Below are 71,453 nucleotides of genomic sequence, written 5' to 3' on the forward strand. Positions count from 1 at the left end.
GTGTGCAGTACTGTGGTTCCTATTCCATGATGTCGTGCTGAGGTTGAAGTGAGGTAGGTGATGAAGTGAGGCTCGATCCTCTCCAGTGGTGAGGTGTTGCTGTTATCATGTGATCAGTAAGGGTGGCCAGTAACTTCTCTGTCTTTTGGTGAGACTCAGCCAGTTCAACCTCTTCCCCTAGCGCTGAGGGGGCCAATCTTGCCCTTCCTTTCATTCCTATGCTGCCATCTGCTGGGGAGAATCAGAATTTCAGCCCCTGAAGAGAACACGGTGATGCACAGGACTCTAGAGGCGTGCAGCAGGCCTTGGCAGGGAGCCAGGGAGTAGATGCAAACCTCAAATCCAGAGGCCGCCATTAGCATGAAGAGATAATTGACGCTTGTCTACAGCAATGAGCGAGTCAGCCTCAAGTCTCATTTATTTTACCTTCTGCAAGACCCCATCCCAGATTAGCCTGTCATCTTCTGTTCCTTGATGACGCCGGAACCTATTCTTGGCCTCTCTACATAACACTGAGGAATCAGAAGATAAAACAGTAGCCATTCCATGTCCAGTTTAAACATACACGTCACCGCTGTCCCAGATCCAAGCTCTCTCTGCCTGGCACAGAAAACTGCTTGGTGCTCAGCCCACCCATTCAGCCTCTTCCCCGCTCCCAGCCCTCCAGCCTTGTTTACAGTCTGCCCATCCAGCCACACACCTCTGTCCCATCTGCTGTCTGATGGAGAGGCTCCCGTAGAAGCTACCTTCTTTCAATGCTTTCCCCGCCCCAAGAATGGAGAAGGTGTCTCAGGTCCTTCTCATTCATAACCCTGGAGCAGTCATATTGCCTTCTGATGGGTACGTGACCCTGCTCCGTGGGTCCTGCTTCCAGAAGCCCAGCAGATGGTTAATGACTGAGGAGTGAGGAAACTGAGTCAGGGGGATGTGGACCCAATACTCTGCAGTCACATTCTTAGACTCAAATTCTTTCAGCCTCCATCCTGAGCTGAACCGGTCAATCCTTGCCATGGCTGCCACACCCTGAAAAGAAGTCTGACTCTCACAGTGTTGGTCATATATTTGTGACACTCACCCCCGCCAGGCTGGGTGGCTGCCTCCAGTGTCAGTCTCCTTGGGGGCTTCAGAGAGTCAGGTGCTGGACACGCGAGTTCATTTTCCACACTGCCTCTGAGGATATGTCAGTGGGGCATTGTACCTTGACAAGGAGGGGGAGATCCGTGGGCCTTGAGCGTGTCATCTGCCTGGCCCTTCCAGCATGGGACAGCATGGGAACTGTTCCATAGCAGAAGCCTTGTGGCAGCCTCAGGCGAGGCTCCTGGCCTACAGCTCCTCACTCTTAGAGAACGGACCCGGACACTACAGCTGGTCACAGAATGGCGCTCTCATCTCATAGTCCAGGTGCAGATGGAGTCTTATCTAGCTAGGTGCACTCAGGGACCTCGGGCACTTCTGTCAAAGTCTCCTGTAGATGATTTATTAGGGCCTGGCATCTAGGGAACCCTGCTAAGGGAGAGGAAGGACAGGATACTTCAGGCTAAGCGCCAGCTTCTGATGAAGCTCATGGGCTCAGGTTAAGACAATGAGCCGGCTTTCTGTCTCCACTGTCAGTGACCAGCTGATGGCCCTTAGGGGTGAGGGAAACCCAGGCCTCTGGGAAGGCATTTCTCTAAAGAACAGGTCAAGCTGACCTTTTGTGACAGTGCTTCTTGTCAATTTGGCAGGGTCTAGACTCTTCTAGGAGACAGCCCTCTGGAATGCCTGTGAGGGACATCCTGAGCTAGCTGAAATAGGGAGACCCACCCTCAAAATGGACAGCCCTGTTCCTTGAGACAGGGGGTCCCAGACTGAATAAAACTGAGCAAGCAAGCTGAGTACAAGCATTCATCGGTCTCTTCCAGACTGCTGTTGTCATGTGACCAGCTGCTTCATGCTCCTGACTGTGAGTATCAATTTCCTGCTGTTTCCAGAATATACTTTGTCACAGTGATGAGAAAAATAGTATACCATAAGAAGCCATCATAGGGCCGGGGACCTGGGTGCGGTATTGCGGTTCCCCCTCCTCTGCTGCGTCTTCAAGCCCCTTCATCTGTGGGAGGCTCCTTCCTCGGTTCTGAGCTGGTCACATGCTCTCGGCCTTGTCTACACACCCAGGTGGCCACCTAGGTCCTCTTAAAACAGCGACCACCACCAAGAGCTGTCTGCCTAGTCCTCCTGTCTCTGGCTGAGAACTCACTTTGGAAGTCTTTATTGGCTCCTTTTAAATCCTCTAAGGTATCTTAGCTCATTGTAAGTAAACATTTTCAGGAATCCAAAGGTGTTTGTGAAAACTGTGTGCCAATGTGAATTCCCACCGTAGGCTTCTGAAGCATTGTGTCCATGTGGACACAGGTGTTTCTACGAGGCCCTCTTTGTTCCTGAAGACATTCTGGGTGAGTCTGGCTCGGAGGGGCTAACGGGCTGGCTGAGTGGGCATCTTCTAGTTTCCTCAGCTCAGCTTGTTCAAAGCCTGTGTATCATACCAAAAAAAGACCCTGGTCCAGAGTCCCCAAACTCTATTTTCTCTCCACCAGGCCCTTGACATACCCGAAAGCCCTCTCTGTGTTTGGGCTTAGAAACTTACCACTTGAGACTACTGGGGATTTTCCCCTAATAAAGCTTAACACTCCTATGAGCCCCTACTAGGATTTGGTCTAGAGTTTGGGATTGGACCCTTCTCCGAGACCCTGGCATCTGCTACGATTCTTTCTTCTCTCATTACACTTACTGGTCTACCGGCAGCTGGCATTAGCATCTTTTGGCCATTGACTCACTGTGAAGACATCGATAGCCTTTCATCCCTACATGGGGTGGATAAGTGTCCCCCCTCCCGGGACACCAACAGCCTTGCCTTGCCAAATAGTTGGCTGCTCTTGGTATATAAACAGCCTTCTTCTCCAGAGCGGAAGGACTGCCATTCCTCAGGTGTGTGTCAGACAGAGTCCCTGTTGTGGAAGAATTGTTTGTATAGACATTCTACTGTGCTCATAAAGTCACCTTGAAACAAAGGACGGAGTCAATGATTGGCTAACAGGGATTAGCCATGGAGTTCTTGGAAGACTGAGGAGGTTTGCTAGAGAGGACAGGAAGAGAGAAGGGGAATTTCTGGAGCTGATGGTTTGGGAAAAACATGGAGAGAGGGTCAGCCAATCAACTGTTTGCTGTCCTTGGATTTATCAGGTCTTTATCTCAATTTCTGACTCTCGAGTTTTTATTAAACTGGAACAATTTAGGTAGTCGTTACAACTTCCAAAGTTTCCGGTGGGATCTCACTCAACACTGGAGGGAACGAGCCCACTTGAGAATGTGGCTCCGGTAGGCCTTGCCCTTCTCCCCCCTTCCCTCTGCCTTGCTGAAAACGGTTGGGTTACACTCGCAAAGCTAACCACCAAGGTCTAGTCCCTTATTTGTCTACTTTCTCCTCCTGAGGCTGACTATCAAAAGTCCCCTTCGGCTCACCTAATTAACACGTTCATCTTAACACGGGGTTTCCCCATTTACCTTTATAAACTTCCATTTGCCTACGTGCCAACTTTGTCTCCTCTCTGTGCAGAGGCAGTCCTTCGTCTCTCCAGGACAAAGACCTCTGCTCCCTTGTTCCTTCCCCCTTTCCCGCATGCCCTATCTCCTTTACCACCACATTCTAGCCCATCCCAACATAGGGGGATTTTTTCCTTTTCTCCTCTTAAAAATTACACCTGCAAGGTCATTTGCTGCTGTTTTCTGCCCGAGTCAGAAAGCAGCCACGTTGACTTTTCTCGCCGCTTAATAAAGGATCTCTCTGTGAAAATAGGTGTTTGGGTGTGATTTGTGCCTAATCCAGGGTGTGGGAGGGAGTCCCCGCTGTGCGGATGGTCCCCTTAAAACACCCATTATTGACTGTCTCTTTCCCCAGACACAATGCCTGCCCTCAAATGCTTGTTTCCCAGTCTACCTCTGGGGAATCCAGAGCCAGGCAGATGTTAGACACCTGTTCAGTGCTGTAGATCCTTCCCCTACCTTAGATCCAGTCCCTTCCTCTTTTTCTCCAGCTCGGGGTTACCTCTGACTTGTCTTAACAGAGTCTGTCAAGAATGATGTCCCTAGGCTTCTCTGCTCCTGTCCATCTTGAGAACCCAGGCTCCGTCCTGGCTGCCAGATGAGCTTCCCCTACCTATCCAGACCCAGAACACATGCTACCTGAAACTAGACCAGTACAATCCCAGGGAGAACCACAGCAAATCGGAGAGGTTGCAAGGTTCAAAACCAGCAAAAAATAGAATTTAATCCTGCTTAAGTGTAGGCAGCCAGTCCTTCTGGAGACAACCAGGAGCAGCCTCGGAAGGTCTCACTTGTGTCCACCACAGCTGGTTCTGCAGGCCCCGTGTGGCTGCCCATCCCCAGGCTGGTCACTGTGGGGCGTGGGAAGCTGCTGTTTCCTCAGAGAAGTGAGTCACATTGTGTGTGGGATAGTCAGCGCATCTCATATGGCTTCTCCCTTCTTCCTCCTAGTCAGCTCCCATCAGCACAGATCCAGCAAACTTGAGAGCAGCTCTCAAGTTCAGTTGGGCATGTCTTTCCGGCCACGGCCAGTCTAAAACACCTTCCGTGGCACACAGCCCTCCAGCTCTAGTAACTCCGGCCAACCTTCATATTTGTTTGTTTCTGGGTTGTTTTTTAAGAACTAGGGAGAGAAGAGAGATGTTTCAGACAGCGGGCAAGGCTGTCTAGGACTCATGCAACGGCATTTACACTGACCCTCAGCACTTGGAGGGCTCTCTGACCTTTGCCACAGCCTCATTTTCCAGATGGGGCAAGAAGCTCCGAGAAGAACCACAACTTGCTTGAGGTCCCAGAAACGGGATTGGAGCCTACTATGCCAGACGGGGGCACCAAAGACGGGGAGAGCTTGGAGAGCTCTCACCCTTCTCCCTTAAAGCCCCAAATCACAATGATAAAAGCATGGAAAGGAAGAATCCTAAGAATTATTGATCATCTGTGGCATGCCTGGTGCTATCCCAAGCTGCCTTATGTATTTAATCAACACAACAGCCCTGGGAAGCACATACTGTTATGGTTCCATCCCACTGTGTGGGAAACTAAGGCACGGAGAGGAATTGTTACTGTGTGTGTGTCTCTCCCAGTTGGGGAACTCTTCATGTGATTTCTTTAACGTGTTACCAGTATGGGAACATAGGATATCTTCGGGTCCTTGCTGTATGGCCATCTGCCTTTGATGAATCCGGACCCTTCCCAACAAGGAGGGAGAAAAAATATCTGCCTGGCTAGTGCAGCGTAGCTCTGCCCAGTGTCCTGACTTCCCTGTGTGTGCTAGAGCCCAGTCTGGGGCCTGCATTCTCACCCACGGATATTCTCTTTCTTCTCCTCCAGTAGGCTGTCTTGAAGTAGGCCTGATGTCTAAATGTGGGTGATGGTTAATTTGATTGCCCATTAGCTGGACTGAGAAGTGGCTGGGAGGTTCATAAAATATTCCTCTGGATATATCGGGGTGAGTGTCTCCAGGGAGGATTAATGTAAGTTGGGGGCCTGACTGAAGGGAAAAAGGAGCAAGTCACTAGCTCAGGCACTTGCTCTCTGCTCCCTGGCCTCTGTGGGATGGTCCTCCCTTCTGCTTCTGGGTGTAGTTTCTGACCAACAGTGTAGCCTATGGCACTGACTGTCCTTTCAGCCGCTGAAGCACCGTGTCCACCCGGCCCTTACTCAGACAGGGAGGCAGCTAGGAACCCACCTGCTCATATGGGCTTTTATTCTTGAGGTCTTTGGCACCTAAGAAGACCCAGCTGTCCCGGAAGCCCAGCTGATTTGCGTAGGAACTCCCCAGGTTGGAGAAGAGCGTCCTGATTTTGTCATTCATTCTGCCGAGGACCAGAGAGAACGTTTGGGGTGAGGCTGAAGGACATTGATGGGGATGGGAACAGGGTGAGGCTCCCAATGGGGGAGCCCACTGTCCACCTGGACACACAGCACCTGCTTTTCGAGGCTCTCAAAGTTCGGTGGATTGGGCTGGGGGCTGAGACTTTCTAAGAGAGCTTTTGGTGGGGCTGGACAGCGGTTTGGACAGTACCACCCTGTTTGCAGGTACTGCACATGTTCATATGGGAAACATGGGACATCATGAAGAGTCAAGTGAAAGGTGGGGCTGACCCCTCCCCCTTGTGGAAATCATAAACATTTTAACATGGCCACAGGTTGGTTAACAATGGGATCCGTTGTAAGATTTGTGCGGTTAGGTTTTCACACAGATGTGATCCAGTGTGCGAACACCAGGGGTGTGTTTACACAGATGTGCTCTTAGGGGATCTAGTGTGTGAACACCAGGAGCATGTTTGCACAGATGTGCAAATAGGGGATTCAGTGTGTGAACCCCAGGTGTGTGTTCACACAAGCCAAGCTGGCTATGGTATTCACTATATGATTTGTGCAGTTAGTCATAACAAGCTACGTAGCACAAGTGGATTTTTCTTTTTCTCCTATGTTTGTACATGCATGTACATGTATGATTGACGTGTGTGGGCAGATATGTGTATGTGCATAGACATGTGTATGTGTGGTGTCCCAAGGCTGATGTCGAGAATGGTTCTCATCACTCTTCTGATTTATTCCTTTGAGTCAGGGTTTCTCAGTCAAACACAGAGCTCACTGATATGACTACCTTGGCTTGCCTACCTGCTCTGACAATCCTTTGTTTTGGCTTTCAGAGGCTAGAATTACAGGCTGGCTACTATCTATAGATATGTATAGATATCTATAGATATGTCTACCCATCCCTGATGTCGGTTCTGGGAATTTGAACTCAGCCTTACTCAGCAAGCTCTTTACCCAGCGAGCCACCTCACCAGTCTAAGGAGCTCATGTATTTATTTTACTCCTTCCGCCCTAGAGGCTGCGTGTCATGGTTTGAATAAGAATGTCTCTGGTAGACTCATGTACTTGAAAGCCTGGATTATGCAGATTAGGAAGTGTGGCCTTGTTGGAGAAAGTGGGTCACTGGGAATGGGCTGTGAGGTTTCAAAAGCCCACGCCAGGCTCAGTCTCATTCTCTCTCCCTCCTCTCTCCCTGGAGATTGGGATGCAGCTCTCGGATACTTCTGCAGTCCCCTGCCTGCCTGTCCGCTGCCATGCTCCCTGCCACGATGATAATGGACGTAATCTCTGAAACTGCAAGCCAGCCCCAATCAGATGTTTTCTATTATAAAAGTGGCTTTGGTCACGGCGTCTCTTCACAGCAAAAGGACACTTACATAGCGAGCATCCTTGCAAGTCCTTAATATTTTTTTTCCACCATCATTTGCAATGCAGCGCATCTTCTTATATGCACATATGATATATAATACGATGCTATAATTTCTGCAACCAGACAGTGTGCTACTGGATGGGGAGACTTTGCCATTATTGTAATGAAGGTCACAGCATATACCTGGACGTCATTCCCCAGACTTCTCTGATTCTTTCCTCGGGATAAATTAGCTGGAGGGTGGGGCTTTCAGGAGAGGGAGAAAGTGTGTGCAGGTGTGAAGTATTTGGTTTGCATCGCCACATGGCCTAACAAGTGATGTTTCCCACTTACTTGGTGCCTGGGTCATCATAGGAGGCTACCAGCACCAGCGTGCTATCTGGAATTTTTTCAAGGAACTCTATCAGGAGTTTGGGTTCTGGGAGAAGAAGAAAAGAAAAGTACTGGTCTTTAGGAGAAACGAAACTGGATCCTTTTTCTCTTCTACCCTAAGGACTCAGGGCGGTTCTGGGCCAGGCTGATGGGGAGCTCGGAAGTCAGATGGGGGCCATGTGATGAGAGGGGTTGGAGCTTCCTGTAGCTTTATCTGAGGGCAGGAAAATATGAGGACAGCAGGGACTTCATTTGTGTGACCCGGAGTGGTGACAGTAGCATTGTAAAGTCCCCTGGGCGTGGGACTAGGATGCACAGCTCCGTTGCCTGGCATGTCTGGCAAACTGAGTTTGGCCCCCAGCACCATATAGACCTAGTGTGATGGTACACACCTGTGGTCCCTGCACTTGGGAGGGAGAGGCCGGAGGATCAGAACTTCGTAGATCTCTACTGTCCAAGGCCTCATGGCATCGTCTAAATTACCACAGACAGTCTAGGCTGTTGCTCATCCTTGGTTACATCATGAGTTTGAAGCCAGCCTGGGCTACATGAAACTCCGTTTCCAAACAGCTCTCTGTGGTCTGAGACAAGAATGGCCAATGGCCCTGCTTATGGCATCACTGTGAAATTTACGTGTGACAATCTGGGACATACAATACATGCCCTTAAATGGAATCATAAATTGTTAGCAGAGCTGGCTACATAATTTGTGGGGTACAGTGCCAAATAAAAATGCAGGGCTACTGATTCAAAAAGGGTTAAGAATTTAAAGACTGTGTCTACAGAGCATCAAGCCGCCAGCCAAGCTGTTCCTGGGACTCAGATCCCTGGATTCCAGCCCGTCGTGAGGGGCTCTGCTTGTTGTACTAAAGCAAGGGGACAGTGATGTCCTCAGAGCCAGCCACATGCAGAGGTTTCAAAAAAACAAACCAAAACATGTCTATGCGGAGAAACAACTTCTGCAGAGAGATGGAGAAGAGGGCACCTCTCAGAGGTCCTATCTGGACCTTAGGAGGTTGTGCCTTCTACGTGGGTCTACCAGAGAGCTCTGCAGCTTCAACTTTTCTCAGGTGCTCTCCCTAGCAGGGCTTGAGTAGGTGCTAGGGCCATATGCCCTCATCCTCAGCACAACACTGGGGGCACACTTGTCTGGTACCAATGACAACAATGACTTTTTTTTTTTTAAACCAAGACCTCTGCCTGGCCTCAAGAGCCCGCTTGTCAGAATTGTTAGGAAGTGAGGAGAAACCAGTACTTCAAGCACACCCCTTGAGTTATGTCCAAGATGGTGGTGCAACAGCTCTCCAATTCCCCTGATTGGCTTCACATTTCTCCGGTCTTACTCCTTTACCCACCATGGGCATTTCTTGAAACCAGATTCTAAATAAATCATCATACTTAAACTCTCTTCCAAGGATCTGTGCCTGAGTCTAACTCAGACCCCAGGAAGGGGGTCTAAAACAGAACAACCCCCATCCCCCAACTTTCCCATCCTGGAGTCCACACGTTCCCTTCTAGAGCAAGGGTTACCCCCACGACATCAGTGCCAACAGAGGTGCCTACCTCCAGAGTACATGTCGAAGCTGCCCTTTTTCGTCACCTGTCCTGTGGATCCTAGGGAAAAGAGAGAGACAGGACTTCCTATAATGTGAGTCACCCTGCTCGTCACTTCGCTGAATCTGGCCCATGGGTAGTGGAAACCCTAAAACCAGAATGAGAGCTGAATGTAACTAGGTCTTGGGAAGGTCATCAGGGGCACAGTGGGGGCCTCATACTGTCCGGGCTGGGCTGTATTTGAGAGGTAGATCGCACGAGCTGAACATCCAGTGTACAACAGAACATAACCACCCAGAATCTGTGTTCCACCATGACAGCTGCTCACACATGATTCAGCATTTTGTCCTTAATTTCTGCACAAATTCAATGGGCTGTTGGTTTGAAATGGAACAAATACATCGACAAGAGAAAGTGTACTAGGTATATTTTCTGAGAAACTGTACTAAGGACATGGTTATAACTGCTCCCACACAAGTGGGAAATCTGCAAGCCAAATTCTCCTTTTGGAGGCATTAAATTTCCCATGATAAAAGGTCCTCAGATTTCCAGAGTCTGAATTGCTTTTGTGGTTTTGGGGGCAAAAACGGTGATCTGAAGGAAAGACGCAGCTCTCAGCCTTCACCACTAGATGGTAGCATTGCAGAGGGTATGGCAAGGCTAGGGGCACGTCTCCCTGTGGAGGGGAGCAGGCTCACCTGGCAAGCCCTCTCAGTCTCAGAGCCACCTGGAGTAACCCGGGGGGCTTTGGAAGGGGTTCTGCATCTCTGAGAGCGTGCTCATTTGTGGGTTTTTCTAGAATCAGGGTAGAGGTGAGCAGCATAGCGCGAACTGTTTCTCAGAGGAAGCTCTGAGCAGTAAGAGGTTAGGTGCCAGCCATGTTGAACTGGGCTTTGCTTCTCTTGCTAATTAGTATCCAGGAGGAACCTGAGGGCCCGTCTATACACAGACCGAGAGACCCTGCAGTGCAGGGAAGAGTTGCTGGAGTCAGCCAGATTTGGGTCAAGCTGTACAAAGGACATGCTCAACACATTACCTTTTATTGTCAGGGATGATTATTTTTTTTTTTATCCTGTTGGCTTTGTGAGAGGCCAGACAGGAAGTCCCAGCCTGGGTCCGTCCTTCCTTCCTTCCTTCCTTCCTTCCTTCCTTCCTTCCTTCCTTCCTTCCTTCCTTCCTTCCTTCCTTCCTTCCCTCTTCTCCACCCTGCTGCCTAGAAGGGGTGTTTCCTTTTCTCCTTGCTGGTTTTTTTTTTTTTTTGGCTGCAACTGACCATCGCCTACTCTGGAACCTTCTGTGATGACACCTGTGACCACTCACCGTTCACCAGCGCAATGTTCAGGCCTCTGCCCACGTTGTTTCTCACTGGACTCATGATACTGCAGATGAAGAAGGGAAATAAAATAGGCCAGCGTTCCCAGGAGCAGAAGGAATGTTCTGCTTTTGTGAAGGGGACCTTGAGAGGCTTACTCCTGGGGCCCAAGTGTTGTGAGATATTTGATTATACTGTGTAAAGATAAGTCACTGTGATTGGCTTAATAAAAAGTTCAACAGTCAATAGTTAGGCAGGACTTTTGGGGCAGGGAAAATGCTGGGAAGAAGAAGGGTGGAGTCTCCAGGAGATTCCATGGACACGGAGCAGGTAACATGAACTTTACGGTGTAAAGGTTACCGAGCCACGTAAAATAACATAGATGAAAAGAAACGGGTTAATTTACGTTATGAGAGCTAGTTAGAAACAAGCCTAAGCTACTGGCCAAGCTCTCATATTTGATGAGAAGTCCCTGTGTTGTGATTTGGGAATTGGCTGGCGGGGCAGAGCACGACGCCCTGCACACTAGGAAACACAGCTTGGGCTGTAGGATTTATCCCGGAAGCCTGTGGTGTGGGCTGTGTTCTTCGTGGTGAAGCCCTTTGGTCCATCACACATTTGGGCTAGTCTGCACAGAAAAGAGGCTGAGCCCCTACCTGGGACTTTGAGATGCTAGGGTAGGGTATTCCCCCACCCCAGGATGTAAGAAGCAGAAACTGGAGAAGTTTATCCATCCTAGAATGGCTGGTTCCCCTGTGGAGCCCAGCGGGATTCCCACCAGCTCAGGGTCTGTTCTCTCCCTCTTGAGGATGGCAGTACTTTTCCACTCCCAAGGCAAGGAGGAGACCCAGTCTGGGGATGCTCTGCTCTGGTCCTTGTGAGGTGCTAGGTTGGTGTTAATTTGTCAGAATGTGTGGTGGCCTCCCTCATCCACAGAGAAGCCCCATTTTCAGTGGAAGAAAAAAACAGCCAGCAGGGCATCCCTTACCCCGGAAGCCCAGCAACTTGTTTGTTGGACAGACATGCCTTCCGCTTGGCAGTTGTTCCTGTCTGAGCCTCACTTTTTTTTTTTCCCAGCAGGGACAACAGCAGCTCAACCCCTTGTGCAGGGAAGGGATGGGGGCAACTTAGCAAGGGGTGGGCTGAGCTGGGAGCTCTTTGGCTGAGGGTTATTTGTTCATGCACCTCCAGTCAAAGGTAACCTGGGAAAGGCATAAGCGGTTCCTTAAAGGCCTGCTCTGATGCCTGACTTTTCAAATGGATGAGTGGGGGGGGGGGTGAAGGGAGGAAGGGGGGGCAAAGCAGCACAGCCCCCCTGGGTACTCACATTTCATTTTCAAAGCACATGGAGGGGCCCACGACGTTGGCAGCCCCAGTGCTGAGTTTAAATGCGAAGAAGTTGTCTAGGCAGGGCTTGCTGAGCCCACACTTGGTGTTTGGGACCCCTGGGAAGGGAACACAGAATTTTCACATCTGGGGAGGAGACTGGGCCTTGGGGTTTTGTTATTTTCCGGGCACTGTGGGGCCACCATCAACAGCATCAAAATATACAGGACTCTGGCTGAGGTTCTGGCCACTCCAGGATTAATCTGAGAGCCTCCTAAGCGAGGTTGCTTCTGCAGAGCTTTTGAGAGCCTGGCACGTGCTGTTCTGGATCACCCCAGCAGATTCTGTGCCTGGGCTTTGGCCCTTCTTCACAGGCTGAACATGGAGCCTCTTGGTTTGGAAGGATGATCCAGATGGAAAGACAGCAAGCTGTGAGTCTCTCTGGCCCTCACTGGCGGGGAAGAGTCTAGGCCCCAGGGACCGCAGCTGGAGTTCTCAGGGCTTGTTTGCTCAACTGTAGCTAAGTCCAACAAGTTCCATGTCAAGAGCACAGCTTAGGCAGGCTTTTCTGGGAATGATTTCCTGTCCATCAGCCTCCACTACCAGGCTGCTGCGTGAAGACAAGTGCTGCCCTTGGGGAGACCTCGGGGGAGCCAAGATCTGCTTTCCGGGATCTGATGGAAGGGGCTGTCTCAATAACTGTTCTGAACCCTGGTGCCATTGCTCTGGGCCTGAAGTTGGTGTACTGTCTTGAGCACTGTGTGTGTGTGTGTGTGCACATGCATGTATGTACATTGGGGTGATAGGAATTTTCTTCTGCCAATCTGCTTTGTGGTTTTGCTAGGAGCTTCTCCAATTATCTTTCCTGATTTATCAAGTCAGGAAGTTGGTTTCAATCTGAGCTGACTAGCAAGCTCTCTCTCTCTCTCTCTCTCTCTCTCTCTCTCTCTCTCTCTCTCTCTCTCTAAGATTTATTTGTTTATTATGTATACATGTTCTACAGTGGCCTACATGCCAGAAGAGGGCACTGGATCTCACATGGTGGTTGTAAGCCACCATGTGGTTGCTGGGAAGTGAACTCAGGACCTCTGGAAGAGCAGCCAGTTTTCTTAACCTCTGAGTCATCTTTCCAGCCTCCATCAGGCCTTCTCTCTCTCTTTTTTTTTTAAAAAATATTTATTTATTTATTATGTATACAATATTATACATGTATGCCTGCAGGCCAGAAGAGGGCACCAGACCTCATTACAGATGGTTGTGAGCCACCATGTGGTAACTGGGAATTGAACTCAGAACCTTTGGAAGACCAGGCAATGCTCTTAACCGCTGAGCCATCTCTCCAGCCCAATCATCAGGCCTTCTCTTAAATGACAGTTTGTACTTACTGTGAAAGGCTTAAGGATAAAACTCTTGAGGATAGCTATGGGCTTGGCGAATGAGGATGTGGGGATTGACTAGTGATGTCTGCCATGGGATCAGAAAGGGCAGAATGTAGCATACATGCTTGAGTTTTCTATTTATCCCAGCAGATGATATCTTCAAGATGTCATAACTCTTTGAGTCTGGTTTAGAATTGGACTGAGGAGGCTTCAGATGGCTAAGATCAAGGATAAAATGGTTTATTCTGTAGTTGGCTCTCGGAAATGCTGGGTGCATTGGGTTCCTGTGCCATCTTAGCCAATAAAATCCTAACCCTGAAGCTCAGCTCTCCTTGGAGTTACCATGTTGGGTTAGGGGGTTTTGCAGAGAGGTCTTATGCGAAAAAGCTGTTGGGGAGATGATCTATGGGCTGGCAGGGTGGGGGTGTTTGACTCCCCTACTTATCACTACAACTTTTTGGCCTTAGCCAGGAGATTTCACTTCTCTGAGCCTGTTTTCCTACCTAATGGAACCTACATGGGAGTATGTTAGCTTTAGATGAGACGCCTATGAGGACAGAATGCATCATCTGGCTCAATCTTAGCATCAGTAGCAGCCAAGCTCCTCCTTCCACCTTCTTTGTTCCTTGGGAACCTGCATCCTTGCTGAAGACCTCTTTCAATTTTGGCTCACAATGAGGTTTTAGAGAGGAAGCAGGGTGTCCTGCAGAGTGTCCTGTGGTCTAGACAACCCAGAAGGAATTGCAGAAGGGAAAGAGCTAAGCCATGTTCCTGCTGGTCTGAGTAGTTGAGAGAGGCCATTGTCACAGAGGAGTGGGTTAGGAAGACAGACTCTGGACACCTGCATTTCTGTGGGGCCTGCAGCACTGGAAATAGAGGCCTTGGGACATCCTGCCTGAGGACTGATGGGGGTACTTACGGGGCTGGGTAGATACTCACGGATCTCCTTGGGGGGCACGCCTGCTTGAGAGAAAGAATCTGGTTAGTGAAAAGGTACTTGGGCCTCTTGCAGGAAGGGGCTAAGTAGAGGGAACAGGAGACCTTTGTGTGCTTCTGCTAATATGAATAGCCCTCCTGTTACATCTGGGAGCTTCCTCTAACCTGCTGCTGCCACCCTTTCATAAATGGACACACACCTGCATATACACTCATACATATATGAAAGGCACATACATGTACACAAATGCATATTTAACACACACATGCAGAAACATACATGTGCACAGGCTTTGATGGAGGAAGGTCATTGGCTAATAAAGAAACTGCCTTGGCCCATTTGATAGGCCAGCCTTTAGGTGAGTAGAGTAAACAGAACAGAATGCTGGGAGGAAGAGGAAATGAGCTCAGACTCAATAGCTCTCCTCTCTGGGGCAGACGCGATGAAGCTCCGACCCAGGATGGACGTAGGCTAGAATCTTCCCGGTAAGCGCACCTCGGTGCTACACACATTAATAGAAATGGGCCAGGCAGTGTTTAAATGAATACAGTTTGTGTGTTGTTATTTTGGAGCATAAGCTAGCCAGGCGGCTGGGAGCAGGGCGGCAGGAATGCAACCCACAGCTCCTTCAACAAGACTTGTTTTTTGTTTCAAATCAAGCTGTGAGAACCTTGGAGATACTTAAATATCACACCCACCAAACCCCATGTGTTTGGTGGCTATGATACTTAAGCATCATGTGGCTCAGTTTACTTGACAGCACACAGAAGGCATTCAACCATCCTCACTGGGCTCTGGAGAGGATCCAGTGAGACCCTGGGGTCTCAGCGAAGGAGAGAATTGTGCTGCTGCTGGTGCTGTGGTCCCTGGGTCATCTCTTTCTTGGCCCTTGGGGCTTTGTGGTACCTCTGGAACCAGCCACCCTGACTTTTCAATGAAGAGACTTAACAGACACTGTTATACTGAAACTAGTTAGAGTTGATTCTGTATCTCCTGCCTAGTTTTCCAGGTAAGCTGGGAGTTTTTAATCTCTTCATCCCTGTGCTGTGGGCCTTTGTGGTCTGGCAAAGCTCATGATCTTCTCAGAGTAAGTCCGCCCTCACTCCCTTGAGATAATTAGTACTTTCTTCTTTAGCAGGGTGCACACTGAGTGGATAAAATAAACCAGATTGGATTATGCAGGAAACCAATTATTATCTTCCTGTATAATAATGATAAGCATAAATTTGTACAGTTATAGATAGGCTTTAGTATCAGCACATGAAATCATAAAATAGGGGTGTATCCCCCAGGGCAGGAGCCTGTGAAGTGAGGGGAAGTTGGCGCACGAGTCTGGGCAGCTGATGGGTTTCTGTCTGTCTTTCCCACTGAGCACACACCTGCATTTCTGCAGACTCTGGGTTAGGGGAAAACACTGCTGTTTTTTGGGAGCATTGTAACTAAGTCTGTTTCTCTGGCTTAGACCATAAGCAGGGGCTATCTGTTCCTTGTTTTGGGGTCCCCGTGACCTCACACAGAGCTTAAGCTCTGATACTTGTGGGTTGGAGTTATTGGTTTCTCAACCCCCAGTAACTGAGCTTTGAGAGATAAATAGTTGTGGAGATTCAAAGATGTGAGCTTGGCCCACGTTGTCTGAAGGTCAGAGAGTCTGAGTTGATTTTGCTCTCTCAAAGCTGTTGACAGTGTGGCTATAACCTGACCTAGGGCGTGATGGCTTGGTGTTTTGGACATTGGAATGGCTCATAGAGGTAGATCCACTCTACCCTGAGCAAAGGTCAAAGAATCCAAGCAGACTTCGGCTCCTTCTTTTGAAATAGGAGGTTTGACCTAGGGACACTTGGTCTAGGGTGTTTTCACTGCCCCAAGCATCAAATACTTTTCTCAAGAATTAGTGACGTGATATCTCAAGTATTGGGACTAGTAACTGTTCTGGTTGTCCTTTGCATCACATTAAAGCAGTCTTTTGCCTTCTTCCCCCTTTTGTATTGGGGTATAAAAGTGTATGGAAAATTAAACACAGGTGAGCTCAGTATGCAGAAAGCACTGAGTGGTCCTCCCGATACTATCCTAAGTCTCTGTGTTTCTTATCTCTGTTCCTTCTACCTAACTTTCCTAATCCTCATGCCCCTACCCTGGAATATACGAACCAGCCATGGCTAGGATCGTGGCAGAAGTTACCCCAAAAAGGGGGCTCACGACAAATAGTTATTGGATGAAAGTTTCTACAAGAGTTGCCTGCTGCGTTCCAACTGTGGCTCTGACAAGGTGTGACAAGACACCTTGACCCTCCTGCAAATGGCCTGGTTCACATCTCCTTGAGGTCAGCAGGCAGCAGAACCCAGGTTTGGTCAATAGCAGTGTCCCTGGATCAGGGACATGGCAGTCACTGAGTGTCTATATAAATGAAATTCCAATGCAGGCTCTGTGTCTCTGCTCACAAGAGGCAGATGGCATAAGGGCTATCAAGCCCTTCACTGTGGAGTTCTGATAAAGATGGGGTACCTGGTTTTTCACTGTCGTGGGAAGTTGGAGGCCATTTTGGTCCTTGCAGATCATGTTGAACTCTGTCAATGGTAGCGGTTCTCAGTCTCTCAGGAAGATAAATCTAAGGACTCACACCCCTTCCCTTCTGTCTTGAAAGGATTTGAATATATACACCCAGGCTCCATCCCTGTCCTGACATCTCTAAGGGAGAACTTCGGTTCGTTTTAAAAGTCTCCTTGGCTTTCTATTTTCTCAGAACACACACGAAACCGTGCCGCCAATCATGCTTGAGTCTGTTACACAACCACACCAAGAACCATTCCCTGGGGGGTATTTGTTTATCTTCAATGAGACTGAATAGGTAAAACAGTAAGAACTCGGCCATCTACTTGTTTATCCAATCGTCCATTCACCTACCCATTCACTGATCCTCACTGTCCTACCCACTAATTTATCCATCTGCTGGCTTTCTATCTAATCATCAATTCTTCTATCCAATTACTTACTTGCTGATCCACCCACCTACCCACCTGTCATCCTGTTCATTTGTTTGTTCACAGACCTATCAATTTACCTACAAATCTACCCCTATCATTCTATCTGCCCATTCATCTGTCCATCTAGCCTTCATAATGCAGCCTTCCATTCATCCATTCATTAATTTATCTATCCATTTATTCACCCACCTACAAATCTACTCATCCATCCATCCATCCATCCATCCATCCATCCATCCATCCATCCATCCATATCCATCAATCCATTTTTCTTTCACATATCAAATACTTATTGGACACAAAATCCTTGCCTTCAGGAAAGTTATATTCTAAGAGGCGCAGTCAGGCAATAACGAGGGAAACAGATAACATGATGATGGTGTTTGGAAAGAAATAGGCTGATATGGAAGAAGCTAAATGAGGAGGACAGGCTACAGCTGGAGCTGGGGAGGTCAGAAAGGCCTTTGAGCAGGGAGCTGAGCGTGAGAAGGAGCAGGCATACAGGTCCTGTACAGAGAGGGTTTGCAGCAGAGGGAACCGCAGGTAGGAGCAGCCACTGGCAACTCAGACAGTATTTTTTTTTTCTTCACTCACAGCCCAGTATCATTTCATCCTCACTCACAACTCCCTTTATAAGTATTATTTCTCTCCTTCCTTAGACCAGGGCCTTGGAACACTTCTGTGTTCCCCATGGCTTCAGTCTTCCTTTCAGTCCAGGATTCTTACACTGTGCTCCACAATGCCAGTGCACAGCTCACCACATCTAGCTGGCTCCTGGGTCACCCCAGAAGAGAGGTCCTCATTGCCCCATCCCTGGTCTGCATCATGGGCCATGAGCTTCACTTACCCAGCCAGCGTGGCAGACGGATGGTTTTCCTGTTGATGCTGACGTAGCTGCGGAGAAAGACCCACATGGCAACCATGGTGAAGACGAAGGCCACAACGCGAACCAGACCTGCAAGTAGGAAGAGTCTGTCAGGTCACGTGCCACACCCCAACAGGGGGCTGCAGGACAAAGCCATGTAGAAAGTCCGTGTGTGAGTTCTTGCCAAATTCCAGCAACACCACCACTGTGGGAAACCCTCTGTTGTAGGCCACGTCCACACCTTGAGACTATGTGCCAAGACCACATAAGAGTCCCTGCTGGGATCAGACAGTGAGATCATGATTAGATTTTGTGAACACTTCTCAAGTAGCCATTGTGAATGAGTTGAAAGAGCTTTTCCTTGGGCTCCAGTTAGCTTCCTAGAGAGAGCCTACAGAGATGTGTCCTGGGGTCTGTATGTGTGCAGGAGTTCACCCTCTTTGAGCTAAAGTCAGCCAGTCCCAAACGGTAGATATGGCTCTGCCCTGACTGCTGAGGTCCCTGGCCTCCACGGTCCCAGTTAATCTCTCTTTAATCTCTCAATCATCCTTTTTCTTTCCAAGTACCTTCATCGTACGACTTGGCTGTTACTTGAGTCTATTTCCTGGACTGCGACTTTGTTGTAGGCAAGGGTTTTATTCTGTATATGGAGCATGTACTAATAAGAACTTGATAAGTGGAAGGGAAACAGGTGAATGGAGGGAATGGCAGGTGGGTGGATAGATGGTTAGCGAATGACAGATTACAAGACTGGATGAGTGGGCAAATGGATGGATGGGCAGATATGTGGTGGCATTTCATTTGTAGTTTAATAAATAAAGCTGGCCTGAGGATCAGAAAAGTAAAACAGCCACACTGGCCAGCCTTACAGACCAGGCAGTGGTGACACACACCTTTAATCCCGGGAGCCACACTAGCTTGCCACAGAAACCAGTTGGTAGTGGTGCACACCCTTAATCCCAGAGAGGATTATAAAACGGGAGGAGACATCTCTCACACACAGTCTCCTTCTGAGATTCCTGGAGGCAGGATCGCCATTTCGGACTGAGGTAGAGGTAAGAGCAGATGGCTGACTGTTTTGCCTTTCTGATCTTCAGGATGAACCCCAATATCTGTCTCTGAGTCTTTATTAATCATGCTTCACAGATGGATGGCCTTTTTTGTTGGTATTATAGTCATAGTAGTAGGTAGTATTCTGGTGGTTTGGGGAGCTGGGGATATCCTCCATATTTTTGGTCAGCTCAAAGCCACCAAAAATAACCGCACAGTGGACTTGTTCTGCAGTTTCAGAACAGGCATAGCTTTCCAGTCTCCCCTGCCTCCACCAGAACGATTCTGGTTCCTGTTACTGGGGAGCAGTCTTATACCCGGGAGAGGTACCAAGAGCCCATCTACTCCCTTGCCTTGCAAGGATCACAAAATATAACCACACAATTTCATTTAGTTTGGGGGCTACCCCTTGTCTTGGTGCAGACGGCAGCTTGCAAAGCAGAATTCCCCACAGGGACCAGCCCATGTTAGTCAGCACCCACTCTGTGCCAGGCTCTATAATGTCCACCTGAACATAGACGATCTCAATTCATCTCCCCATTACTGCTTCACAGATGAGGAAACTGAGGCCAGAAGAGGTAGGTGCTTTCCCACGACTGCTTTTTAGAACTTATGCAAGTCAGCTGACTCTAAATCAGGGGCCATGCTTTCTCAGAGTTACCTGGGAGTAGATGTGAGGTGTGTGTATTGCACATGCTCCCATATCAACGCCTGTACAAAGGGGCCCATCTGAGGATGTGCCTGAAGACCTCTTCCTTACTGTGCTGCCTGCAGTGTGAGGACCCTGAAACATCCCTCCTTGAGGTTCATATGTGGTCCCTGACTTTTGGCCAGAGCCAGGTGTTTCTAAGTGTTGGGATTCCAAGCAGATGGGGCCTCTGGGAAGCAATGGCCAGCTTCCCCAGCCTGTAGGTGTGTCCAAACTATGACCTATGGGACACAGGCAGCCTACAGGAGCTATGACTATGACTCAACACAGAGCTATAAACATTAATTGAATGTATTTATTTATTTTAATTGAATGAAGAGATGGCTCAGTGGGTAAAGTACCAGCATGAGAACCTAAGCTCAGATCCCCAGCATACATGTCAGAGCCAGTGCTGAGGTGTGGATCTGTGTACCTAGCAACTACTGGAGGAGGTAGGTAGAGATAGGCAGATTCCAGGGGCTCTGCATCTGGGGAACTCAAGTTCAATGAGAAACATAGTAGACGTGAGAAGAAAATATCCGACATCGACTTCTGACCTCTATGCACACCTGTGCACACACATAGCATCTATCCATCTGTGTATCTATGTATGTATCTATGCATGTATCTATGTATCTATCTATGTATCTATCTATCTATGTATCTATCTATCTATGTATCTATCTATCCATGTATCTATGTATCTATGTATCTATCTATGTATCTATCTATCTATCTATCTATCTATCTATCTATCTATCTATCTCTATTATCTATCTACCTATCAATCATCTGTCTGTCTATCTACTATCTATCTACTATCTATCTATCTATCTATCTATCTATCTATCTATCTATCTATCTATCTATCTATCTCTATTATCTATCTACCTATCAATCATCTGTCTGTCTATCTACTATCTATCTACTATCTATCTACTATCTATCTACTATCTATCTATCTATCTATCTATCTATCTATCTATCTATCTATCATCGCTCTATTTATGTAACTTAGTGTTTACATAGTTAAAGTGTGGACTTTGTAGATGACAATGTTATGTCACAGTGTTCAAAGGTTGGACACACCCATAGGGATGGAATTGTGCCTCCCATCCTCCCAGGTTCTCCTGTATACTGTCCTCCTGGAGTTCTTGCTGGGACCTTTGACAAGAGACACTGAATCACCCCCGAGGCTGGGCTGGGCAGACACTGATGATAGAAAAGTGAATTTTAGAGCTTCCGCCCCAAGAAGCTGCAGAACGCTGTCCTACCTGTCACTCTCATCCTGCCGAGGAGAACGGCTCGGAGTCAGCGGGGTCAGCGTTACCTGTGGAGAGAAGAAAGTCCAATTACACACTGGCCTCTGGGGTCTGAGAATTAGGAAGAGTGCCGAAACTGAGTGTGGCATCTAGAACCCATTGGCTCGGGGTCCTCTTGCCTGTCCTGTGAGTAGGGGAGCAGCTTTACTCTCTTTTCTACCTCATGTCTCCGACACTCAGACTCCCAGTGTATGCAAAGATTAAATAGTAGAGGAAGGTGCATCTTGGGAGACTTGATTTCCCTTCATTCATTCGGCCCCATTCCTGCCTTCCTCCCTTTCTCCATCTCTTCCCCACCCACCCAGGGATGTCAAGCCAGGAAAAGCATCAGGGAACGGAGGCCTACAAGTGACTTTGGTCAATGTCTGGAGGTCTGAGGAGCCAGGCCTGGTAGCCTGCAGGCAAGCCAGGTGCTGTGTGAAAAAGAATCTTTTTAGGGATAAGTAAGGACAGCTCGCATAGTTAAGTCCAAGGTCACTCAGCTGGGGAAGTGAGAGGAGGGATGTAGACGGGAGTCTGCAGCTACAGGGTCCCCTGTGCTCCCCTCAGGGTCCCACTTCTAGTACTTTTTATTTCAGAAGAAAGCTTAAACCAGAATTTTCTTCTTTCTTGAGTCCTGGGCAGAGTCTGGGTCATCCTTCCCACACCTTCTGTGTTCCTCTCACACACTGGGCAGTTGCCAGTTAATGTGGTAGCTTTGGAAGCTCCTGGAGGCCAGTGGTAGTTAGGAGAGGGGAGGGCTGGGGTGTGTGTGAGCTGGAGTCTGGGCCAAGTGGTCTTTTCGTTCTGTTGTGATTTCATTCCCCTCCTCCCCTTCCCCCTAGAATTTTCTTTCTCCCCAGAATCTATCTTAACAGACATTATCTCAACTGTCTCCAGGGTCTAACTGCCCCCGGGCACTCTTTGGTAAGACTGGAGATGGGGCTATGCCCCACAGGGCTCTAACACCCTTCTACATCAGGTCAAGCATCTCTGACCTGCCTGTTGATTGTCTGTATGGGAAGTACTCACATTTAAACAATGGTAACAGCTACAGAAACCTCCACTGGGAAGATCTACTGCTCTGACTTCTCCCCAAGGCCTTCTGAGGAGAGTCTGAGCTGTTACCTTGCTGTGTCTCCTCCTTTTCCCTTCAAAAAAATTCTGGAAACCCATTAACTTCTCTGAGATTCAAATGTCAACTTTGTTTTCAGATAGTATCTATCTATCTATCTATCTATCTATCTATCTATCTATCTATCTATCTATCTATCTATCTCTCTATATCTATCTATCTATCTATCTATCTATCTATCTATCTATCTATCTATCTATCTATCTATCATCTATCTATCTCTCTATATCTATCTATCTATCTATCTATCTATCTATCTATCTATCTATCTATCTATCTATCTATCTCTATCTCATAATGGCACGTGGTCCTTAGGAATGTGACTTGTAGCCCTGGGACCTCCACCTGAGAAATGAAGGACATTCTAAGCCCTGCGCCATCAAAGTGTTGGGCAGGCTGGGTAGAAGGGCAGGCCTGGAATAGGACAGGCATGGATAGGAGAAGGTGTGCAAAGAAAGAGAGCTGACCCAGTCATGGGCAGGGGTGGAGGGGACTGAGGAAGGAAAAACTAAAAAAAAAAAAATGAATTGACAGAAGCAGGGATGGAAGGCGATGAGGATGTGAGGGAGGCAGAGGGAAGAGGAAGGAGTCTTGATGCACATTCAGAGATAGAGAAGAACCCTGCAGTGTTTAGAGAGGAAGAGAGAGCCAGAGCACAAGGAAGACTGGGTACCAAAGCTTGGTGGGACCTGGCTTCAGGGTGGGGGTTGGGAGAGGCAGGGCAGTCCTGCCTAGGCCATGGGCTCTCCAGCCTGAAGTACCTCCTGCTTGAGTCCCGAGGAGCTCCCTGACCTCCAGAGTCCCCCAATGTGCTCATCATGGAGCCAGAGTGTAGGACTGGTCTGCTTGTGGCAGGGGGTGGGGGTGGGGTGCTACTGGGAGGGGAAAAAAAACGACACCAGGAACAGGTAAAACACAGCGGGGCAGCATTTTCTCCTAGTCACAACTGGCCATTCAGGTGGCAGAGCTGCAGGGAAAACGTGATCTTGTTCTAGATGTAGCCAGGCCTCCTGGCCTAGGGCACAGATACATCTGCAGGCTCAATCTCACCGAGCAGGTAGGACGGGTATGCGGAAAGGCATAAAGGAAGGGTTGTGAGGAGGGCCTGAGTTGCTGTGAGCTGTCCTTTCCCTCCCTGACCAGAGAGACACCAGCACCTCCCTGTCCTTGGCCTCTCCCTCTGTCCTGCCCTTCCCTACACTCCCTGTAGTTTTCCAACTCCAGATCAATTTAGGAGCCGCAAACATTTTGTTCTCCCCAGCAAGCCTTGTGTCCTGCAGGCCCAGAGCTACAAGACCATGGAGGAGTGCTCAATATATATTCAGAGATGGGACTGCATTGAATCCTGCACAGTCCTGGAAGGGGAGGGGGGGATAAAGCTACCACATGGAGAAGGCAATGGAAGTTCATTGAGATCAAGGGATTTCTAAGGCCACACAGCAGATTGTGGGTTTTGTTCCTGAAGCGTTTTCTGAGCATTAGGGGGAAGCCAGGTTGGGCACTGGGCACAGGGGATTGGCTGTGACAAGTCATTCTTGAAAGCACCCCTGAATTTTCCCCTTGCTCGTCTTTTGTCTGAACACTGTTACTAAGAGGCTATGCCTGGAACAGTCTGACTCAGTTTGCAGGCCTCATGGCAAAAACTACTTCCTCTGGGGAATCTTCTGTGACCCTGGAAGCTAAGGTTAAACCCGTACAGGAAGTCCTGGACAGAGGCACATTCACGTTCCCCTGTCACACGGGGCCACGTCACGTCCTTTGTGATTGCTTTTGCAGTTAGCAAGGGACTCAGACAAGACCCATCTGATCCTTTACTGATGGGTATATGGAGGACAGGGGAGAGGCGCTAAGAGATGCTTCTGTCAGTCTGGGCTGGCGAGGCCAGTGTGACGGCCTAATCATAAAAGAGTTAAACAGCAAAAACCTGGTGATGCCGAGAAAGAGGCTGTACCTGGGGGTCTGGCAGACATGGCCTTGCTGCTTGTGCACTGGGGCTCATGTTGGGTACAGCTCTCAGAGCTTTGACAAGGAGGTGATGCTCTCTACCCGTCATGGAAGTGGTCAGGCAGCAGTCACCCTGTCTAGAAGGGCTGTGCTGACCTGACAGCGTCATGCAATCTTGCTTACAGGGCTCACTGTTTCAGTTCTGTTTATATTCCTCCTTGGCGCCATTCCCATAGGGATGTTTATTCTTTCTGTGGAATCAAGGTGTAACCAGAGCTTTTCTGCCTGCTGCCTGTGACATTTCCTTGCCTTTTATCTCATTTTTTATTTGTCTTTCTTTTTCTTTCTTTCCTCTCTTCCTTCCTTTTCTTTCTTTCCTTCTCCTCCTTTTTTTTTTTTTTTTTTTTACAGTGTTAGGCATTAAACCTAGGACACTGAGCATGCCAAACATATGCTTTAACACTGAACTCTACCCTAACCCCCAATCTCCATAGCCACATTGCTTAAAGGCCCTGCAGGATCCAGGATGTCAGTTTCTTCCTGTTCCCAGTGACTTTCATCCACAGCCCGCCTAGAGTCAAGGTGGACAGAGGAAGGAGAGACTCTCTCTAGGCTGAGGATGGACGACCGAGGAGTGGTCAGAGCATCTCATCAGCATCACTAGAGAAGTGAGAACTTCACCTGTTAAATTCTGACTCTTTGGGGCTGGAGAGATGGCTCAGAGGTTAAGAGAATTGCCTACTCTTCCAAAGGTCCTGAGTTCAATTCCCAGCAACCATATGGTGGCTCATAGCCATCTGTAACAGGGTCTGGTGCCCTCTTCTGGCCTGCGGGTATACACACAGACAGAATATTGTATACATAATAAATAAATGTTAAAAAATTCTGACTCTTTGACCTCTCCTGCCACCACAAGGACCCTTCCATCTAAGTACTTGAACTGTTCCTGGGTAGTTCAGGTTGGCCCTGAGCTTTGGTCCAGCTCCCCTGCTGCCTGTAGCCTTTCTTCATGTCCCCGTTTTGGCACCGGGCATATGGAAGGTGTGCTGAGAGTGAAGGGAAGGCTTCCTGCAAACTGGCCTTCTCCCTGCACCAACACAGCTTCTTCCTTTTTTATCTTGCATCATTTCCCCCTCAAGCTAGACCACCCAGAGGACATCCCTGGACTTTAGAACCTACCCGACATCTGCAAATCTAAGCCCTGGTTATTTCCACATCATTCTCAGACATTTCACAGATTGAGCGAGTCACAGAAGGCTGCAGATCACTGTCCTCCCAGAAGTTTCTACCTGTTGCCCTGTCCCTGGGACTCATTGCTAGGGACAAACACTTTGGGAGATGGAAGTCCTGCCAGGGCAATGATAGGGTCTGGGTGACACAGCTCAGGGGGAAGAAGATGAGACCAAGGTAGGGACCTGATTGAGAGTGAAAACTGAGACCCTTAAGGGACCATGGGACACATGCTGACATTGCTGTGGGAAGCCCTGCCCAGGCCCACTTGTCCCTGTCCCTCACTCTCTCACCATCCCTATCCACCCTGAATCACTAATCTGTGCGAGGCCACCATTTATTCCTGGATAGCTCTCCCAATGCCCTGATATTTACAGCAATTATTGATGATGTCACCAATATGGACGGAGCTGTGTAGTGAATAAATCCATAAATAATAAGACTGCTGGTGGGAATAATTTGTTCCAGTGACATTTATTGAAGAAAGAAATAGATGATTATTTCCATAATATCCTTTCCTCACTATTATCTTTTAGAGAAAATTTTTTTAAAAAGCGTAGGTACTGCTTGGTTTTTATCAACTTGACACAAGCCTAGACATGTCTGAGGAGAGGAACCACGTTGAGACGGCACGGCCATAAGATTGGCTTATAGGGTCTTTTTCTTAATTAGTGACTGATGGGGGAGATTTCACCCTTGGCCAGGTAGTCCTGGGGTGTATAACAAAGCAGGCTGAGAAAGTCGTGTGCAAGGAAGCCAGTGTGCTGCACGCCTCTGCTTTAGATTCCTGCCCTACTTGAGGTTTTGCCCTGGCTTCCCTCCATGATGGAGTGTGATTTGAGCTGTGAGATGAAATAAACCCTTCCCAAGTTGCCTTTGATTGTGGTATTTTATCACAGCAATAGGAACCCTCACGAAGGTGTTCTGCATCTCTGTGTGTGTTTGAGTACTGGAGGAGGCCAGAACAGGGTGTCTGATCCCCTGAGGCCGGAGTTACAGGAGGTTGTAGGTTGCGGGCCGTGTGCTGAGCCACCTCTCCAGCCCCTATTTATTGATGAGATTTTACTCTCACAGTTCCTGCGGGGTTTCCCAGGATAAGATGATGATTACTCTGCCCTAGGCACTGTGTAACCTTGAATTATTTTTTAACAAATTTAATCCTATAGTGATCAGTGAAGAATCTGGGGGAAAACCGAGTCACTGAGTGATCAGATCACATAGCTAAGAGTCAGAGGAACAAAAGATTACAGATGAGACAGTCTGTATCAGGAGCCCACTTTTCCCTCTCTTAATTTAAGGGAGTGTCTCAGATTGGCCTCAAGTTCTATATACAGCCTAGGCTGGTCTTACAATCTCGCTGCCTCAACATCCAGAGGGCTGGGATTACAGGCATGTGCCGCCATGCCCCCTAGGAGGTCTGTCCCATGTTTAGTCAACTACTGTAAGTTGGATCAGGCTGGAAATATTCTGGGCACTGCAGGCCGTTCCCCCCTCCCCCCCCCCGCCACATCCTGATTGTTCCCAGAGATGACAGTTCAACTTTGAACTGGAGCAGGTTGGAAACGGTAGACATGTGTATGAGTGGATGTGTGCCAACAAAGCTCTAAGAAAGAAGTGCCTGGCTGCCTGCGGGGCCTAGTTATCTATATGTAGTTCTGTTAGCTAAAGGTGCGCATGGGCCTGGCAGCTCCCTGGCCTGAAGCTCAGTTTAGGTGATGGAGAAGGGAGACGGACTTGGGATAAGAGAATGTTACGAAGCTTCTGTCTCCACCTTCATCCTCCTGACTGGCAGGCCAGCCCAGGAGGGAGATCCATGAGAACTTGTTCACTTTGATGACTAGTTGCTTGTCTTCTGTCTTTACATGGGTTTTAGGAGGCCATTTCTCTTGGTATAACTGAGAGGTCATGGTCTGATACGCTTTGCTCAGTATGCCTCTCCTGCGGCCCCGGCTGCCCAGGGAGGCCCTCAGGAAGATGACTGCTTTAGTTCCTTCACTCCTGTAAAACTTCAGGTGGTCCAGGAGCCTGAATAATAATAATGGGACATGGTGGAGCCTGCTGTGGCCTTCACCGTGGTATTGCAGGCATAGCCCTCTCTCAACGCATTTTCTTGTCATACATGCCCCTCATCATGGCTGACTTAATGGGAATTAGGTACAGGTTTGCACCAGACACAGTGTCCCGCAAAAGATGTGCTTCTTAAGGAACAAGTGTAAGGTAATGAAGCAACACTCCTGACTTCATCTCTGGGAATGCTACACGTACCCTCAACTATACCAGTATCCTAGAAGCCAGGAACAAGCTAGTTTTTGGATGATGAATGGGCAATGGAGTTGCCCAGATACCCACAGAGCAGCTGGAGAAAAGTGGGAGACATCTTCCCACACAGCCCTTCTTCTTCTCTCGCTTGGCTGAGTGGGGGCAACTTCAAGGGCTGGATATATTCAGGTAAGCAGTTTGAGTCACCAGGATTCTCTTTGCTGAAAGTCTGGCTGGGGCCATCAGAATACCAACTGAACTATGGTAGGGCTCCCTGGACCATCAGGGTTCATTCTCTGGTCACAGCAGACCTGCTGATGACTTGGACCAATTCAAATCAGGTGGAGCATGAGGAAATACACTCACACGTAGGTAATTTGTTTTCTATCAGAGGCAGCTTAAAAATTTTAATAATTCAAGACGGTTGCCTCTTGGGAATGTGCTTGAATATGTTTCATCTAGAAAGGTATAAGACCCAGATATCTGGCCAAAGAAAAAGTAATCACAAAACTGATTCTAATAAGCCCCATTGTTCTACCAACTTTGAATCCCGAGTCAATCCTTAACTTTCCAGCAATCTTGCCAGGATTCTTTTCTATGAACTACATTCTTACCAGGGAGGAAATTGTGACCTCGGAAGGTTAGGCAACTTGCCCAGTGTCAGTTAAGTAGGATGGCTTAGTCAGCCTTGCTATCTGTTACTGCTGTAACTCGTTAAGTGAGGGACAGTACAAGTGAGGATGTGGTGGGCATCTGTTGCCATGGGGACCTAACACCCAGAATCCATTCTCTCTTTGACTGGTGAGCACTCTAATTATCATCTGGAGAAAGATGTGCCTTCTGTTCATCTGGATAGAGCTGACCTTCATCTAGGACTCCAGGATGGCCATAGGGCCTTGATGAAGAGAGTGTGTGGCATCCTTTGATCACAGACATGGCAGGTGACCCAAGCAGAGATGTTCCAGCAAAGAAAAGCTGCCTTCCTCTTAGCATCTGGAGTCCATGTGACTCGGAAGTAGAGGTTCTGAGTACATCTCTGCTCCCCTGTAGGGACAGCTCTCCTGTGTGGACAGCTCGCCGGGGAATAAAGCAACACAGAGACAGGACCCTCGCCGTATTTCAGTCACCCTCAGGCCTTCTCTGTTTATATGCCGGTGCATATCTTTTATTTTTCCCTCGTTGGCACCCAAGATTCCTGCCTAAAATGCAAGGGTTTTCCCACGTACATAGGTGAGAAAGTTTCAATTTACACTCCCATTCTGTCTCTTCCCTCTCAAAGTCTGATCACAGGACTAAAAGAATCACGTTGACTCCCTGTGTCCTCAGCAACAGTTTCCTTCCTGATATCAGCTCCAATGAAGCCATCTTTCTGCCGCTACCTTCCCTGGAGAATACCTATGGGAGGATCTAAGTCCTTGGCATGGTTCCTGTAAACAGACCGTTGACTCTAGCTCCTGCCACCACCCTTCCCCTCTTTTCCAGAATTGTCCATAGTTGCCTTCAGTGCTGTTTGCTTGGGACCCAATGGTTTGGGAGGTTCTTCCTGGTCAAAAAGTCTGTCACTACCATTCCCAGCTTTGGCGCTTGCATTTTCTCTTGAGGCTTCAGTAGCTCATCTGTAAAATGGGGCTAAGAGCCACCATGCAAGGTTGTAGTCAAGTGCTCAGTGCCATGCTAGATGCAGAATCAATCCCCACATGTACCACCTGTCATGTAATGACTGATCATGCAGATTTTTTTACCTGTCTGTTCTGGTTTGCCTGTGAGATATTCCCCAAAAGCTCGTGTGTTGAAAGCTTGGTCCCCACTGCAGCGGTATTTAGAGTTTCAGATCCATCACTATGGGGGCGACTGGACTGCGAGGGTTCCAACCTTAGGACTGGATTGACCTATCAAGTTCACAACTTAATGGGCTAGTAGGACGTGGTGGACACTTTAAGAGGTGGAACCTAGTTTAAAGAAGCAGTTCCTGGCGGTATGGCCTTTAAGAGGTTTGTCTCCAACCTCTACCTCACGCTTTTATTTGCTTTCTAGACGTCAAAACATGAGCAGCTTGGTTTCACCGAGTCCTCCTCCCCACGATGCCCTGCCACACCACAGGCCCTGACCATCACATCAGAGCCAAACGACAGCACCTTGAAAGCGGGAGCCAAATAAATCTTCTTTTCAGTTGATTTTCTCTGGTATTTTGTCAGCGCGACAGGAAGCTGACCAACACAACGCATCTCTTGTGCTGTCACCACCTGCTTAACTCCTAGTCTTCAATGTGACCATTCTGATCGAGTGTGAACTTTCTGAGACAGCATTCTGTCGTTTTAAAAGCCTGGTACCTTGCACAGTGCCTAAGGCACAGTAGGCATTGAAGGCTGAAAGGAGTACCAGCTTGTGTGGTCACCGGCTCCAGGCCAGCACCATGGTGGGTGAGTCACGATTGACTTTTGCAGATTCACACCAGTCCAGCCTCAAGGAATACGTTAATGTCCCCATTCTTTATTTTTAAGAGAAATAAACCTAAATATACATTGCAGTAAGTAAATGGCTTAAGTTTACCTACTATAAAACAGGTGCCCCGATCTTTGGAGGCAGAGGCTGAGAGGCAAGTACAGAAGATGAAACAATTGACCCAAGGATGAAAAAGGAGGCAGAGCTGGGATCCAGATTCTGAAGCTACAGGGTCTCTCTCCAAGCCTCTGGATCTCTTGGCTGCTCCCTGGGGAGGAAACCAGAGTTCCCACCCGTCTTGTAGAGCCTCCAAAAGGATTGGTACCAGTCAGCGGAGGTTTCAGCACCCTCTCCTACAGGCTGTCCATGGGCTATCTGAAGCCACACCAGCTCCCCCGTTAGACAGACTGGTGTCATCCCAGGAGGAGCAGCTGCTTCAGACTAAGAAAATGTCAAGACAGAACTTTGAATATCTTCCACCATAAAAAAATGCCTAAGTGCCAGCGAGGAGGTTCAGCGTGTTAGCTCGGCAGATCCCCAAATTCCTACCTGAACAGAGCAAACACCTGGGGTCAACTTGCAGACACGGCAATTAACTCAGAAAGAGCTGTGTATCTGAGCACAGCACAGAAGGCTCCAAGCCTCCAGGTGGACATCAGGTGACACACAGGGGGATCAACTGGGAGAAGCTAAGCTCTCGTCTACAGCTGTGCTTAACCTGGGTGTAACACGACCTGATCTCACCTCTGACCACCAGCTCTTCTCTGCTCTGGTCTGCACTGCCCCTTGTTCCACTTTTCCCCTTCCCCTACCTCTTGTCTTCCCCCTTTCTAAGTTCACACTGCCTTAGCACATGTAACCTACTGAGAGAAATCCATCCCTAATTCCCAGGCCATCTCTACAGCAGGTGATAAAATTTGATAATGGTGATCCTCGCATTTTTTTCTTTCTTTCTGGGTAGAACAATGGTGTCTTTGCCTGTCCTGCAGGAAGTGCCCAACTAATATACCGTGAATGAATCACCTGCAGGGACACTCCCGAGCCAGCTCTATCACAGGGCACCATAGCATAGTGCCAGGGTGTAAACTTTGCAGCCACACTGCCTGGGTGAATGAAGACTCTCCCATTTTCGGAGCGGCAGTAACGATGAGAAACAGCCTCACATAGGATGCCACATGGAGAACATTTAGTGCCCAGCCGGTGCCATTTTCTGTGCTGCCCTGATTCCTCCCACAGAGGCTTAACTGGCAAGAAAAGAAGGGACTTAACTGGGATATTCAGCCCTTCACTCCCATTTTACAGATGAGGAAAACAGATCTCAGCTCGAGGGCTCAGTCTGGCACTGCTAGAAAATCTCTCATGACCACACACCTGTGACTGACCTAACATTTCAGGTCAATCGTTTCAGAGATAAAGGAAATCCATCTGCCCCTCTTTATCCAGTATTCAAACACTTGTGGAACTTGATGTTCATCTAGACGTATTTTTTTTCTTTTAAAAACCCGTATACATGGGTAAATTAATACATGTGGAGATTCCCTGTGGTCAGGGAATAATATCATCTACAGTGTGGATTTTCAAAACCTAGGCCTTTTGGACTCCAGATCTTATCTTTGTACCCACAGCAGTCTTAACGAATCAATCACAGCAAGAACTGCACCGAGTGCTAACCCAGCCTTCCCCTTTGACTGTCATTTGGGCTAGATCTCCTCAGAGGAAGCGTCTTAGAAGTAGTTGCTTCCTTTTCCTTTTCCTCTTGCTTCCTCTCCCAGGCATGTAGTCTTCATTTTCCATCCACCCTGCTTCTATCCTTCTTTAAAAAACGTGGACCAAGAGGTAAAACCCTCACCAGCCTGGCAGAGACGTACCTGAGGGTCGGGGCTCACGCTTCCCTACCTTGGTGGGGAAGGGGTGTAGAATCAGCCGATGATGCCTTGAGTCCTCGCTGGACCAACTGCCCCCCGAGCCTGGCTACCGACGAAGCAGCGTCCTGGTTCCTGGAGGGGTTGTGGCCTTTCCTAGGTGGTTGCCCTCCTCTGAACGCAGCTGTTTAAGGAAATGACACGGCAGGTCATGGGCTCCTCGGGAAGGCAGCTGCTCCTAACCCTGCCCATATTCTGCTCTGCTGGGAAGAGATTTGCCCATAAACCCTCCCTGCCTCATTAAACAGTCTTACCAGGAAGGAGGAAGTTTAATCTAGAGCTCTCAGGGGAGGAAATAAGGCTAAAGTCTGATGTGGGCATGGGCAGGGCTCTGCTTGTTTTCATCGGCACACACAAGGCTCCAGTCTTCCTAGGTGACACTTAAGTGCGAACTTGAACAATCTGGGAGTGAATCTCTCCTCTTCCCCAACACCAACAATGAAACAGAAAACACCCAATTGGTGATAAATATCCCAGGTTTGAGAGCGAGGTTGGGCATGCGCAGTGAGGTTGTGAAAGGACTGGTGGGGGGGGGCACTTAAGGAACCTGGCCACCTTGGATTAAAAGTGAAGATCCACGGAGAGAGGAAGTGGGGGGAGGGGAGGAGAAAGACTCTGGGTTTAGGTTGTGTTTGGTTGGAAGCGTCACCTCAGTTCCCTGGCACCCCTTTATCCAAAGAGTCTGGAATGTTTGGTTGGGGCCTCCACTCCAGCTCCTGACATTCATTTTGGAATGTTTGAGTGGAAAGCTCCGTTTCAAGCTCCCTCCCCTGGGAGTTGCTCAGTCCAAACTCCACTTCCTAGAAAGCCTGCCAAATGGTGACCCCTCCCACAGACGATTTAAACTGCCCCCCAGAAAACCAACGCGTAGTCATTCCTGTCCTTTCTCCCTGTGTTTTCCCAGGGGCCACCCGGGAGTGCTGGCATCCATTAAACCTGGGCTTCTTCTATTTGGTATTATTTGGTTTAATTTGGATTATTGCGTTGGCAGAAAGGCTTACCGGGCCTAAAAAAAACTTAACATGTTGTGGGGGGGGGGGTTACAATGGAGACTTTCATTCCTTATATCTCTTTAGGATGAACTTTTGTCCAGAAGGACCTTTATTCCTTACACATTGGGCAGGGGTGAGGCTGGGGCTTCCTCACCTGTTAACCCCAATTGCTCCCCCAAAAGATGTGAGACCCCTTGGGTGCGAACTTGAACTACTTGGGAGTGAATCTCTCCCTCCTCAACGAACACCAACAATAAAATAAGAAAACAGAAAACAACCAATTGGAGATAATTCCAATTATCTTCCAGGGTCTGAGTGAGCTTGGGCAGGCATCTGCAGAGTCAACGCTTCATAAGCACAGTCCTGCAAAAAATATTATCACACTATCCTGGGGGTAGAAAAGGGAGTGATCTCTTTCCTTCTCATCACAAAAAGTCATGACAGGCAGCTTAATAACAAAAGACAGACTATCAAGAGAAAACATTGTATTTATCAACATGCACATGCATACTGGAGCTATCCATGATTTGAAAATTCACAGGGTTGCAGGGCGGTGGTGGTACACACCTTTAATCCCAGCACTCAGGCAGGAGGCAGAGGCAGGCAGACCTCTGTGAGTTCGAGGCCAGGCTGGTCTACAGAGTAAGTTTGTTCCAGGACAGGCTCCAAAGCTACACAGAGAAACTTTGTCTGGAAAAACCAAAGAAAGAAAAAGAAAATTCACAGGGTCAGAATCTAGCATTGGGTCCTCACAGGGAAGAGAGACATTGAGTAGGTGGTCCAGGCGAAGAGAGACCTCACTCAGACACAGCTCTAACTATGTAGATAGGCCACCACACAGTCTCCCAGGGTTGGCTGTCCAGTGAAAAGCCCATGAAAAGCCTGTCTGGGTTTGGTGGTGACTTTTGGCCTCCTTTCCCAGTGTTCATCATTCCTGCTTATGGGATAGAGTCCCAAGGAGTTTTACGTCACTGCATTTCCTGCAGGAGAACCTATTTCAGAAGGAGGATACCAGTGAGGGGCCCCACTCTGTACTTCAGGGAGAAGCAAGAAGGTCAAAGGGACCCAGTGTCCGAAGCTGTTCTTCAGCTCAGCATGGCATAGTGTCAAACTTTGGGGTATGGTTTCCTAGTTTCCACTTCTCTGTCCTGCTGTATGGGAAAGTGAGTTTGCCTTAGTCAGGGTTTCTATTGCTATGAAGAGACACCGCAACCCCAGCAACTCTTACAAAGAAAACATTTGATTGTGGTGGCTCACTTACAGTTTCAGAGGTTTGGTCTATTATCATCATGAGGAGAGCATGGCAGCGTGCAGGCAGACATAGTGTTGGCTACATCTTGACCAGAAGGCAGCAGGAAGTCAACTGATAGTCACACTGGCTGGTATCCTGGGTATAGGAAACCTCAAAGCCCACCCTCACAGTGACGTAATTCCTCCAACAAAGCCATACCCGCTCCAACAAGGCCATACTTCCTAATATTGACACTCCCTTTGGGGGCCATTTTTTTTTCTTCAAACCACCACAGTTTCACAGAGTCAGAGAACACGGGTAGTGTTCACCAGAATCGTGCCTCAACTGCAGACAATGCCCAGTGAAGACTTGGCAAGTAACAAGAGAAGCGTTAGTTCTGGTTCTGCAGTAAGGACCAGTCTGGTCACCAGCTGGGACCCTGGGGAGTTGCTTGATCTGGGGTTTGGGGGCAGATCCTGAACATTCTCATAGCAACATTGTCTTCATAGGATAGTCCCTTTGTTATAAGGTAGCTGTGAGCATAGAGAACACATTACAGCCCTCCAGGCATGTCTACCTTGCAGTTTGTGGGCTGCACATGGCCCTAGATGGCTATGAACACGGCCCAGTGCAAAATCCAAAGCTTACTTAAAACATCGAGGGTTTTTTTTTTTTTGCTACCTTTTTTTTTCGTAATTTGATTGATTGTCTCTCACACATGAGCTTTGGTGATGACAAGGTTGAATTGCAATGCCAAAAGATTGCAATGCCACAGCTGCAATGCTCAGTCAGCCCGGACTTGGGATCATACCATAGCACCAGCTGTGCATTTGGCTTTGCCAGTGACAGAAGGCAGCTGCTTTCTCTTCTCTCCCAGAAATAGGAAGTTTTCCAGAATGGGAAGTATCGAAAATGCAGCAACTGGTATTTGACTATAGTGTCCTCGTCTCCCAGCATATGCATTTGCTGCCAAAAGCTGACCCAGGAGTGAGAAGAAGGTGGGGACAGTCACCATTCCTTAGTGTTGCCAAAGGGTCTGGGGCACTGGCTTTGTCAATAGCAATCCATGTCTCAGGGGAGCTATTCTAGGGCAAAACTGGACTTGTTTTTATTTAGTTATAAAATCAATATAGTCCCATCACAAAAAGTTTGAAAGACTTTCTTCACCAGTGTGAAGGGAACATAGCCAGGCTGTATCCCCTGGGACTGTTACTGCCTGGCTTGCTTCCTGTCCCAGCTGTGGTATGGGTTTGTATTCTCTTCTCTCTTGTGCCTAAGGCTCTATCCTCTAGTCTTAGAAATCTGTAGATAAGGGTTCTCGGTGCACACACTTGCACATGGTACAGGGCTATGCTTGGTTTACTCTTTCCAAAGCTGGGCATTTAGAGCCCTCCTGTGTGTGAATGTGTGGGGTGTGGGCTTACAAATAGACTCGTGCAAACCAACAATTGCGAATCATTTTCCCTCGTGTGTGTGTCTGTGTGTGCTGTGTTTGTGATGTGTGTGTTGTGTGTGTGATGTGTATGTGTTTGATGTGTGTGTGAGTGTGATGTATGTGTGAGTGTGGTGCGTATGTATGTGTCTGTGAGTGCGATGCGTATGTATGTGTCTGTGAGTGCGATGTGTGTGTTGTGTGTGATGTGTATGTGTGTGTGTGTGCTGTGGATAACAGATGAATGTTAAATTAAGAACAACAGTATTCAAAACGTGGAGTTGAGTATAGTGGCTCATGCCAGTCCTTGGGAATGTAGACAGACAATGAACACTTCAAGGTCATTCTTAGCTACATGCAAGTTCAAGGCCAGCCTGGGCTCCAATGAGATCCAGTCCCAGGAAAATAACAGAAAATTATGAAGGACATTATTAGATGAGAAATACACACATTTGTAATTCATCTTAACAATTTCCCATAAGTGTTGTTACCTACAGCTTGCAAGTGGAGAAACTGAGGCACAGAGTAGTTAAAAGTAATTTGTCCATGCTGACACGGCTCACAAGTGGGAGCAATGAACATTTACACACACGCTCTTCTCTGAGATCATAGACACCAGCAATCTGGGTCCTTTAGCACATTGCTTTCTTGGAGCTTCAGAACACACAAGGCATTTTCTGAACTGAATCTGAAGATTTAGTTTATTTCTTCAGAGCTGGTGTGTTTTCAGAATTAGAATCCTTCATCCAGTGGGGGGGGGGGAACACAGAAGAGCGAACCCTCCCCTGGCTAGTCAGAGAGTAAATACATACATGCACATTCACGCACACATGAAGTCCACATGTATCTGTGCACGAGTGTGCATGCAAAGGAGGAGCAGAAGCGCATGTCTGCGTGTCTACAGACCCTATCTGACCTTCTAGGTGCACAGGCAAGGATAATTGGCCATCAGTGAAATAAATGTCCCATTGCTTTAATTCTAATCTTTGAGAAGAGAGTAGACCAGGATCTACACCAAGGTTTCTTTGTGATCACTTCAACACCAAATTGGCATCGTTTTTTTTTTCAGTACCTGTGGGCCTTGGTAGCAAAGGGAAGCCATCATGCTGAAGGAGAAAGACATAAAGCATTGCTTCCCCATGTGGTACTATCAATAAATCACCAACAATTTACAGTTTTCTTTACCTTCATTAATTGAATCTAACATGGTCCCATGTGCTTTATGCCATGATCTTTGTAATTAAATCAGGGCCTTGGCATGAAAGTCATGGTTAGAGATAGAATACCAATGTAGTTAGCAATTTCTCTTGAAAGGATCCGTGGCACATTTCTCCCTTTATTTTTTTTCTACGACTACTGCAGCTCCTTTGACAATAGCAATGGTGAAGGCTAGGGCCAGAGTCTGTCAGCATGTGTGTCTGTGAGTGTCCTTCTCTCTCTATGTCCCAAGTCTGACATGGCTCTCACTGAGCTAAGACTATATTTCTTTCTGAAGGCTGCTAGGAAGAGATTTATTTCTGGCTTTGAGATGCTGTCTAGATGTTGTCTTGGTTCATCTCTATGCCCTTCCTCCATCTTCAAACCCAACACGGTTGCCTTTCTGCCCATCCCTCCTTCCTCACAACTCCCAGTTACCTAACTCCCCTCCCTGCCTGCACTAACCCAGGCTATCCTGCTGTCTTCAGATTAGTTGGTGAGAATTCCTACCTCCATCTGTGGCTTTCTGAGGGTTTGAGTATGAAATACTCTCCCACTGGATAGATTCAGGGTGCCATTATGGAAGCTGGCGGAAACTTTTGGAGCTAAGGTCTGCTGGAAGAAGTAGCTCATTGGGGGACGACCTTTGAAAGGTATGTGTGGTCCTTGGTCCTTATATTTTCTCTGTTTCCTGGCCATGTGATATGAACTCCTTTTCTTCAGCATGCCATCTCCACAGTGGAATAAAGTATCTGAAAACACGAGCAAAGTAACTCTTCCCTCCTAAAAGTTAATTTTCTCAGGAATTTTGACACAGTGATGATCAAACTCACACAACTGCAATTTTTCTTTGCCTTGGAACAATTACCTATTCATAATATATGAAGTGGAAAAACCACTTCAGATGTTTCAAGAATTATGAAAATAACACTTTTTCATAGTAAAATATTCAGAACAGCACATGGGAAATACCTAAATGCCCATCTTTCTCTTAATTTTCTTAATCAAGTAATTTTCATCTCAAACTGCCATTTGTCTGGGTGTCTAGAATGTCTTTACTCTCCACCATGGAACTTCCATGTCAATCAAAGCTCCCCTTCTCCTGGGGTTGCTTAAAAATGGAGTGGGAGGGACTTAGTGATATGGAAACAGGATCTGGAATTCCATCCTGACACAGGAACAAATTTCAGATCAGTATATGTGGATTAGGATCACAACAATACAAATAACAAATGCACAGGCAGAAGACTGTAAGAAACACAAGTGCCAAAAATCTTGGCCCAGGAGCACAAATTTGAGCTCTTCCAAAGAGCACTTCTAGTGTGGGGAGAGTTTTATGAAGTCTTAATAGGAACAAAAGAAAAAAAATATGAGTAAAGACACTTATCAAATAACCACTGGGAACGTCAGGGCGGTAGGTCACAGCCAAATGGGGAGTCTCTGCCATGGGATGAGGCTCTTAGCTTTGAGTTGGTGAAAACTGGGAGTCTACTGTATAGGCCAAACCTTTCTGTGATAATGACAGGCTGTTAGGTCAGACAGTGGTGGGCAATGAATGAGTACTTAGGGAGCTAAGGTATTCCGAGAGAATTCGCGTCTGGACCTGTGACAATCATGGAAGTACTGATCAGTCTTTCAGCTTTGTAGGATATCTATTATCATATGTGGTTCATTCTTCTTGTGGGGTATTTTGTATCACAGTTTTTTTTTTTTGTTGACCACACATCATACTTTGCATGTAGGGGTTGTGTCAGATGTTGTATTATGATATATAATATTAGGAGGATGAAAAGGAGCACCACCTGGGGCAGCTCTATCTTAAACCTATACCTCTGAAGCTCCAAACGAATGAACTTCTCCCCACTGAGAAGAAGGAGGGAGATATTAACTGGACTCAACCAGTTGGCTCACCATGTTTCTGTTGCTATTAAAAATATTAAGATACAGTGAATTAAAAATGCTACAAAGCCTTGATGGAGGAAGGTCATTGGTTAAATAAAAAGAAACTGCTTGGCCCTCATTGGTTAGAAGATAGGTAGGAGGAGTAAACAGAACAGAACGCTGGGAGGAAGAGGAAGTGAGCTGAGACTCCACAGCTCTCCTCTCGGGAGCAGACACCTCAGAGAGACGCCATGCTCCCCTCTCCCAGGCAGAAGCACGCAATGAAGCAAGCCGCCAGGTCAGACATGCTGAATCTTTCCTGGTAAGACCAGTGCACACAGATTATTAGAGATGGGTTGATCGGGATATCAGAATTAGCCAGTAAGGGCTAGAGCCAAAGGGCCAAGCTGTGTTTAAATGAATACAATTTGTGTGTTGTTATTTCGGGGCATAAGCTAGCCAGGCGGCTGGGGCGCTGGGGACGCAGCCCCGCCGCTCCTACTACTACTACAAAGCCTTATGGCAATTCAAACTTCTTAAGATATTTTTATCTACTAGTAAAATCTATCCTATAATGTCTATATTTATATACACACATGTCATAAATTAGGCAAAGGATAGTGATTATCCTAAGTAATCAGTTTTAAAAAATGTAAGATTAGGTGGCTCTTCATTTTGTTGCCTACTTTTAGGAATTTTACTCTACATGAAAACAGTTATCATGGGCACATATAACACAACCAGACATTAGATATTAATCTAACAAAGAAATGTCACATACCGCACAACCAGAGGGTATGCCTTAGTGAAATAAAGAAATGTCACATTTCTGTGTCTTTGAGATGCAAGGAAGGTCTATTGAAAGAAAGAGGATCAAAGACGAGGCTTGGTGTGTGGACTTAGATTGCTACTGTTCTCTATTTAACCGTTAATTAACAGAGACGTGCCTTCACAAATTGAAGTTTTTTAGTACAGCATAGGATCTCCTTTCCCCCCTAAGTTTTATTATAGAACAGGAACAGATATTTTGTTTTTATCGGAGATAAAGAAGGGAGAGCAAGGTCAGGTGAGGGTGGAGTGGTTGATGAGAGTTATGAGTGTGTGTGTGTGTAATTGTGTAATTTATCTTTCTTCTTACTTAATCTCTAAATTTTCTTACTAATTTTCAATTCACATTTAACGTATCCTTTTTACTAAGATTTAGTTTCTTGAGCTCGTACTAATTTTATAAATTACCAGTTTTATCATTTTTTTCTTTAGATGCTTAAAAATTTTAATTAAAGCAGACTGCCTGTTCATTTTAAATTCTATTCTTTAATTCTATTGCCTAGGTCTTCCAGTTTTGTGTGCAAAGAGTCTATTTGGGATCAAATGTTCTCCATTGAGGGAAATTTAAGGCCAAATTATCTCTAGTTAGACTTGTCCATTTTCCAAATACTTGTAAGCTGATTTAACCCAATTATCAAACATAAGGCCAGCTGGAGCACCAATGGCAGATTTTGTCCATTTCCTCCTTCTTTGAAATAGATACTAGAGGAGCGGCTGGAGAAAAAGACCAAATGATTGCAAATTAACCAACTGAGTAGTTCGAAAACAAACAAAAATAAGTCAAATGCTTTAGAACTGAGTGTGCTGAAAGCAAACAGAACAGATACTTTCCAGGCTGGTGAGATGACTCTGGTTAAGAGCACTGGTCACTGTTCCAGAGGACCAGGGTTCAAGTCCTGGTACCCACACCTGTTGTCTCATAATCATCTGTAATTCCAGTTGCAGGGCACTCAGTGCCTTCTTCTGGCCTCTCTAGGCACCAGGTACAGAAGTAGGGCATGGATATTCATGCAGGCAAAACACCCACATGCATAAAATGAAACAAAAATAACACCTTATGCTTTGAAACCTGTTAAGTGATGGTACAGAGAAATTACCAACGTAGACACCTCCATAGGCAGAATGAAAGATTTATTACCAAGGCAATCTCTTGAGGGTGTGGGAATAGGAGTAGGGTAGAGGTCAGAGTGAAGAGCCAAATGTCAGGAAAGCAAGCAGATTTTCTTTGGCAGCCAGTGGGTGGTGATCTGAATCAATACAGGCCGATTGGAACTGGTGCCCTTGCCAGAGGTAGTTGTCCTTTGGGGGGAGGTTAAGGGATATTCCTGGCTTAAGGGGGCTTCCTGGTGAACAGAAACCTCCTTAAGAGATCTGCTTGCTTACCCGATAACAATCCTTCTGTTTACCCAGCCAGAGTCCTTATGGTTAAGACAGTGTCATCAACACTGCCGTTTTGGAACGTCAGACTAGACAAAACCAATGAAAGATACCCAAACAGGGTCCTAACAACCACATCAGAATAAACACATGCACCCCTGGCCAAACCAAAGGAAGTCTGAGCCCATCCACTCAAGAAGGCAGTCCTGAGTGACCGGGTCACAGAGGCCTATGATGTACTGGTATTAATTGAGAGACTAGCTCAGTGACAAGAATTCCTCTTGAGCACCCCACACTGGACGCCCAAAACGGTCAACACAAAAACATGACCCTTTTCCTCCAAGGGAATAAGAGAGTTTCTATTGGGGGCAAATGAATGAATGATTACACCCAGATTTGGGCCCCCACGTACCGTGTTCCTGTGTGGTCACAGTTTTGTAAAACTTTACAGCAACGGAAGAGAGAAAATCATGAACCAAGACACTTTCCATATACACTGGTGGAAACATCGAGTAGGTGGTTACTGCAAAGTGGGGAAGCCTCTGCTATAGGCCTTAGGGTTAGCAAAAGGTAGAGAGGTCTGTTTGTACATTCCAAAAGTGGTTTTTGCCTGTCGGTCACAAGGCCATCGGGTCAAACACAGATGTGGTGACTTAGGTGGCTAAGATAGCACCAGATAATTTCTCGGGATCTGTAACATCTCAGCTCTGAGAACTTCAGTTTGTAAGTGGTTGTCTCTGCGAGGTGGGGTGGTGATGATTTTTTTCTTTTCTTTTTCTGTTTAATCTCTCTTTCCCCCTTTTTCCTCTCCCTCCCTCCCTTCCTCCTTCTCTTCTCTTCTCTTCTCTTCTCTTCTCTTCTCTTCTCTTCTCTTCTCTTCTCTTCTCTTCTCTTCTCTTCTCTTCTCTTCTCTGTCTCTGTCTCCCTCTCTCCCTCTCTCCTTTCTCTTCTCCTTCATGCTGGGGAGGAACCCAGGGCTGTGTGAACAGCTTACAAGGGTCACACTGCTGAGCTTCACCCCCTGGCAGAAATGTCCGTTTTCTTTTTATGTTTCTCACCCTTTCACTACAGTTAACTGGGATCACTTTTATAATCAGATTGCTGGCAGCACTATCCTCTTTCTCTACCTTCCTTTCTTTCCCAGGCTCCTGTTGGCTAAGCCCTCCTGGCTGGGAGCGCAGGTTTGATAAAGCAGAGAGGATCTCTGAGTGTGGATTGAACTAAATCTTCCCAAGTCATCACCGCCTTGGGGTCGGGCGAGGTGGGGGGCAGTGGGCAGTCCTGAAGAGGAAGTAGCTAATCTTTACGGGCATCTCATAGCTTTTTAAACTAGAGTTCATGGCTATTGTGCTTTTATTGCACCAGGGAACGTTTGCCCTTCCTAGCTTTTAGGTTGCTGACTGGGTTTGCTGGAAGCTAAGCCTCTGGCAAGGGAGTCTAACCTACAGTAGGCAGAGATGAATGGATGAACTAGAATTTCTGTTCCAGAAGCTGGGCCCCTCAGAGATATGGCTGGCAGGTCTTATTTCAGGGTAGCTCAGAGAAGGCCCACACAGCACAGTTTGGGGCTCACTTCTTTGTTTCTCTCTAGGCACCCTAGTAATTGGGAAAGGAGAATGACATTGGGTTTGAGCAATTCCTACAATATTCAGGTTTCTGGCTGTTACCAATAAAACCTATTTAACAGATACATTCTCTCGCCTAGTAACCAGGCTGGGGCCTACAAGAACAACTTATCGATTTCCTGATACTGTTTGGGGTAGACACCACCAGATGGTTCTGCCATTTGTTTCTTTCTGCTCCTTCCTTTCCCTCCCTCCTCCCCTCTCTCTCCCTCCCATGTCTCCTATCGTGAGACTGATAGTATTTATTTCCCCTGTATCAGTGGATTCTCTTTCTGAAGTTTCAGTGACCCGCAGTCAACCTTGGGCTTAAAATATTACAAGGAAATATGAAAAGAGAAAGAGTATGGGCAGGGGATAAAGAAACTACATCTAAATAACATTTTATTATAGTGTATTTTCATCACTGCTCTTTGTTCTTAGTAACTGTGCCCGGAGAGGAAGTAGCCCTTCTTTTTCATGTATGTGTGATACAAAAACATCCAATAGATAGGGTATGCTACTCTCTATGATTTTAGGTGTCTCTGGCGGTCTCAGGATGTAGCTTTGGTGGGTAAGAGGGGGGTTCTCTATTAGGAATTCTGCAAAATATTCTGAAAACAAAATTTTCCTTCTGGTTGAAGGAGATAATTTATTGTCTAGGAAATATGGAAATAAAGAAGAGTTTTGTTTCTGGTGCTGCCATGTGTTGCCATCACTGTTGCCATGGTGAGCATCGGAAGAGGACCTACTCTCCATGCCTACTTCCAGGCTCACATTTCATCTTCCCCAAGATGACCCAGCCTCACCCGTCACTCTAGGGGCACAGGGTCTGAACTTGCTTGAACAAGTCACTTCCTCTCTTTGAGCCTCAGTCTCTCAGGCACAATGCAGATTCTGGGAGACAACCCTCATCCATGTCATGGCGAGTAGCTTGCATCCTCAGAGGAGACGATGAGGGTAATGCATACAGTCCAGCACTCTTTATTGTAAACTTCACAACCAATTGAGTCTCAGTTGACTCTCTGCTCTTACTAATTTGTACCAACTTGTACACGCCAACCTGTGGCTGTGATCTGACAGCATTAAACCACGGGTATATATTTGATTAGATTCTGGCACAGCAGAGAAGTCTATTGAGTCACCAAATGACCGAGTCTAATGCTGTCACCTTGCTATTTTATGTTAATGAGTCAGGTGACAGTAAGACAAGTAAGACACACTCCAAAACTTCATCCTCAAAGACACTAGAGACTTTGCTGAAGCAAATCACTAAGTTTTGAATATTCCTGCCATTATTTTCTAGAGACAGGATCTTACTGTGGATCCCACGATGGCCTCAGATGTACCACTCTCCTCCTTGAGACTCCCAAGTGTTGATACTACAGGCGTCAGCCACTACACCCAACCCTTTCAACTTTTGATTTTGTTCCCAACATAATGATTTTAATCATAGCAGCTTTTTCATACTTAATCTGTGTTATTAATATTTCTCTGTTACTTTCTTTTCTAAGGTTTAGACAACCAGGCAAGTATAGACCAATTCTCACACTAGATATATACACACTGCTTATGGTTTCAAGCTGCCACCAATAACTTGCTATACACATAGTTGGGAAGAGATGGGAGGTATCATTCTACAGACACAACATACCGTAGTGTGTGGTGGTTTGAAAGAAAACAGCCCTCAGGGACTGGAGAGATAGCTCAGAGGTTAAGAGCACTGGCTGCTCTTCCCGAGAGGTCTTTAGTTCAATTTCCAGCAACCATGGTGGCTCACTGGTGTGGGACAGTTCTATATTCTGTCAATTATGTTTTAAATAAACACTGACATGAGACCCCCCTCATCTACTTTTAGAAATCTCTTTCACACACAGAAGATAGTAAAGTTTAAGGGAAGACTTCAAAAGAAGTAACTCTGAGGTTGGGAACTAAAGATGGGAAGATGGAGCAGTGAGAGAACATTGTAGGGGCAAAGAGAGAGTCCACCGAGTTCCAGACTGCCTCATTCTGGCATAGCCGCAAGTGAGAAAGGAGGACTGGTGAGGAGGCCAGGGCACCATGTGGACCTGTTCGGAAGACTGAGCTCAGAGTTGGTCGACTGATCCTGGAAGATGAGGGGAAGGTAGTTTTCCCACCCAAAATGACTCTCTCATCACTTGAGAGTTGGATAGAGCCTCTAGCACTGAGATGGCTTGCGAGCCTTGTGTCCCGGAACCTTCCTTCGGTCAGAGCCAGTGGCATGCTGACCAACAGGCTCTCATTTGTTTGTCCCAAAGGCACTGGGAGCATTTATTGATTCCTGTGCTGTAATTACTTTCACTGAGGCCAATACCAAGCTACCAACCGGTACTCAGTAATTCTGAAGAATCAGCTGTTGTGAGCTGTTAGGATCTCTCTGGTACAAAAAGCCGTCACAAGGTCTCTTCACACTCTGTCTTGGGAATGCTGGCCATAAGGTGGCATTTACACTTGAATTCTCTACCATCTCACTCCTCTCCCTTGTTTCTTCGTATTTTTCCACAGCTACCTCAGGTGGAAGCCACAAGGAGAAACACCACCTCCCACTGCAGCTGCTCTTAGGGCTTAATGTTCCATATGCTTGATGACAGTTGTTTAATTATGTCTTAGGCGCTCACTCCAAGCTGATAGACACCTTAGTACAATTAATTAGTCTTTATAAAGCATTTTGGAAAACCCAGTCTGTTATAAGAAGCCTTAATCTAGAGGGCATGCCTAGCAGAGCCTGAAGTAGAAAGGACTCTCCCGAAGATCAAGAAGAGGAGGAGAGTAGCTCATCATCCATCATCACTGCCCAGCACTGCTCCCTGATTCCATTGGATGACGCCATTTTGAAATCTCAGCTTCAAGGCCCTCTTAGTCAGAACCATTAGCTTGCTCTGCAAACCATTGTTTTTGGATTTCCCTATTCCAGGTATAGATACTCTTTATTTATTTTTGTGTGTATGTGTATGTTTACACAGGTGTGTATGTACATGTATGTGTGCATGTGTGTGAAGGCCTGAACTTCATATCGTATTTTCCTTGATCACTCTGGTTTTTTTTTTTTATCTTTATTGAGGCAGGATCTCTTGTTGAATCCACAGCTCACCAGTTCCAGCTAGTCTAGGAAACTAGTGTGTCCCAGGAATTCTCAGTCTTTGCCTGCTATACCTGACCAGTTTTTATGTGGTCTCTCGAGATCTGAACCTGGGTTCTCACACTTCGGCAAGCAAGCGTGTATCAACTGGGGCGTCTTCTCAGCCCAAAGGCGCCATTTCTATGGTGAGGGGACTGAGGTGTAGAGAGGCTTCATAACAAAAACACACAGCCTATGAATGGAGGATATGGGTCGTGCTGCTGGAAGATTTCCCAAATAGACTTTCATCTGTCCTTTTAGGTTGTTTGTAAACATGGCCCACGGTCCCACACACAGCGGGGGCTTATTCTGTCTTACATGTTATGAATAACGAAAACCTCCTTGGTAGGCAGTTGGGTGTCAAGGTAAATCTCCACCTTGATTCTCTCATCAAGGGCCATATTAAATCTGCCTCACCTTTTCTCTGAAAGATTCTATTGCTTTAAAAGCAGCCCTTGACTTTCCTCTTCCCGGGGCCATCCTGCTCAAACCTTCCCATTGCTAGCCTCTGAATAAATCCCACCTGTAGCTCATGGATAAACACGCCGTAGCTCCGCTGCACCCATTCTGAGAAGCCCATTCAGCTGTTTCAGAAGCAGCCTGCTGAGGCAGCTGGTACCATTGGCTGGCCTCCCAGCAGCGCAGTGGAGAAAGAGCATACTTGGGTTTGCTCTTGTCTGACCACTGCCTGATAGGTTGCTGCCCACTTCCCCAGGATTGTTGAACAGATGGAATTTTCTTTTCTGTCACTTTCTGACTGACCAATATGAATGTGGAGATTTAGCCTTTGGCTCTGAGCAGAAAAAGGGTGCTTTCAGAGCTGGGGTCACACCGTTTCCTGGAGTGGCAAGGGGATGTTGTGTTATGCTTATTAAAGTGTGGCCTCGAATGCTAGGTCAACTAGGGGCCCCTATGCACACTATGGGAAGCCCCTCTGCAAGAGGTTGTGGCTGAGCACAGGTGAGGTCTTAGGGAAGAAGGAAGGAGAATGAACATCCAAAAAGATCTTAACGGTGACAGCAAAGTTGCCCAAAGAACCAGAGGCTCAGGTCTCAGGGCTGTAGGTCATGCCAGGCTGGAGTCCGGACCACCACGGCCCGGACATGTTTAGGCTTAAGTCTGTGCCCTCATTGTCCCGCCAAGGCTCTAGCAGCACCGTTCTTGTTGTCTCCCCACTGTTCCTTAATTTCCAGACTTGCCTGGTTGTTTCTATGTGGACAGCGCTGTGTGATTGGAGAAGCCCAAGGGGTTAGCTTTCCCTGAGGCCTCTTGCAACATATGGAGCCTTGTGACCCCTTCCTGGCCTAGGACTCAGGAGGTGATGGTCTCTGCTGCCTGGGCAATTTGATTCCTGTGGAGGCTGGACAAACTACATAACAGAGAGAATTCCTGATGCTCTTGGGAGTTTGGGAGAGAATGTGGCAGGCTGGGTCTCTGCAAAACTAACATTATTTCCACTGTTCATCTAGCCTCCCCGGGTGGTCTTTCCTTAAACTTTTTTGCATGTATTTCTTTCCTCTTTTGCTTAATGTTGCCTTTGGTCACTCTGGAACACCTTCTTCACCTTTGACACTCTTGCCCTCTCCTGTGGGAGAGAACTTTGCTACCTAGTTCTCAGAGCTTCTGTCATATGTAATCTGTACAAAAGATAGACAGCTAAAGAGGAAAGGGAGAAGACTGAACTGAAAAGGACACAGTGAGGTAAGGTGTAAAGGGCTGGAGATAATGGTGGGGGGGGTAGTCTTTGAGGTCAAAGGTCTAGGGTGTTGGAGAGAGAGTCTGAGAGGTTGAAGCTGGGAAGGTGGAAGTGTTCCACTAATAAACTGGCTACCCATGAGAAAGGTAAGTATAAATGGAATTTAAAACACTTCTCTTTGAAGCTGGACTATTTTTTTTGACAATGATTTTGCAGAGATTGATGGCTTCTGAATGCATCAGAGTTGAACATCATTCACTGCCCCTTATGCTAGGCACTGAGTGTCTGAACATGAGCGAAAACAGACCCTAGATTGGGAGGCATTCGATAAGTGTATGGTTCTCAGATGGATGTTTTAGCGCTCTTCTGGTCTGAACTTCTTCACCCTGTGGAATTCCGTGTGTTGAGTGGACAAGGAAGTTCACTTTCTGCACTCGAGTGAAGGATTTTTGAGAAAAGCTGTCTGGGTCTCTTTTTCCCTCTCTGGAAGAGTTTGGGGCCTAAGTGGGTCCTAGGACTAAAGTCAGCTGCCTTTGGGAGGATCCAGATTCTGCTTTGAGGATATTTTTCCTGGCTCCAAATGGTCTTTGTCCAGTGGTATAGGAGGTCCTTCTGTTTATGTGTTGCTTTCATTGGTTAATCAATAAAGAAACTGCTTGGCCTGATAAGGCAGAACTTATGTAGGTGGAGAAGACAGAACTGAATTCTGGGAGGAAGGAAGCAAAGTCAGGGAGAGACACCATGAAGCCGCCAGAGACAGATGTGCCTACTCTTTCCCAGTAGGCCACTGCCACATGGTTATACACATTAATAGAAATGATGTAAATCAAGATGTGAGAGTTAGCCAATAAGAGGCTAGAGATAATGGGCCAAGCAGTAATTTAATTAATACAATGATTTTGGGTGTAAGCTAGCCAGGCAGCCGGGATGAAAAGCAGGCCCTCTCTCCATCAACAGTCCGGTCCTGTCCTCACTCTAGACCCTAGTCTGTAGACACACCGTGTCACCAAAATGATGCTTAAAAATGGTTGCATAAACTCACCTTGACCTAAATACATAAAAAGAATATGTCAGTGCCATGACAGGATCAATGTGTAGACTATATACTACAGGACAATGGCTTGTTAGCTTAATTTAGCCCTGTATTTTGATGAGAAATGTTATTCAGAGAAACTATCAAATGCAGTTTTGCCATGTGCGTGCTTGTGGTGTGTGTGTGTGTGTGTGTGTGTGTATGTGTGTGTGTTTGACAGGGACTCATGTAGCCCAGGTTGGCTTCAACAATGTGCCCGAGGATGACCTTGAATTTAGGATCTTCCTGATTCTATCCCCTAGTGCTGGGATTACAGGCGTGTATCGCCATGGCTGGTTGATGTGGTTTGGAGGCTGTGTGCATACTAGGCAATCATTTTATTGCTTGAGCTACATTCTCCAGCTAGCAGTTCTGTCTTTATAGAAGGCTTACCCTCTTGCCTGTTTATGTGACCGTCTCATAGACCAGCAAAAACACGAGAGACAGGCGATGAGTATGACAGTGTCCTGACTAGTTTTATGTCAACTTGACACAAGCTAGTGTCATCAGAGAGGAGAGAGCCTCAGTTGAGAACATGTCTCCATTTTCTGTAGGGCATTTTCTTAATTATTGATTGATGGGGGCGGTGGTCCTAGGTTCTACCAGAAATCACGCTGAGCAAGCTATGGGTAGCAAGCTTGTGAACATCACCCCTCCATGGCCTCTGTATCAGATGCTGCCTCCAGGTTGTTTCCCTGCTTGAGTTTCTGTCTTGACTTCCTGTGATGATGAATTATGATGTGGAATTGTAAGCCGAATAAACCCTTTCCTCCCGTGACAAAGTTGCTTTGGTCATGATGTTTTATCATAGCAGTAGTAACACTAAGACAGTGATCTCTCTGATTGATATTAGTCTCTTTTGTTTTGCTTAAGTTTTCACACATCTGTTAATATTTTGGTTATATTTTCTCTTCTTATCTATATATCATAAATGGTGCATACAACCCTGGAGTTCTCTGGATTGCTATGTGCTGGAAGAATGAATTCATTTGCTTTTATCTTTGTAGTTATTATAGCAATGATTTAGGAGTGTAAGTTTTGGGAGCAGGGACCTGGGAGCAAATACCAGCTTTGTTGTATTTTTTGTTTTTAGTTTTTAAACATAGACTCACTACGTAGCCTAGGATGACTTCAAACTCACAATCCACTTGCCCCAGTGTCCTGGCTGCAGAATTCACGTATCTGCCATTGTGTCTTATCTCTCATCTTGGCTTTAGGATAGCCCTGGGATCCAGTTATTTAACACTATTTCAGCCCCCAATGCCATTGGAACATATGAAATTATGCTTGTGAGCTTGCTGCTGAACACAGGGCTAAGTATCAGTAAACAGAAGCTAATATATGCTGTAGAAGGACGTCTGCTCCTGTTTTATGGAAATACAGGGAAGAGTTGCCCCTACTAATACTCTTCCATTCCTGGACTTCCCACCACATGAGCTGTCTGGCACTCCTCCATGAGGACAGGTACCAATGTACCCTCTCCATGGAAGGTGTCACTGCATACTGGTGTGATAGGGAATCCTCATTTCATGCTTCCCAAAGGATGGAGTACAGTGCCATGTGTTGAATCCAGGTTGCTTCTATCTGCCTCCACTAAGTGCTTAGAGCTTTTCCCCTGTCTCCTATTCAGCTGGCCAGTCAGTGCTCGATGGGGATCAAGCTGTTGGAAGCTATCATTTCCTCTTTGTTTCCTGCCTCTGCTCACACCCACAAAAAGCACACATTGAAAGCAAACGTTGGCTAAGTTGTTCCAAAAGCTGATAGTTCCACCGTGAAGGGAGTAATCTTTGTCAAATACATTCGATCCTGCCAAACACATGCTTTACTGCTGGGTGTGTTCCCTTACCACACATAACCCACCTTTATCAGGACTAGGGGTCAAGCGGGTTCTCACAAGACCTAACTTCCACCCCTGGTGCAGGCGTGCACCTTTCTTCATTGAGCTGGGGCAGAATCACGCAGGAGGGGATTAAGGGTGTTGGGACTCTTGAAGGACTTCATTTTATTTTATTTTTTTTTTGTTTTCAAGATAGGGTTTTTCTGTAGCTTTTGGAGCCTTTGCTGGAACTTGCTCTGTAGGCCAATATAGTCTTGAACTCACAGAGATCTACCTGCCTCTGCTTGCTGAGTGCTGGGATTAAAGGTGTGTGCCACTACTGCCTAGCTGGACTTCATTTTTAACAGTTCTAGTTAAAGCTTCAAAAACCAGGTATTCTGGTTGAAAGAACCGATTTCATGTTGTCTGGCAAGAAGATCACCAGTGCCCTGTTGCTACCCCTGCCACACCCTCCTGCCCTCTGACCTTTATCATGTCAGGAAACCCACACTGGGTTCCAAGAATCAGATGCAGACTCATTTGTTGAAGGCAATGGCCTCTTGCCATGATTCTACTGGTAGGAAATAGTTCAGCAGTGAAGGGTGGCTCCTGCCAAATCCTGCCTCCATCCCCTGGCTGGCCCATTCCTATGTAGACCCAGTATAAATATTTGTTGTGTTCAAAGTTTGTGACTGCAATAGCTGTATATTACTGGGAAGTTTTATCAATGAACCATTTGATAACTCTATGTCATTTATTAATAACCATTCTTATGGGAAAAAATTACCCTAAAACCCGGAGGCTTCAAAAGAATAAATATGTCTTTGCTGCTTCACAATGCTTGTGTGCCAGGAATCCAGGAACAGTTTAGTTCTGTGAATCAATCTCAGAGCCATACAATCAGATATGAAGTTGTAATTAAGATGGTGGTTCGACTACAATCATCTAAAGATCCCCCCGGGGCTGAATGAGTCTATGAAAGAGAGCTTACTCACATGAATGTCCAGTTTGGGCTTTCCATTTCCAGTTTCTCTAGAGGACTGCTCGGATCTCCCCACGGTGTGGCAACGGGCTGCTCTCTGCAGAGACTGATCCAAGAGAAGTCACTTTGGAAGAGACACAGCATCTTTCATGACCTAGTGTTGAAAGTTACTAATTGTGACACAGACCAGCCCTATTCAGTATGTAAAAAGATCACACTCTGGTGTATGAATATCAGGAAATGATTGATTAGGGCACCTTGAAGGTTTGCTGTCATGCCTTGCTTTAGTTTACACATCTTAACTAGAGTTGTCTTCTCCACTCCCTAACCATTTCACAGAGGACAGCAAGACTCAGCCTCAGTTATACCTGTATAGAAACCTTCTAATATGAACTCCACCTAGCGAGAGCTTATTGGTGACAAAGGACTTTTGTCATTGTGCGATACTGAATAAGTAAAATCCTACCTGTCAACTGCTGTTTATGTCTGGAGGACTTATTTATGGGATATGAATGCATAGAGCTATGTATCTAATGAATATGGTATTTATCTTTGTGTGTTGTGTGTACAATCTTTTGTTTGTCGCCTCTGTTTGTACCAAAGATGAGGAGTCTATGTGCTTGAGAGAAAACTGATCTGAAATATTCATCAGAGAAAAGTGAGGAAGGGAAGAGCCACTTGTCATTTTCACTTTGGAACCAGGTATTTGGTTTCAGGTCCAGAACTGGCTCAGCCTTTTGTGGTGTGTCTGATTTAACTGCTTACAGATGCCTGGTTAGAAGGAAAGTGGCCAAACCTCATTGTATGAAAGGTCAGATTCTTTTTCCTTTTCTTTCCTTTTTTTTTTTACATCTTTCATTTTTTTATTTAAAAGTTTTATTACTTTTCCATTTTACATGCCAACCACAGTTCCTCCTCTTTCTCCTCTGCCTGCTCCCACACCCTAATCCCCACTCCTCAGAAAGAGTAAGGCCTCCCATGGGGAGTCTCCAAAGTCTGGCATATCAAGTTGAGGTAGGACCAAACCCCTCATTCCTATATTGAGGCCAAGCAAGGTATCCCTCCATAGGAAATGGGCTCCAAAAAAGCCAGTTCATGCAGTAGTGATAAATCCTGATCCCACCACCAGTGACCCTCCAATCTGCCTAAGCCACAGAACTGTCACCCACATTCAGGGGTCCTAGTTTGGTCCTATGCAGGTTCCTGCTGTCAGTCCAGAGTCAGCTGTCTCTATGGGTTTCCTCCATCATGATCTTGACCCCTTTGCTCATACAATCCCTCCTCCTCTTCGACTGGACTTAGCCCAATGTTTAGCTATGGATCTCTGCATCTGCTTCCATCAGTTACTGGATGAAGGTTCTATGATGAGATTTGGGGTAGTCATCAATCTGATCACAGGGGAAGGCCAGTTCAGCCACATTCTCCACTATTACTAGGAGTCTTAGCTGGGGTCATCCTTGTGGATTCCTGGGAGTTTTTCCTAGCACCAGATATTTCTCCCTAACTCTATAATGGCTCCCTATATCAAAATATCTCTTTCCTTGCTCTGTATTACCCTCCTTTTCCACAATAAAGAGTATATAACTGGGGTAACAATTTGTCCATTCTTCCAACAAATGTTTATCAAGTACCTAAGGTGTGCTGCCAGTTGATGGAGGGCCTCTGCAGTGGGAGGCCTGCTGAGGAAGACGCCCTGGGAGCGTAATAAGGCAGATAATCCAGGAGGTACTGCTGCTCTGATTCACAGTCAGCCTGGGACATTTATCATTCATTCTAATAATTCTTCTAAGTAGGGCCCTCAAGTCATCAGAGAAGACTGAACAATGTTTCTGCCCTTTGTTTGTTTGTTGGCTAATGACTTCATTTCACGTGTTCTGGTAAATGGATCGACTGCCCTCTTCCACCTCTCTCTGTGATCATAATTCTTTCTGTTCCCATTTTAGTTGGAGACAGGTGCCCTCCAAACCACATTCTCCGCATTTATCAAAGCTAAATGGTTTGTGGCTGCCACCCTCATATTTCTAAAAGCAAGCTGCTCTTGCCTCATGCACAGAACCAAACCTGAGTGGGAAACTTGATTAATATACAGCTTCTTTCTTCCCTCCAGTTATTTATGTGTTGGTCAAAATTCTTAGTGGCTGGCGCAATGAGAATGCTGACCGTCCTAAGTGGATGGGAATATATTGGCAGGACACGAGAGTTCTCAGGGTTAGTGGATGCCTCGAAAATAGGTGAAAACCCATGACTTCCTCTTCAGTGAGATGGCATTATGACTTTGTAATCATGAGATAAGGTATTGCCAACCGTCCTCCTATCCCTGTCTCATATCCTTAAGATTCAGATAGCTTGGCAGAGGTCAATACACAGGTCAGACTCCATGAGGGGAAGCAGAATCTGCTCCATTTTATTCCAGGCAAATAGTTCTCACCTTTCCTATTTCCCCAAATGGTTTAGTGGTTTGTAATGACACTATTGGGACTAAACCTTTGGAGTTCTCAGTGAAGAGTCAGTTCTATTCTAGGGCTCAGGCTCCTCCCAAGCCTTGTATTTTCCACTAGCAAGCCCTCCTAAATCGGCAAGTGCTTCAATTGGCTATTATACTAATTTATAAATAATTATCTTCAAATGATATTTATTGCAGAAAAGTATATTAATTAAACACAAGCAGAAAAATATTGACTTACTTTATTTAATATAAAATAAAGCCGGGCGGTGGTGGCACATGCCTTTAATCCCAGCACTCGGGAGGCAGAGGCAGGCGGATCTCTGTGAGCTCGAGGCCAGCCTGGTCTACAAGAGCTAGTTCCAGGACAGGAACCAAAAGCTACGGAGAAACCCTGTCTCTAAAATCCAATATATATATATATATATATACACATATATATGTATATATATACACATATATACATATATATATGTATATATAAATATAATAAATAAAATGTAATATATAAACGTGAGCATTTGATTTATAAATGAATCTTTTATTTGTTATTTTGATGCTATAGCAGTCTTTGAACCCAAGGTATGGCACTGAGGACCATCGTGACTTCTTTAGTCTAGGGAGGAGCTCAGATTCTGATGGCCTTCTTCTATAGCCCAGTATTATATCTTGTTGAGCAGGGGCACCAGAAATTTTGGCTTGTTGGTGCCTTTTTATGCTCATTGCCCCATCCTTCATTCTCAGTCTACCTACCTATTTTGGCTGGCTCAGAAGAGCATCGGGTTCTCATTGGCTCAAGGGGCCTCTGGGGTCCCAAATGCCTGTTCTCCTCAAACCTAGTCCCTGCCAAGTAAGTATCAGGGGTACAATAATTATTCTTCAAATGACGGAAAGAATAAAAGAGCAAATGAATACAGTCTCAGTTTATTTAAAAGGCTGCAATGAAATGCCAGAAGCTTTCTATGGCTCATAAGCAGTGAAAAATCCATCATCCTTCAGGTCTGGGGGGGGGGGCCTATATGAGGGGTGCTTTCCCTCCTTCAGATTTAGATATATTTCAAAATTTTAAATTACTAGTGTATGTTGTTCTACACAAAACAACTTTTAGCATGATGTTTTCACACATGTGGTTTGGGTGGAAAATGTCCCCACATGCTCATGTATTTGAACAGTTGGTCCCCAAATGTTGATACTATTTTGGAAGACTGTAGAGCCTTTAGGAGGTACAGCCTCGCACGGTAAAGTGGGTCACTGAAGGGTTGGCCTTACATGCTATAGTCCAGGCCCCTTCTGACCCCAGTCTCTCGGTTTCCTAGTCAAAGCCAGGTAACAAGCAGCTATTGCACGCTCCTGTGACAGAGCCTTCTGCCACCATGCTGTCTCCTCAAGCCACGAGCCCAAATCAATCCTTTCTTCCTGAACTTGCTTCTGTCGGGTGTTGTTACAGAGATGAGCTAAACAGTTAACACATATGATGTGTTCCAAATGATCACACCCTTCCCTCCTTTACTTAGTTTGTGTCTTCCTCCTATTGGCCCGTTGCCTTTTGAGATAGAGTACAATGTAGCTCAGGCGGGCCTTCAACTTACTGTATGACTTTGAGATCCTGATTCTCTTGCCTCCACCTCTCAAGTATCAGGATCACAGGTATGTAACCACCGTGCCCAGCTTTCCAAACTTCTAGAATCTACTCACAGGAGAGTGTGTGCAATGTTTGTCTCCCAGAGCCTGGTTTAGTTTGCTTTCTACCATGATTTCCAGCTGCATCTATTTTTCTGAAAATGATATCTTTTTCCTTTTTATAGCCAAATCACTCTCAATAGAGACGAATGGTTCCTAATGGGGAGGGTGCACTTCTTTTTGAGGAAGAGGACTACTTGGCCGTGACTAGAAGCATTTTAGATGACCACACCCGGGAGGTGGGTGGTAGTAATGGTCATCTAGTAGGTGTAGGCCACAGTCACTACTGTGTATTTTATACTAACAGGGCAGCTCCATAATCCCTTAATGGAGAATTACCTGGCCTATAATGATTATAATGACAAGGTTGAAGAAGTCCAAGATGGAGTAACATTAGTAAGAGATAAAACAGGCCTTCTTTTCAATACCACCCTCCAGAAGAGGCACATGTTCTTGTGTGTGTGTGTGTGTGATATGTGTGCATGCATTTGCTGTGTGCATGTTACACAGCTTCTGTGTGTAGATCAGAAGACAACTTCGGGTATTGGTTTGAGACAGGCTCTTTTGTTTTCTGCTATATATGCCAGGTTATCTGGCCAACAAACCTGAGAATTATGTCTCTATCTCCTATTTCACCACAGCAGTGCTGGTATTGTGTGTCATGGTGTAGGAGTTATGTGGGTTCTTGGGAAATCACACTCAGGTCCTCATACTTGCACAGTGAGCGTTGACCCATGGAGTCATCACCCTAGCCCAAGATGCACACACATTCTTTTCTTTCTTTCTTTATTTATTAAAGATTTCTGCCTCCTCCCCGCTACCGCCTCCCATTTTCCTCCCCCTCCCCCGATCAAGTCCCCCTCCCTAGTCAGCCCGAAGAGCAATCAGGGTTCCCTGCCCTGTGGGAAGTCCAAGGACCTCCCACCTCCATCCAGGTCTAGTAAGGTGAGCATCCAAACTGCCTAGGCTCCCACAAAGCCAGTACATGCAGTAGGATCAAAACCCATTGCCATTGTTCTTGAGTTCTCAGTAGTCCTCATTGTCCGCTATGTTCAGCGAGTCCGGTTTTATCCCAGGCTTTTTCAGACCCAGGCCAGCTGGCCTTGGTGAGTTCCCGATAGAACATCCCCATTGTCTCAGTGTGCACACACATTCTTCCCCTCTCTTGCTTTCTCTTTTCCTAGCATCACTTTGTAGACTTGGGGTGGGGCATGACATGTCTCTATGGCTACAGAGACAACATTTTATTTCACCATTTCTATGCTTTTTAACCTCAGAACTCACAGCCCAAGGCCTCTTATGCCCTAGCATAAAATCCATGAGATTTAAACATGCGCTATGACATGCCTTGTAAAACATATAGAATATGATCTGACAAGGTCTGTTCTCAATGCCCTTTTCTGCACCAAATCTTCAGGCAGTAATTCAATCTTAAGGCCATTTTCCTATTAAAATATGTGTATGATGACACGTGGGCCCTTCTTAGCACTTGGCATTTTCTTCTTTGGTTAATGGGCTCTCTCTCTCTCTCTCTCTCTCTCTCTCTCTCTCTCTCTCTCTCACACACACACACACACACACACACCTGTGTGTGCGCACACACAAAATATTATAAAAGAGCATATAAGGAGACATAGTGCACTTGACACTTTTGTTTGCCTCGGAAGATGTCAGATGTTGCTGCAAAATGACCATATTAAAATGGTTAATGGATTGTTATAGTACTATGGAAAATTATTTCACAATACACGGTGAATTTCATTTTTTTCTGAAACCTTTCTCTGCTAAATTTACTTTCTAATGATATGCAGATCTTAGAAAACAAGCCAACAGAGTCTGCCTCATTTTCTTTATCACTTGTAACTACGAAAACCTCTTAGGTTGGTTATGACATTGCTCTGGGTAAAGACATGCCATATGGGGACTCCCCTGTCCCTCAACAGGGGAAGGAAGAGGAGGGATGTTTATGAAATGTGTTTCCCTGGAGCTTGAGGCTTTTAAAATGGGCTGTTTCCACACAGCTCTCAAGTTTGGCTTTGTGGGTTGTAGTGGCTTCAGTCACTAATATCACTCCCTTCGATTCGTGAATTATTGATATTATTGGCAAAGAATATACCACTGAGGGGATGGGACCACTGCCAACGAGTATTCGGTATTAATCATGGGGCTTCACCTGCACAGCAGCATCTGAGTAGGAGCTTAGGAACTTTGAAATGGGTCCTATAGTTAGGACTCCATGTCCCACAGTCTCCCCATCCTCCTACCTGAAGCATACTTCTTGAATGCTTCGAGAAGAGTCAGGGGCAGGAATTCAACTCCCAGGATGGAAGTATCTGCTATAAATTGAGTCCGCTGTGGGGACCTGGGAGGGTAGAAACGTGTACACTTTGGATTGAGCTCATTGCTACCCTATCTCAGAGTATGTACATCTAACAGTCTGTAAGTCCAGCATGGTGACATCTGCAGCTGGATTGGCAAACAAGACTTGCAAGAACCAGAGATCTTACATTTGTCACATTGAACTGATGATTTTAAGCTTAACTGTCATGGTGAAGCAAAAGTGAACAGGAAGAGCCAGGGGCCACCACACAGTTCCTCAGGTCCTTTCTTCTGACTGGAGGATGCATCGGCCACCTGCTACAAGTGATGTCTTTGATGCCAATGGGAATGACTGCTATAGAAAACTATTTCTATCATGAGATGTCTCTGTGCTCCATTCCGGTAATCACAAACGCTGTATGATGACGTCCTGGAAGGCATGGTCTAGAAACCCATAAATCCCAGGTTGTTCGCTGGACGTCACCCAGCATCCAGGTATGTTTTGCTGAAAGGGGTCTATGCGTAAAGTCTCTGCCTTGGTTTTGTTTCTCAGAACATCTGCCATTAGCACATTTACGAGGAAATCAGATTGGATTCTCTCTCTCTCTCTCTCTCTCTCTCTCTCTCTCTCTCTCTCTCTCTCTCTCTGTGTGTGTGTGTGTGTGTGTGTGCGTGCACATGCGTGTGTGTATGTGTGTTAGCAGTACACACTAGGGCCTTTTAATGTAAAATTATATTTTTTTTTATGTAAAAGTATAAAATTGCTCTACCACGGAGCTACATATCCAGCCCTCTTTTCCAAGATGTTTTATATATACATATATATGTTTCCCACATATATTTCTTGTGTGTATTTCATAAGTATTTTTTCTCCCCCTCTGTACGCGCAATGTGTGTGTGTATGAGAGAGAGAGAGAGAGAGAGAGAGAGAGAGAGAGAGAGAGAGAGAGAGAGAATATGAATGGATCGTTGACTCAGTCTGTCTTTCCAGTAATTGACTGTAAGTGTCTGCCACAGGTAGCTATGGAAGGAGTTGGAGCAGGAGGTTAAGACATCAAGTGTTGCCGCTAAGCATCTATGTGCAAACCCAGGCTGGTATTTGTAACCTTGGCAGGGAGAGAGAAGAGGCATGCCGAAGGTCGTGACTAAATGGAGAGCAGAGGCTCGTCCCTAGGCCTCTGGACTCCAGGGCTTTTAACCAATATTCTTGTATGTCACAGGAGTTAAATGGAAAACCTCTGGAGTGTTTCTTCTTGCTTTTCTCTTTGAGATGGGATCTGGCTAAGGAGTTCAGACTAACCTGGTGCTTGCAATCCTTCTGCCTCAGCTTCCTAAGTGCTGGGATTAGAGGTATGTGCCACAACAACCAGCTCCATGTATCTTTTGCTTGCACTGGCTGGGGTATCAAGCTCCTAACCTTTAAGAATTCTGAAGAGGAAGAAGGTTGCTTCTCTGTGTGTCATCAGGACTTATTCTGGGACCCAAGCTCGGCTCTCAAGATAACAGTCCCTGAAGCCAGTGCAGTGAGCCCTCTCATCGTTCTGGCTTTATTGAAACCGAAGCCCAGATAGGTTATTTTCTTTAAGGAGTATGGAGTGCAGGGGATTTAACAACTAGGCATGCCCCTTGCTGGGGTATAGCACTGCAGCCTACACTTGGTTCAACTGCAGGGAGAGGGGTGTCTCTTACAGAAGCAGCTGCATTGAGGGGGTTAGCCACCATCTCTAGCCCATCATTTTTTATGCTTAATTTTAGAACACTGTTGAGAAGCAATTATCCCAGCACCTTCTTCCTCAAGATTCAGAATGAATATTCAAGTGCCTGCTTACTCACTATTTGCCACCTTATGGTAGTCACAAGTTTATCACAAGGTCTTTCAAACCAATTGACAGAAAAAAACAAAAGACAACAAACAAACAAAAGCTACAATTAAAAGAAAGGGGCTAAGGATGGCTTTTACATGTCAGAACACTGGATATTTGCTGAAATAGATTGTTTTCAGAGTGGCCATTGAAACACATCATATTGCTCCCCGCTCTGGTCTCCATAGAGACCTTACAAAGATGAAAACAGAACAAGTTCCACCTCTGAACCTGAAAACAGAACAAGCCCCATCTCCAAAGCCTTCAGGACACCTGAGACCCTGGACTCATCAAATGGCCTTCCCAGTTCTCCTCTCCCCAGGCCTCTGTTTCACTCTGATGGACAGGATGGTTTGGAGCAGCCCTGTATCCCCCACCTCTTTCCTCTATTGGTCCTGAGATACTGCCTAGAATATTTGGGAAGCATAGGGAGATAACTCACAAGAAAATGGGAGTGGTTCTTTATCTGTTTGGAAATCCACCGAAAGCTGCATATCTCCTTCCCAGCAATATCGATGAGCCCGTGTTTGGCTCCAAACCCCAAGAATCCTAAGGTCTCCCAGTGCCCAGGGACCTCAGGTTACCTCTAGGCTTGGTTGGTAATTCACAATTGTTCCTTGATATTCTTCATCAGGACCCTTTGTGGATACCCGCAGATCACATAGAAAGATAGAGTGTTTCCATGGAACCCATGCTGAGCATCTCAAGACCGCGTACCGTAACTAGTGCAAAGTAAGTAGGTAGAGAAACACTTGCAGTACTGTGCTATTCAGGGGGCCGCGACAAGATACGCTTATGATGTAGAGTGGGCTGAACCCAGGAGCTGGAACAGGCGAAGGTCAGGCAGTTTCAATTAACTACACACTGCAGTGGGCTGCTTTTAGGGGGCTCCTAAGAAGCCTCGCCTTCTTGTGCACCTGCTCTTGTAAAACCATTTCCTGGAGCTCGTATTGGGCCCATGACTTGTTTCTGCTCTGTAGACTCACAACGATGGGAGGGCAACTACCACTTTCACTGTCAAGATATAAGCAGGTTCTCTGCTTTTTCTCCTGTTTAATCTCTCCTGCTTTCCTACTGGCTTGTTCCAATAAAGCCAGTTGCCATACCATAAGCACCCAGTGTAGGGGCCCAGTGTAGTGCTCAACGATGGGGGCCCTCTGAACAACAGCCAATGAGGAACTCAACAATGATGTGACCATGCTTGGAAGTCCCTCAGCAGACCCTTCAGGTGAGCTCATAGTCAGTGCCCATACCTTGCTGCAGCCCATGAGATACCTCGAGTCAGGGATCCTTAGCTAGGCAGTACCTTCATTCTGGGCCACAGGGATGCTGTGTGTTGTTACCAAGTTACAGGATAATTTGTTTGACGGCACTTAAATTAATATAGACAGGTATTTTAACCCTAGATGCAGCATGCCATACAAAATCCCAGACAGTGTCACTGAAGGAATTCACAGATGGAATGTTCTTAAGGAGTTTGAAACTGGCACACGTTAGTCTAGACCCCAGTCTGGGGTAACAGACAACCTTGCCTGCAGAGGCTTCTTGTCACCCAGCCATCACCAACCTTAGGAAAGCTTGAGAATCTTCTGGTTTTTCATTCTCAGGCTTTGGTTGTGTCTCTGTGGCCAGAGACAGTTGGAGAAGAAAGTTGAATGGCTTTTATCTATAAGGAATAATGATATGGTCATCTCCCTGGGGCACACATTCTGTGGCCACACAGGAAGACTGACCTATGCTCATCTCGTGGATGTGACATTATTTCTTTTGGCTCCTTAGAGGGCTGATAGGAGTCATGTCATGAGAAGCTGAGAGCCTCCGGTCTAGACAAATGACTCTGGCAGACTCCAGCTTTGATAAAGGGCAGGTTGAGCAAAGGTTGCACAAGCCAAGCTGGATAACTGGATAACAGTCAGCGTGCAAATCATTCCAGTTGGAAGACATCATGTCAGCCTCTATAAAGCATCCTACCCAGACACCACCAGCACTGCTCCATTGGGGGAGGGTAGGTGATGGAAATTCTTCATTAATTAAAAAAATCTTCCAGGCCTTAAAAGTCCACACTCACATGAGGACAGCCATTTTCCACCTCACCATCTGGATTTGTCCTGTATCCAGAAGTCCTGCCCGAGGAAGGACTGTGAAAGAGGTATGTGGGTGCTGGGAATTGAACCCATGACCTTTGGAAAAGCCAGTGCTCGTAACCACTATCAGTACTTTAACAGAAGTTTCAAAAAGGCCTAAGTAAAAAGAGTTAGAACTACGGAGAAACCCTGTTTCGAAAAATCAAAAAAAAAAAAAGAGTTAGAATTAACAGCTGAGTGGTGGTGGCGCACACCTTTAATCCCAGCACTCAGGAAGCACAGGCAGGCAGATCTCGTGAGCTAGAGACCAGCCTGGTCTACAGAGTGAGTTCTGGGACAGCTCATCATCACAAAGAAACCCTGTCTCGACCCGCCCTCCCCCAGGAAAGAGTCAGGACTAAAGGGAAGTGTGTTCCAATGGCTCTTGAGTCATCAGTTTCTCAACTCTGGGTTCCAGAAGTTACCATCCCCTTGGTGTTGCCCATGCATGACCTAGGCACACAGGAGGGTTCAGAATTCTGTTGGCCACAGAACTTAACATAATAGGATACATACTCTTTTGGGGGTGTGTTTTGTGTGCAGCGTGACCCTGTCCCCTTTATAATCTGGGGATGCCTGATAATTCTTTCTTAGAAGAAGTTTTCTTTCTTTTCTTTTTTTTTTTTAATTTATTTATTTATTTATTTATTAAGGATTTCTTCCTCCTCCCCGCAACCGCCTCCCATTTCCCTCCCCCTCCCCCGATCAAGTCACCCTCCCTAATCTGCTCGAAGAGCAATCAGGGTTCCCTGACCTGTGGGAAGCCCAAGGACTGCCCACCTCTATCCAGGTCTCCTAAGGTGAGCATCCAAACTGCCTAGGTTCCCCCAAAGCCAGTACGTGCAGTAGGATCAAAAACCCTCTGCGATTGTTCTTGAGTTCTCAGTATTCCTCATTGTCCTCTATATTCAGCCAGTCCGGATTTATCCCATGCTTTTTCAGACCCAGGCCAGCTGGCCTTGGTGAGTTCCCGATAGAACATCCCCATTGTCTCAGTGTGTGGGTGCACCCCTCGCGGTCCTGAGTTCCTTGCTCGTGCTCCGTCTCCTTCTGCTCCTGATTTGGAACTTGAGATTTCTGTCCCGTGCTCCTCTGTCTCTGTCTCCTTTCATCGCCTGATGAAGGTTAATATTTATGAGGATGCCTATGTGTTTGTCTTTGGGTTCACCTTCTTACTTAGCTTCTCTAGGAACATGCATTATAAGCCCAATGTCCTTTAGTTATGGCTAGAAACCAAATATGAGTGAGTACATCCCATGTTCCTCTTTTTGGGTCTGGCTTACCTCACTCAGGATAGTGTTTTCTATTTCCATCCATTTGTATGCAAAATTCAAGAAGTCCTTGTTTTTTACTGCTGAGTAATACTCTAATATGTATATATTCCATACTTTCTTCATCCATTCTTCCGTTGAAGGGCATCTAGGTTGTTTCCAGGTTCTGGCTATTACAAACAATGCTGCCATGAACATAGTTGAGCATATACTTTTGTTGTATGATAGGGCCTCTCTTGGGTATATTCCCAAGAGTGGTATTGCTGGATCCAGGGGTAGGTTGATTCCGAATTTCCTGAGAAACCGAAACACTGCTTTCCAGAGTGGTTGCACAAGTTTGCATTCCCACCAGCAATGGGTGAGTGTCCCCCTTTCTCCACAACCTCTCCAGCAAAGGCTATCATTGGTGTTTTTTATTTTAGCCATTCTGACAGGTGTAAGATGGTATCTTAAAGTTGTCTTGATTTGCATTTCCCTGATCGCTAGGGAAGTTGAGCATGACCTTAAGTGTCTTTTGGCCATTTGAAGTTCTTCTGTTGAGAATTCTCTGTTCAACTCAGTACCCCATTTAATAATTGGATTGATTAGCCTTTTACGGTCTAGTTTCTTGATTTCTTTATATATTTTGGAGATCAGACCTTTGTCAGTTGCGGGGTTGGTGAAAATCTTCTCCCAGTAAGTGGGTTGCTTTTTTGTCTTAGTGACAGTGTCCTTTGCTTTACAGAAGCTTCTCAGCCTCAGGAGGTCCCATTTATTCAATGATGCCCTTAGTGTCTGTGCTGCTGGGGTTATACACAGGAAGTGGTCTCCTGTGCCCATGTGTTGTAGAGTACTTCCCACTTCCTCTTCTATCAGGTTCAGTGTGTTCGGACTGATATTGAGGTCTTTAATCCATTTGGACTTGAGTTTTGTGCATGGTGATAGATATGGATCTATTTTCATTCTTTTACAGATTGACATCCAGTTTTGCCAGCACAATTTGTTGAAAATGCTGTCTTTTTTCCATTGTATACTTTTAGCTCCTTTATCGAAAATCAGGTGCTCATAGGTTTGTGGGTTAAAGTCAGGGTCTTCTATTCGATTCCATTGGTCGACTTCTCTGTTTTTATGCCAATACCATGCTGTTTTCAATACTGTAGCTCTATAATAGAGTTTGAAGTCAGGGATGGTAATGCCTCCAGACAATCCTTTATTGTATAAGATTGTTCTGGCTATCCTGGGTTTTTTGTTCCTCCATATAAAGTTGAATATTGTCTTCTCCAGATCTGTGAAGAATTTTGATGGGATTTTGATGGGGATTGCATTGAATCTATAGATTGCTTTTGGTAGAATTGCCATTTTTACTATGTTGATCCTCCCAATCCAAGAGCAAGGGAGGTCCTTCCATTTTCTGGTGTCTTCTTCAATTTCTTTCTTCAAAGACTTATAGTTCTTGTCGAATAGGTCTTTCACTTCCTTGGTCAGGGTTACCCCTAGATATTTTATGCTATTTGTGGCTATCGTGAAAGGTGATGCTTCTCTAATTTCCCTCTCTGTTTCCTTATCCTTAGTGTAAAGGAAGGCAACTGATTTTTTGGAGTTGATCTTGTATCCTGACATATTACTAAAGGTGTTTATCAGCTGTAGGAGTTCTTTGGTAGAATTTTTGGGGTCACTTATGTATACTATCATATCATCTGCAAATAACGAAAGCTTAACTTCTTCCTTTCCAATACAAATCCCCTTGATCTCCTTATGTTGTCTTATTGCTATTGCTAGAACTTCAAGCACTATATTGAAGAGGTATGGAGAGAGTGGACATCCTTGTCGTGTTCCTGATTTTAGTGGGATGGCTTTGAGTTTTTCTCCGTTCAATTTAATGTTAGCTGTTGGCTTGCTGTAAATAGCTTTTATTATATTTAGGTAGGATCCTTGTATCCCTATTCTCTCCAAGACCTTTATCATGAAGGGGTGTTGAACTTTGTCGAATGCTTTTTCAGCATCTAATGAAATGATCATATGATTTTTTTCTTTCAGTTTATTTATATGGTGGATTACATTGATAGATTTTCGTATGTTGAACCAGCCCTGCATCTCTGGGATGAAGCCTACTTGATCATAATGGATAATTTTTCTAATGTGTTCTTGGATTCGGTTTGCCAGTATTTTGTTGAGGATTTTTGCGTCGATGTTCATGAGTGAGATTGGCCTGTAATTCTCCTTCCTGGTTGAGTCTTTGTGTGGTTTTGGTATCAAAGTAACTGTAGCTTCATAGAAGGAGTTTGGTAATGACCCTTCTGTTTCTATATTGTGGAATACATTAAGGAGTATAGGTATTAACTCTTTTTGGAAGTTCTGGTAGAATTCCGCATTGAAACCATCTGGTCCTGGGCTTTTTTTGGTAGGGAGGTTTTTGATAACCTCTTCTAATTCTTCGCGACTAACAGGTCTGTTTAGATTGTTCACCTGGTCCTGGTTTAACTTTGGTATATGGTATTTATCTAAAAAAGTGTCCATTTCTTTTATATTTTCCAGTTTTGTGTTATACAGGCTTTTGTAGTAAGATCTAATGATTCTCTGAATTTCCTCTGTGTCTGTGGTTATGTCCCCCTTTTCATTTCTGATCTTATTTATTTGTGTGTTCTCTCTCTGTCGTTTAATTAGTTTGGATAGGGGTTTGTCGATCTTGTTGACTTTCTCCAAGAACCAGCTTTTTGTTTCATTGATTCTTTGGACTGTTTTCTGTGTTTCTATTTTGTTGATTTCGGCCCTCAGTTTTATTATTTCCAATCTTCTACTTCTCCTGGGCGCGTCTGCTTCTTTTTTTTCTAGAGCTTTCAGGTGTGTTGTTAAGTCCCCAATGTATGCATTTTCCGTTTTCTTTAAGTGGGCACTTAGTGCTATGAACTTTCCTCTTAGCACTGCTTTCATTGTGTCCCATAGGTTTGAGTATGTTGTCTCTTTATTTTCATTAAATTCAAGGAAGACTTTAATTTCTTTCTTAATTTCTTCCTTGACCCAGGTGTGGTTCAGTAGTTGACAGTTCAGTTTCCATGAGTTTGTCGGCTTTCTGTGGGTAGCATTGTTGTTGCCTTCTAACTTTAATCCATGGTGATCGGATAGGACACAGGTGGACACTGATATTTTTTTGTATCTGTGGAGGTTTCCTTTGTTTCCAAGTATGTGGTCAATTTTTGAGAAGGTTCCATGAGCTGCAGAGAAGAAGGTATATTCTTTCCTATTTGGGTGGAATGTTCTATAGATGTCTGTTAAGTCCATTTGCTTCATTACCTCCAATAATTCTCTTAATTCTCTATTAGGTTTCTGTCTGATTGACCTGTCCCTTGTAGAGAGAGGTGTGTTGAAGTCTCCTACTACTAGTGTGTGTGGTTTGATGTCTGCTTTGAGTTCTAGTAATATTTCTTTTACATAAGTAGGTGCTTTTATATTGGGGGCGTAGATATTCAGAATTGAGACGTCATCCTGATGAATTGTTCCTGTTATGAGTATAAAGTGACCATCTCGGTCTCTTCTGATTGATTTTAGTTTGAAGTCAGTTTTGTTAGAAATTAATATGGCCACACCTGCTTTTTTCTTAGGACCATTTGCTTGAAACACCTTTTCCCAACCCTTTACTCTGAGTAGGTGCCTGTCTTTGTGGTTGAGATGTGTTTCTTGCAAACAGCAGAATGTTGGATCCTGTTTTCGTATCCAATCTTTTAGCCTGTGCCTTTTTATAGGTGAATTGAGCCCATTAATATTAAGTGATATTAATGACCAGTGGTTGTTTACTCCGGTTATTCTTATTGCTTTTGGTTGTAGAGATTGTGTGTCTCCCTTCTTTGAGATGTGCTGGTGAAGGGTCACTAGATGCCCGGGTTATTGTAGGCAGTGTTGGCAGTGTTGGATTCCTTGGGTTGTGGTTTTCCTTCTATTACTTTCTGTAGGGCTGGATTTGTGGCTACATATTGTTTAAATTTATTCTTATCCTGGAATGTCTTGATTTCTCCATTTATAGTGAACGAAAGCTTGGCTGGGTATAGTAGTCTGGGCTTGCATCCATGGTCTCTTAGCTTCTGCAGAACATCTATCCAGGACCTTCTGGCTTTCATAGTTTCCATAGAGAAGTCAGGTGTAAGTCTGATCGGTTTACCTTTATAAGTTACTTGCCCTTTTTCCTTTGCAGCTCTTAATATTCTTTCTTTAACCTGTATATTTTGTGTTTTGATTATTATATAGCGAGGAGATGTTTTTCTTTGATCCAGTCTGTTTGGTGTTCTGTATGCTTCTTGAATATTTAAGTGAATATCTTTCTTTAAGTTGGGAAAGTTTTCTTCCATAATTTTGTTGAATATATTTTCTGGGCCTTTGAGCTGTGACTCTTCTCCTTCATCTATACCTATTATTCTTAAGTTTGGTTTTTTTATTGTGTCCCATATTTCCTGAATGTTTTGTGTTGAGAATTTGTTGGTTTTGCTGTTTTCTTTGATCTGTTCGTTTATTTTCTCTATGGTGTCTTCAGCATCTGAGATTCTTTCTTCTATCTCTTGTATTCTATTGATTATGCTTGTTTCTGTAGACTCTGCTCGTTGACCTAGATTTTCCATATCCGGCTGGTCCTCAGTTTGTATTTTCTTCCTTGCCTTCATTTCAGTTTTCAATTCTTGAACTGTTTCCATTACCTGTTTGATCGTTTTATCTTGGTTTCCCAGGGTATCATGTACATATTTACTCATTTCTTCAAACTTTTTGTTATACTTCTCATCCATTTCTATAAGGGCATTTTTTACATGTTGTTTAAGGGACTCTATTGCGTTCATAAAGTCAATTTTTTCCACTTCTTCTGTGTTAGATTGTTCAAATACTTCTGTTGTAAGATCCTTGGGTTCTGGTGTTTTCATGTTGTTTTTCAGATTATTGGGTGAGTTCTTGCCTTGGCGTCTGCCCATCTCCTCCTATTAATCCTATCTAATAGGTCTTTTAAAAACCGGATCAGGTTTCCCTGCTGGCCCAGGGCTCCGCTTACAAAATGCCCTCGCTCTGTTTCCTGGTTTCTGCCGCAGGCCAAGAACCCTCTCACCCCTCCGAAGTGTCTTCCGGACAGGACCAGGCTCCCCGTTTGCCAGTGACCTGGCCAAACAAAGGCCTACCTCTTTGATTTGATTGTAGTAGGGCGATCTGTTCTCCTTATTGCCCGCCTGACTCTGCTGCTTGCGTCTGCTGCCGCGCTGGTCTCCCAAAGCCTCTTCCTGAATGCGGTGTCGCTCCGCCGCGTCTGGCCGCCGGCGCTCCGCCGCGTCTGGCCGCCGGCGCTCCGCCGCGTCTGGCCGCCGGCGCTCCGCCGCGTCTGGCCGCCGGCGCTCCGCCGCGTCTGGCCGCCGGCGCTCCGCCGCGTCTGGCCGCCGGCGCTCCGCCGCGTCTGGCCGCCGGCGCTCCGCCTCTGTGCGTCTGGCCGCCGGCGCTCCGCCTCTGTGCGTCTGGCCGCCGGCGCTCCGCCTCTGTGCGTCTGGCCGCCGGCGCTCCGCCTCTGTGCGTCTGGCCGCCGGCGCTCCGCCTCTGTGCGTCTGGCCGCCGGCGCTCCGCCTCTGTGCGTCTGGCCGCCGGCGCTCCGCCTCTGTGCGTCTGGCCGCCGGCGCTCCGCCTCTGTGCGTCTGGCCGCCGGCGCTCCGCCTCTGTGCGTCTGGCCGCCGGCGCTCCGCCTCTGTGCGTCTGGCCGCCGGCGCTCCGCCTCTGTGCGTCTGGCCGCCGGCGCTCCGCCTCTGTGCGTCTGGCCGCCGGCGCTCCGCCTCTGTGCGTCTGGCCGCCGGCGCTCCGCCTCTGTGCGTCTGGCCGCCGGCGCTCCGCCTCTGTGCGTCTGGCCGCCGGCGCTCCGCCTCTGTGCGTCTGGCCGCCGGCGCTCCGCCTCTGTGCGTCTGGCCGCCGGCGCTCCGCCTCTGTGCGTCTGGCCGCCGGCGCTCCGCCTCTGTGCGTCTGGCCGCCGGCGCTCCGCCTCTGTGCGTCTGGCCGCCGGCGCTCCGCCTCTGTGCGTCTGGCCGCCGGCGCTCCGCCTCTGTGCGTCTGGCCGCCGGCGCTCCGCCTCTGTGCGTCTGGCCGCCGGCGCTCCGCCTCTGTGCGTCTGGCCGCCGGCGCTCCGCCTCTGTGCGTCTGGCCGCCGGCGCTCCGCCTCTGTGCGTCTGGCCGCCGGCGCTCCGCCTCTGTGCGTCTGGCCGCCGGCGCTCCGCCTCTGTGCGTCTGGCCGCCGGCGCTCCGCCTCTGTGCGTCTGGCCGCCGGCGCTCCGCCTCTGTGCGTCTGGCCGCCGGCGCTCCGCCTCTGTGCGTCTGGCCGCCGGCGCTCCGCCTCTGTGCGTCTGGCCGCCGGCGCTCCGCCTCTGTGCGTCTGGCCGCCGGCGCTCCGCCTCTGTGCGTCTGGCCGCCGGCGCTCCGCCTCTGTGCGTCTGGCCGCCGGCGCTCCGCCTCTGTGCGTCTGGCCGCCGGCGCTCCGCCTCTGTGCGTCTGGCCGCCGGCGCTCCGCCTCTGTGCGTCTGGCCGCCGGCGCTCCGCCTCTGTGCGTCTGGCCGCCGGCGCTCCGCCTCTGTGCGTCTGGCCGCCGGCGCTCCGCCTCTGTGCGTCTCTAGTGATTCGTTTTAGATGGCAATGTGCTTAGGTTATCAGAAACTCAAACAGACAATAAAATACAATTTCTAGGTTTATCTTGTCTGGATGTGAATGTCATCTAACCCATGGGGAGACTGAAAGACAAATTCATGCTCTCAAAGCTGAGACATGCCTACTCTCTCTGCCCATAGATATCAGAGTTCTAAATTACTGTACTTGTAGACTTGAGGCCTCTCCTGTTGTAGGGTGTTTGTATACTGTGCAAAGATATATTGCTATGATTGGCCTAATAAAGAGTTAAACAGCCAATAGCTAAGCTGGAGGTGTAGGTTGGATTTCCAGGCAGAGAGAGATGAAGTGTGAGAAAAATCTAGGCATATAAAGACACCAGAAGACACAGAAGAAGCAGGATGGGTGGTACATGACAGGATGTAGATGAACAGAAATGGGTTAATTGAAGTTATAAGAGTTAGTTAAAAACAGGCCTAAAGCCAAGCTTTCATACTTAAGAAGAAATCTCAGTGTCATTATTTGGGAGCTGGCAGGCAGGATAGAGAAAGACTTGTTACACCCTTCTCCCCCAGTTTCTCAAGCCTTCACCCTTGCACTAAGAGTAACCTCTTGTTTTCAAGCCTTTACACTCAGACTGAAACATAAGCCTTACTCTCCAACTTGCAGGTTTTATATTTTGGACTTATTGATCTGTTGACTGAGTTTTCTGTCCTGCTCAGTTCCTGCAGTCCCCAAAAAATCACACGGAGGTCTACATTAGTTATAAAATGATTGACCCATTAACTCAGGCTTCTTATTAACTCTTATAAATTATATTAGCCCATAATTCTTGTCTGAGTTAGCCATGTGGCTCAGTACCTTATTGAGCGAGGCAGTCACAGCTTGCTTCTTCTGTGGCTGGGTCATGACCGCAGCCTAGGACTTCCTTCTTCCCAGAATTCTCCTGTTCTCATTGACCTGCCTCTACTTCCTGTCTGGTTGTTCCACCTATACTTCCTGCCTGGCTACTGGACAATCAGCATTTATTTAAAATATAATTAACATAATAAGACCATTGTCCCACACCATTGATCTTCACAAGTAAATGAGTCAATTTCTACCATAAATTCCCTCTTGTATCCTATATATGCAGGGTGGATCTTTCTCTTTGGGCTATTACACTGTCAATGGAAATCCCAGGTGTTTTCCTTTGATACTACAGTTATTGCCACTATCTCGATTTATCACAGTTATCACTATTTTTATGATAAATGAAGGAACACTGGCCCACTTGAACATGTGGCTCTAGCTGGCCTTGTCCTTGTCCCCATCCCCTCTGCCTTATTAAAAACCATCAGATTACATTCCCAAACCAGCCACCAAGGTCTATCAAAATTTGAAGTCTAGCAATCAGAAGTCCCCTTTGGATCACCTAATTAACATGTCCAATTAAAACCAAACACCTCATTCTAACTTGGAGTTTCCTATTTTACCTTTATAAACTGCCATTTGCCTATGGGTCATGTCTGTCTCCTTTACCACAACATCCTAGCCCATCCTAACACAGACCTCTCTTTCTCCTTCTCTTACCCCTGCAAGGTCATTTGTTGCTGTTTTCTGCCTGAGTCAGAAAGCAGCCACTTTAACTTTTCTTTTCTGCTTAATAAAGGATCTCTCTGTGAAAACAAGTGTATGAGTGTAGTTTGTGATGCCCAATTCTGGGTCCAGGAAGAAGCCCCTGGTGTGCAGGGAGATCCCCTTCAATGGCTACTTATGAGAACTCACTGCTTGCTCTAACTGTTGGGCATATTAATTAAAAAGCATATTTATGACTATATCACAAACTTGGGTTTTAAAAAATATTTAATAACTCTCTATTAAAATTGGTTTCCTTCACAATACTTTGTGGGTTTTTCCTGTGTGTTTTATATGCATGACAACTTCTTTCTGGGGCAGGAGAGATGGCCCAAAGATTAA

General features: G+C 46.4%; 1 protein-coding gene across 4 annotated transcripts; it reads right to left on the bottom strand.

Moving 5' to 3' along the window:
• Positions 1-4,269: 4,269 nt before the first annotated feature.
• On the bottom strand, positions 4,270-32,189 carry Fam3d (FAM3 metabolism regulating signaling molecule D). Of its 4 annotated transcripts, XM_075988571.1 has the most exons (11): positions 31,945-32,189; positions 24,799-24,944; positions 21,012-21,067; positions 17,982-18,089; positions 14,156-14,179; positions 11,839-11,956; positions 10,520-10,578; positions 9,209-9,259; positions 7,607-7,691; positions 5,768-5,894; positions 4,270-4,702 (listed from the first exon to the last, which is right to left on the bottom strand). In XM_075988571.1, exons 3-11 carry the CDS (start codon positions 21,022-21,024, stop codon positions 4,613-4,615), a joined length of 675 nt encoding a protein of 224 aa, XP_075844686.1. In that variant the 5' UTR covers positions 21,025-21,067; positions 24,799-24,944; positions 31,945-32,189; the 3' UTR covers positions 4,270-4,612. The 4 variants fall into 4 exon arrangements, with proteins under 4 accessions (XP_075844686.1, XP_075844682.1, XP_075844685.1 ...); XM_075988567.1 differs by lacking the exon at positions 24,799-24,944; XM_075988570.1 differs by lacking the exon at positions 24,799-24,944 and having other exon boundaries at positions 31,917-32,189.
• Positions 32,190-71,453: the final 39,264 nt, after the last annotated feature.

This window comes from Microtus pennsylvanicus, chromosome 10 (assembly GCF_037038515.1).
Source record: "Microtus pennsylvanicus isolate mMicPen1 chromosome 10, mMicPen1.hap1, whole genome shotgun sequence".
Taxonomy (NCBI): Eukaryota; Metazoa; Chordata; class Mammalia; order Rodentia; family Cricetidae; genus Microtus; species Microtus pennsylvanicus.

Bases quoted from the DNA above. Each gene is read 5' to 3' on its own strand.
- Fam3d (XM_075988567.1), bottom strand. The intron at 14,180-17,981 runs GTAAGTGAAGCT...CTTTCTCTCAAG, and splicing joins CCGTCTGCCACGCTGGCTGG to CAGGCGTGCCCCCCAAGGAG. The intron at 10,579-11,838 runs GTGAGTACCCAG...CTTCATCTGCAG, and splicing joins ATGTGCTTTGAAAATGAAAT to TATCATGAGTCCAGTGAGAA.